This window comes from Nasonia vitripennis, chromosome 4 (genome assembly GCF_009193385.2).
Source record: "Nasonia vitripennis strain AsymCx chromosome 4, Nvit_psr_1.1, whole genome shotgun sequence".
NCBI classification, from domain to species: domain Eukaryota; kingdom Metazoa; phylum Arthropoda; class Insecta; order Hymenoptera; family Pteromalidae; genus Nasonia; species Nasonia vitripennis.
Window position 1 is genome coordinate 28,252,971 of NC_045760.1, and position 69,376 is coordinate 28,322,346.

Below are 69,376 nucleotides of genomic sequence, written 5' to 3' on the forward strand. Positions count from 1 at the left end.
GCCGGAGATTGCCCAGGGGATTAAGAGAATGGCCAGCTTACATCGAGTTGAAAAAGAAAATTGATGATTTCAATGAAACTTGCCCGCTGTTGGAGTTAATGGCCAATAAAGCGATGAAAGATAGACACTGGGAAAGGATGAGCCAACTGTGCAATTATACGTTCGATGTTGAATCCGAAAATTTTACTTTGGCTAGTGTCATGGAAGCTCCGTTATTAAAACATAAGGATGACGTTGAGGTAAGATTATCCTATTAATTTTTAACAAAATAATTTTGCACTGGCTACGGTTACTTACTCGTATTTTTTTAGGACATTTGTATAAGTGCGATCAAAGAGAAGGACATTGAAAGCAAATTCAAACAAGTTATCGCCGACTGGTCTATTGTCAATCTACAATTCGCTAATTTCAAACAAAGGGGTGAACTGATACTGAGAGGAATGGAAACGCAAGAGATTATTTCGCAATTAGAAGATAGTCTGATGATTATAAGCTCGTTATTAGCTAATAGGTGTGTTGAATTTCATGCAGCTTACTACATTTTTATACGTACTAGGAAGTCAGCTTTGAAATAGCAACTAACTATTTCTTTACAGGTACAACGCTCCATTTAAAAAAGATATCCAAATTTGGCAAAACAAATTAAATAATACTTCCGAAATACTCGCTAAATGGCTGAACGTACAAAATCTCTGGGCATACCTTGAGGCAGTATTTATTGGCGGTGACATCTCAAAGCAGTTACCAGCGGAAGCGAAACGATTCAATGTATGACAATTAGAAATTAGAACTATATCAAAAAGTATCTTTACAGATAATGTCAAATCGTTTATTCGCTGACAGTCCATCGACAAATCGTGGATGAAGTTGATGTATCGCGCTCGGGAGAAAGTGAATGCTGTAGAAACGTGCACCGGCGATGAAACGATGGGCCAATTTCTTCCACATTTGTTAGAGCAACTGGAGGCTTGTCAGAAATCTCTTAGCGGGTATGGTTTTTTGCACTTTTATGTATTATTGTTACATTAAATTTGTATTTTAACACTTGATATTTACACTTATAGATATCTAGAAACAAAGAGGGTCATCTTCCCCAGATTCTGTTTTATATCAGATCCAACTTTGTTAGAAATTTTGGGACAAGCTGCTGATTCTCACACTATAGTGAATTATTTGGATGGATTTTTCGACAACGTTGCGAAGGTAGCTCGATAAAATATAAGTAACCCTTTTATAGCGAAAACTTGACAACTATTATTGAAAAAATCAATTTTTAGTTGGACTTTTCCGAGAAAGATTACGATAGTATCGTGGCGATGTACTCGCGAGAAAAAGAGAAAATTACTCTCGAGAAGCCTGTACATTGTACCGGAGGTGTTGAAAATTGGCTCAATTCTTTACTTAAGATGCATTGCCAATCAGTAGGAGCTATCATTGCACAGGGCTTGCAAATGCTGACAGAGCCGGATACGGACTTGTTAACAATCATCGATAATTCTGTGCTTCAAGTATATTTTATTTATTTTTCAAAGTTTTCAGTTACCAACAGAAGCATACAGTTTGAATTTATTTTATAGGTTGGATTATTAGTGATACAAGTTGTGTGGACGCGTCAAGCGGAAATAGCACTAGTAAGCGCTAAAAAAGATAGAACCATAATGAAAAAGACGAATCAGTGGTTTTTGGATCTTCTAAATCGGCTCATAGAAGTCACCGTCAAAGACTTAACAAGCTATGTAAGATTGAAGTACGAAGCTTTGATCACCATTCACGTTCATCAAAGGTAAGTCGATGTCACACTTTATTTGCGAACAAAATAGATAAAAATATAATTTTCAGGGATATCTTTGACGACCTCTGCCGTTTAAGAGTAAAAAATATACACGACTTTGAGTGGCTGAAACAAGCTCGTTTTTATTATGACGACGAAATGGAAAGCGTTCCGATTAAAATTACAGACGTTGATTTTGTCTATCAAAACGAGTTTTTAGGTTGTACTGATCGTCTTGTAGTCACACCACTAACGGACAGGTGTTATATCACACTGTCTCAAGCAGTTGGTGAGTATTTTCAACGTATGTCCTACAAACGTTGTTATACGTATGAGAAATGTACCAGAGGACGTTAACGTACAGTTCTTACTTCTGAATACTAAAACCTCGTATGTCAGGAATGAACTTTGGAGGTGCACCTGCTGGTCCAGCTGGTACCGGAAAAACAGAAACCACGAAAGACATGGGCAAGGCACTCGGAAAATACGTCGTCGTGTTTAATTGTTCTGATCAGATGGATTTTCGAGGACTGGGAAGAATTTTCAAAGTAAAAAATAGAATTTATTTATCAAGTTAATTTAAGTTAATACGATAGGTATATTACTATATTGTTTGTCATTTTATAGGGCTTGGCACAATCTGGAACGTGGGGTTGCTTTGATGAATTCAATCGTATTGATTTGCCCGTGCTTTCCGTTGCGGCTCAGCAGATTGCGATAGTTTTGAATGCGAGAAAAGAAAGAAGAGCCTCGTTTTTATTTAGGTATCGCGATTCTACGTAGTTAAAAATTTATTCATATTTATAAAGTTTATTATTTACTTTGTTCGTTTTTAGTGACGGAGAAACTTATTCCATTGATTACGAGTTCGGCTTGTTCATAACTATGAATCCTGGATACGCTGGTCGACAGGAATTACCTGAAAATTTAAAGATTATGTTCCGTAGCGTAGCTATGATGGTGCCTGACAGACAAGTAAATAGTGAATAATAAATTGTAACAATCGAAAAATTGCCGTTCTTATATCTACATTAATTTTTCCTAGATTATTATGCGAGTAAAGTTAGCAGCCTGTGGCTTCAAAGAAAACATAATTCTTTCTCGTAAATTTTTTACACTGTACAAGCTTTGCGAAGAGCAGTTGAGTAAACAAGTTCATTACGATTTTGGCTTGAGGAATATTTTATCCTGTCTACGAACGCTCGGCGCTCAGAAACGCGCACATCCTGGCGAATCTGAGGAGACGACTCTGATGAGAGTTTTACGGTAAATTAATTCGTAAACCTGTTATTTATACAAAATATTTACTCTCGCGATTAATTTAAATAATCACATTTTTTAAATACGCAGAGACATGAACTTATCCAAGTTAGTCGACGAAGATGAGCCTCTTTTCCTTTCGCTTATTGACGACATGTTCCCGGGAATCAAATTGACAACTCAGACTTACAAAGATTTACAAAAAGCCATTTCGAATGCAGCCGCTTCTCTGGGAATCGTGAATCATCCCGAGTGGAATTTGAAGACAATACAAGTAGGTTTATCTACGAGTTTTATTCTTTGAATATATATTATTTATAAATAATTTTGATTATATTCTATTTTAACAGCTGTACGAAACGTCTCTCGTTCGACACGGTTTGATGGTTCTGGGACCAACAGGTTCTGGTAAAACACGTTGCATATGGACACTTATGAAAGCGTTAACTGAGTTGGGAAAACCGCATAAAGAAGTTAGAATGAATCCTAAGGCATGTTGTTCTCTGATATGATTTTAAAATGTTGTGTGGATAGTTCACGCGTAAAAATATATGCGTCATGCATTACTTTTTACAGTACTATATTTAATGTGAAAATACAGACACCTTTGACATTTGTTATTTATTTAACTTCAGGCTATAACAGCTGCGCAAATGTTCGGCCGACTCGATGCAGCCACGAACGACTGGACGGACGGAATATTTTCCACTCTGTGGAGAAGATCAACACAAATTAAAAAAACAGATTGTTTATGGATCGTATTGGACGGTCCTGTGGATGCAGTCTGGATTGAAAATTTAAATTCAGTATTAGATGACAATAAAACCCTTACTTTAGCTAATGGCGATCGAATCATTATGGCTCCGAATAGCAAATTAGTATTTGAGCCTGATAACGTTGATAACGCATCGCCAGCCACCGTTTCGCGTATGGGAATGGTCTATTTTAGTGCTTCGGTGTTGAAATGGAAACCCATACTCGAGGTAACTACGTAGTCGATCTATGACTGAAATTTTGGTCAGTATTGATTTTATTTTATTCATATGATATCGTTTTACTCTCAGGGTTGGCTCATAACCAGACCGTCGAACGAGGCACAAATATTAAGAGAATTATTTTATAAAATTTATAACGACGCTAACGAATTCGTTCAGACCAAACTTGTGCCTAAAATGGTACTTCTAGAGTCGATGTATATAAGACAGTGTCTTGATTTATTAGAAGGATTATTTTTAAGTAGTAATAAAAATGGTAATTTGAGGATAAGTTGCTTTGAATTTTCATATTCTTTCGTGCTAACGACTAGTGACATTTTTCAGGTTCGTTATCGAATCAACACATAGAAAAACTATTTCTGTTTTCATTGATGTGGAGCTTGGGGTCGGTCCTTGAACTCGATGGACGAACAGCATTACAAAAGTACATGCTTCATCATCCATCGTACTGTAACTGGCCGAAATGTCAAGTAAGTGAAACAATCGTTTAGCATTACTTCTGGCATTTGATTACCTATAATTCTTACAGAAAGATGAGACTATTTTTGAGTTTCTCGTCTCAGACACAGGGGAGTGGCTACATTGGAGTCACATGGTTCCAAACTTCGATTATCCTACTGACAGAGTTTTAGAATATCACTCAATATTAGTTCCGAACATAGATAATACCAGAACATTGTATCTCATTGATTTGATTGCGAAGCAGGAAAAAGCTGTGCTTTTAATTGGTATTTTTTTAACAAGAGAATTTATACATTGGCAGCTGCGTTATTTCGTAATTGAAAGAGTAACCTAATTGATCATTTTTTCAGGTGAGCAAGGAACTGGTAAAACAGTCATGCTAAAAAGCTACATGTCAAAACACGATCCTGAGTATCATCTGAATAAATCGTTCAACTTTTCATCTGCGTCTACGCCTAATATGGTTCAGGTATTTAAGCCGACTTAATCAAAAAAACCATAAATATATTATTCGTGTAATCGATCACGTTTTCATTTTCACGAAAAGAGAGTCTTTGAAAGCTACGTAGAGAAACGCGTGGGAAATACGTATGGCCCACCAAACGGAAGGAAAATGAGCGTCTTCATCGATGATATAAATATGCCAGTTATTAATGAATGGGGTGATCAAGTCACTAATGAAATCGTTCGCCAACTCATGGAATACAAAGGATTCTATTCTCTGGACAAACCAGGGGACTTCTTGATACTGCAAGACATTATGCTACTTGCTGCGATGATTCACCCCGGTGGTGGCAGAAACGATATCCCTCCAAGATTAAAGAGGCAGTTTAATATTTTTAATTGTACGCTGCCCTCTAACAAATCGATGGATACCATATTTAGTAAGTGCTCGATTAATTATTATAATTCTAATTCTAAGGCTCGATTAATTATTATAATTCTAATTAAAAAAGGCTTTTAAAAATATACCTTTTTTTCAGAATCCATTGGTGAAGGCTACTTCTGTCTGGAAAGATTTTCCGATGTAATAGTAGATTTCCTTCCAAAATTAATCCCGCTCACTCGATCAATATGGCAGCAAACGAAAAATAAAATTCTACCTACTCCCGCTAAATTCCACTATGTATTCAATTTGAGAGACGTTTCACGTATTTGGGAAGGAATATTGAGAATTGAAAGAGCGGAGTGTGATTCTATCGGAACATTGTTGAAGCTTTGGAAACACGAATGTACAAGAGTTATATCTGATAGGTACGTTGTTTAGGGAATATTACAGGCGACAGATGGATTTTTATTTATGTAATATGTTTTATATTGCTTTTGATTTTAGGTTTATCGATTTTGCTGATAAGGAATGGTTCGACAATATGCTAAGTCAAACTGCTGAACAGCTACTAGGACCAGATTATCAACACTACGATCAAACCGAAACTTACTTTGTAAACTTCTTGCGAGAACCGCCTGAACCTACCGGAGATGAACCAGAAGATTTTATAATCGAAGCTCCGAAAATTTATGAAGAGATTCCAAGGTATTGTACTTAAACTTAAATGCAAAATACAAACATTATCTACGAAAAGATACAATTTATTTTTCAGTTACGAATTCGTCATCGCAAAAGTGAAATCTTTTATGGACCAGTTCAACGAATACATCCGAGGAATACATCTCGATTTAGTATTCTTCCACGATGCTCTTGTGCACCTGATTCGAATATCCAGAATACTCGGTGTGCCAAGAGGAAACGCAATGTTGGTTGGCATCGGAGGATCGGGAAAGCAATCTTTAACGCGTTTAGCTTCCTTCATAGCGGGATTCAACTTTTTCCAAATAGTTTTGACAAGGTTTGTCTATTTAACAAACGAATTTGTTCATTTTTAAATCATCTGAATATTCTAGGAGTTACAATGTACAAAACCTAATGGAAGACTTGCGAAGGCTGTATCGAGAAGCTGGTACCGGAGCAAAGGGACTAACGTTTATTTTGACGGACAACGAAATCAAAGATGAAGGCTTCTTGGAGTTTATTAACAACATCCTAAGCGTTGGAGAAGTAGCAAATCTTTTCCCGAAAGATGAACTCGATGACATTCTATCGAACACCGTTTCACTTATGAAAAAGGAAGATCCTAAGAGAGCACCTACGCAGGATAATTTATACGACTTTTTCATTTCGAGAGCAAGAAATAATCTGCATATCGTGTTATGTTTCTCGCCTGTTAGTAAACTATACAGTACACTTATTTTTCTAGAAAGCCATTCAAGCTTCTTGATTAAATTGCGCATACATTAAACATTTTTTTCATATTTAGGTTGGCGAAAAATTCCGATCGAGATCCCTGAAGTTCCCTGGTTTGATATCTGGCTGCACGATGAACTGGTTCTTCCGATGGCCTAAGGACGCGCTGTGCGCAGTCAGCGCGCACTTTTTAGCGAAATACGAACTCAAATGTAGCGACGATGTGAAAACGCAACTGATCGAAGTCATGGGTGACGTACAGGATAACGTGAGCGACGCTTGTATCGAGTACTTCAACAGGTTTCGCCGACAGTGTTACGTTACGCCCAGATCGTTTCTTTGCTTTATCGAGTCTTACAAGGCTGTCTATCAGCAAAACTTGGAGGAAATTAATGTGCTAGCGTTCCGAATGAGTAATGGCTTGAATAAGCTTGTGGATGCAGCGGCGCAGGTCGACGATTTACGTAAGGTTCTTGTTAAGAATCAAGAGGAGATCGTTGTGAAGAACGTGCAAGTTGAAGCTGTGAGTAAATAATTGAACTATTTGCACTGCCTATTTGATGTATAAATATAGTAAATATAAAAAAAATACGTTAAAATTTTTTACATAGATACTTGTAACTGTCAATCAAAAAAAAGAAGAAGCTGAAACTGTCAAAACTAAAGTACAAAAGTCCAAAGACGAAGCAGAAGCATTGCTGAAAATAATCTCGAAAGAAAAGGCAGTAGCAGAGAAGAAATTGAAAGCTGCTGAACCAGCTCTGTTAGAGGCAGAAGCTGCTTTGCAAGTGAGTATTTGTTGCTATTATAAAAAGATACGAGTCGTGTTCTGAATAAGATTGGTAAATTTATTTTTAACATTTTATTAATTCAAATCTTTACTATAATACGCAGACTATAAAAGCAGCGGATATATCAACGGTTCGAAAATTAGCGAAGCCCCCATACTTGATTACATTAATTATGGACTGTGTGATCATATTATTCGGTAAAAGATTAGAACCAGTGAAGCCGGATCCCGATAAGAAATTTTTGCAAGCATCATGGAGCGAAGCCTTAAAGGTATTTTGCAGCATGCCATTCCCATGTAGTAAATTTGATTATTATTACTTCGTTTAATATTCTGATAACAGGTCATGGCTGATACTAGATTCCTTTTCAATTTGCAAAATTTCCCGAAAGATAACATAAATGCTGAAACTGTCGATTTAATGATGCCATACTTAAATTACCATTTGTACACGTACGAAGCCGCTAAAACAGCTTGTGGCAACGTTGCAGGATTGATACAATGGACCATGTCTATGGTCACTTTTTATGGCATTAACAAGGACGTTCTTCCCTTGAAAGTAAGTATTTCAATAAGTATTGGCCACACATTCATTTTTGCACTAAAATATGATTTACCTTCGCAATACAGGCAAATTTAGCAATTCAACAAGGTAAGCATGACAAAGCCAACCGAAATCTGGAAGCTGCGGAAAAGTTGCTGAAAGCCAAAGACGAAGATTTGAGACAAGTCCAAAGCGAATTCGATGCGGTTATGAGCGAACGACAAGTGAGAAAAAAAAAACATACCTTTAAACGCCATTGAATGAGATCTTCCAATTTATGACTATAATTTTAATAATCTAGGCTATAGTCGACCTAGCAAATATTTGTCAAGCGAAAATGGACACTGCTAAAGCTATGATCGACGGATTATCAGGAGAACGGTTGCGTTGGACAGACCAACTCACGATGTTCAAATCAGAAACCGAGCGACTAGTTGGAGATGTCTTGATCTTAACTGGCTTTCTTTCATATTGCGGTCCGTTCAATCAAGAATTTCGCGTGTACTTGCAAAAAATGTGGTTCGAATACATTCAACGCAGAAAAATACCGATATCGCTAAACGTCAACATCGTTGATTCTTTAACTGATACAGCTACGGTAATTAACTAAATATTCGATCGATAATATTTATTTTATTTTGTGTCGCGACGCATTTCATTTTCGTAGACTGGGGAATGGAATTTGCAAGGATTACCAAATGACGAACTTTCGATTCAAAACGGAATCATCGTTACGAAAGCTTCGCGATATCCCTTACTCATAGATCCTCAGTTACAAGGAAAAGCCTGGATACTCAACAAAGAAAAAGAGTTTAACTTACAGGTTATCTCTGCATTCATGCATAATAAACAAGAGTTACTTATCGATTACGTTTATTAGTCTGGATTAATTTGAATATTTCAGCCAACATTGTTGTCACACAAGTACTTCAGAAATCATTTGGAAGACTGTGTGTCGATGGGTCGACCTTTATTCATACAAGATGTGGGTGAAGAATTAGATCCTGTATTGGATAATCTGTTGGAGAAAAATTTCATCAAAATCGGTTCATCGTGGAAGGTTGTACTAGCATAATTTTAATAATTACTCGTGAATACTCACAATTAATTACTTACGGATATTCCTAAACAGGTGAAGCTTGGAGATAAGGAAGTCGACATCCACAACGATTTCAGGCTTTACATAACGACAAAACTGCCAAATCCTTCGTATCCTCCAGAAGTTTTCGCTCGAACCTCTGTCATAGACTTCACCGTCACGATGAAAGGCCTAGAGGATCAGCTCTTGGGAAGGGTTATTCTCAGTGAAAAGAAAGAGCTTGAGACCGAGAGAACGCACTTAATCGCGGACGTAACAGCGAACAAAAGAAAAATAAAAGAACTGGAAGCTAATTTATTGCACAAGTTGACTACCGTAGAAGTATGTGTTTAACATTTTGTTAACATTGCAAGCAAAAATTTGGAATATTCTATAAAATTTGTCTCTTGAAGGGTCCTCTAATTGAAGATTTGGAATTGATGTCCGTGTTGAATAGTACCAAGCAAACTGCTGCCGAAGTTAACGAAAAATTGAACATAGCAAAGGACACCGAAATAAAAATAAACACAGCTAGAGAAGAGTTTCGTCCCGTCGCAACACGTGGCAGTGTCTTGTACTTTTTGATTTGTGACATGGCACACGTCAACTGCATGTACCAAACATCCCTCGCTCAGTTTTTGGAACGGTTTGACATTTCTATGGAGAAGTAAGTTCTGTTTAAAAATTTTTAAAATAATTTTTATTCAATAAATAACATTCGTTTTCTTTTGAAACGCAGATCCGAGAAAAGTCCGGTGAATCAAAAGCGGATAAACCACATAATCGAATACCTGACTTACGAAATATTCAGATACAAAGCTCGCGGGCTTTACGAAATCCATAAGTTCATGTTCAGCCTTCTCATGACGTTGAAGATCGACCTGCAACGGGGTGTTATAACACATGAAGAGTTTCAATATTTCATCAAAGGCGGAGCAGCTCTGGATCTCAATGACGTTGAGCCGAAGCCCCACAATTGCAAGTGGATTACCGACATCGTTTGGCTGAATCTAGTCGCGCTTTCGTCGCTGACGAAATTCCAGAACATATTGACGCAGGTCAGCGCTGCCGAGAAATCCTGGAAAAACTGGTTTGATAAGGAAGCTCCAGAAGAGGAAGTAATTCCGGACGGCTATAATACTCTGGATACGTTCCGCCGTTTATTGATCATAAGGTACTTTTATCAATCGAAATGCTATCAAAATCCGTTAACGATCAAACGATACATTTAATCGTAAAATCAAATTTAAAACAGAGCCTGGTGCATGGACAGAGCGCTGTCGCAGTCGAAAAAGTACATAGCCCACTCTCTCGGACAGAAGTACGCGGAGCCGGTAATAGCATTTTTGGACGTGCTGCACAAGGAATCGAGGCCGAACATGCCGATGATCGGTTTTCTGAGTATGGGCTCTGATCCTACGCCGAGTATCGAGCAGTTGGCTAAAAAAATGGAAATAACCTGCAAGAGTATCTCCATGGGTCAAGGCCAAGAAATTCACGCGAGGAAGTTGATAAATAGCGCTCGAAACAAAGTACGCGTACAACAACCATTAATTAGCTTAGCGCGCGTGTAATATTCGAGCTTTCAATGGAACTTATGATTTATTCAGGGATTTTGGGTGCTCTATCAAAACTGCCATTTGGGCTTGGACTACATGGCCGAGCTTGTGAACTATATTTTGGAAATGGAGTCTACGCATCCCCACTTTCGAATATGGATCACGACCGAGCCGCACAACAATTTTCCCATTTCCCTGTTGCAAATGTCCCTTAAATTCACATGCGAGCCTCCTCAAGGTATCGTTATTTTCTCTTTTTTTTTCTTTGTTATACAAACTAACAAAGGTTTTGCATTTACATTGAATTTCAGGAATCAAAGCGGGGCTCTTCGCTACGTACAACAGCATGAATCAAGCGATGCTCGATCAATGCGATGCGCCGCAATATATTCCGTTAATTTATACAATTTCGTTTTTGCACACCGTTGTTCAAGAGCGGAGAAAATTCGGCCCACTCGGCTGGAATATCCCGTATGAATTTAATTCCGCTGATTGGCTGGCTTCATGCTTGTTCATCAACAATCATCTGAGTGATTATGACGCGAAAGAAGGAATCAGCTGGCCGACGATTCGGTAGGATATTCGTTATTGTATAGTTTGGAGCAGCTGAAATTTGTTTAACAAAGGTTTATTTTTTATTACACAGTTACATGATCGGCGAGGTTCAATACGGAGGACGGGTTACGGATGATTACGATAAGAGGCTGTTGAACACGTTTTCGAAAGTTTGGTTTTCCGATATTTTATTCGACGATAATTTTGCGTTTTACAAGGGATATCCTATATTCAACTACAAGCAAGTCAGCGATTACATAAAGAAAATTGAAGAAATGCCGACGACCGATCCGCCGCAAGCTTATGGGCTTCACTCGAATGCAGACATTACGTAAGTATATTGAATAAAATTTCTCTTTACTTGTTTGCGGTAGATATGATTTGACGGATGTTTGAGAATAAGAAAAATTGTTTTGGAATTTTTTCTGTTTTCGGTAAAAAATATTTACTTACGAGACAATCTGAAATTGCAGATACCAGAGTAATACGACTCAACTTATCCTTGATACGATTATATCGGTACAACCGAAAGAGTCTGGAGGCGGTAAGGGCGAGTCCAGAGAAGTTATTGTCGCAAAACAAGCGAGAGACATGTTGGAAAAGTTACCTCCGCCTTATGATCCGTTTGTAGTTCGAGAAAGGTTTGTGAACCACCTTTAAAATTTGCTTTTTCACTTTTCTATGTACAATATTTAAAGCGGATGATTTTTTCATAAAGGTTACGAATCATGGGACATACGGCACCGATGAACATATTCTTAAAGCAAGAAATAGACCGGATACAAATAGTTATAAATCTTGTGAGGTTCACATTGAAAAATTTACTTCTCGCTATCGAGGGAGTAATCATCATGAGTGAAGTATGTTATCTTATATACCAAATATAATAATGAGTTTAACAGAATATTGTAATAACTTTGTATTTCAGCAACTGCGGGATGCTCTCGACAACATTTACGACGCTCGTATTCCTGGAATTTGGAAGGCGAAATCTTGGGAATCCACGACACTCGGATTTTGGTTCACCGAACTGATCGAACGGAACCAACAATTTTCTCAGTGGCTCTTTCACGGAAGACCTGCTAAATTTTGGATGACTGGTTTCTTCAATCCTCAAGGTACTACATTATTCAACAATTTTTACCTTTAAATCTACGTCTTATTCATTTATAATTATAATTATAGGATTTTTAACGGCAATGCGACAAGAGGTGACCCGTATGCACAAAGGCTGGGCACTTGACAATGTAACGCTGCACAACGAAGTCACCAAATTCACACCGGACGAAATTAGAACTCCACCTTCTGTACGTCGTTTACGGTATCCTTTCGACTTTTTAAAAGAGCGAACGTATCATAAATTTTCTCCTCGCACAGGAGGGAGTATACGTCTACGGGCTTTATTTGGAAGGCGCTGGATGGGACAGGAAGAACAACAGGCTTTGTGAATCGGCTAACAAAGTGCTTTATGTTTCTATGCCGGTAATACATATCTATGCTCTTTATAACACGCCCGAGAAGAATCCTAAATTATACAACGTGAGTACTGCGAACAATTTTTGACAAATTAAGTTATACTTCTTAATTTATGAATAATGCTTTGTTTCAGTGTCCCGTTTACAAAAAGCCAGCCAGAACGTACATGCATTTGGTCACTCCGCTCTGGCTTCAGACTGACAAGCCGCCAGAGTTTTGGGTACTTCGGGGAGTTGCTTTACTTTGTGACATCAAATAATTTTACTATAATTTAAATAAACGAATGTATATTATTTTATAAACGATACTTTAAAATCGCTTCTCTTAGCTTCCTACTTATCAGACGAGTAGGAAACAGTTTAGAAGAATTCGCATAAGCGATGCAAAGGGCTTTTTGTTTTAGTATAGCACAACCCCTACCAGTAATAAAACAGACATTTACGAGGGCATCCATAGATCAATTCCTCGTCACTGCGATCGTCGCTCTCACCAAACTTAAATCGAAAGAAAACAAGCGAAGTACAAAAGCATCACCCACAACGCAAACGATTATTCGATCTCTCTGCAGCTCGCGGTGATTTTCCAGCCGCGGCATAAATATCACGAAACGCTCGAGAGAGAGAGAGAGAGAGAGAGAGAGAGAGAGAGAGAGAGAGAGAGAGAGAGAGAGACGAAAAAGTATACAGCGAGTTTCGGCTGTCGCGCGCAGCTAAAACTTGCGCGATTTCGCCTATGTGTCTGTGCGCAGGGGCTACGATGCGGGGGTGGATAAGAGAAAGCGCGCGAGCAGAGGAGAAATAAAGAAAAGAGGTGAAAAGAGAAAAAGTCCAGCTGTAGGTTGCTCTCGTGCTCGCGCGAGGGTGACATTTGTTATCTCGCGAGGGCATAAGTGTCTACCGAAAGTTTCCAGTTGCGCGAGCTTGCTCCTCTCGTGGACTTTCTTTACTTTCCAACAAAGTTAAGCATTTACTTCCGGCGCGCGCGAGGCTCTGGGAACTTTTCACCGATATAACTAAATGACTATCCCGAAGTGCACATACGCGTGCGGCTGCGACGAAAACGAGAGCCGATAGGAGACTGTACTTATAGGCTCGGACGTGAGGAAGGATCGAATGATTTTGTAGGATCAATTTTTTGCATAAGGCCGGTTTTAACGAGCTTAACGATAGATTCTCCAAGTGTTCTCCGACAGCGTTTGTATTGCCGTATAGCGTCGATAAAGCAAACATTATCCGGGATAAACGACTCCATCAAACAGTCCTTTCTCCGCGATACTTCGAACAGCGTTACAACGAATGTCCTGGTGATCCGAAGCGACTTCCATGCACGATTCCTCTGTAATACTACTGGCTTTACACTCACTCTTCCTCTTCTTTCTTTTCACAGCCCCTGTGCGTATACACGCAGTGCTCTCATTTCTATTTTTTTCTCCACTTCTTTATTGCGCGCGCTCGAATCTTATCTTTATGCCGAGTCCTATGAAGACTGGCTGTAAATCTTAGTGAAGCTGCTCGATTTTTACAGCAAGCGTAGTTAAGCGAAATGTTATGTGATTTATTCGAATTTACGAAAGGTATTATAGCACCGAGTCGTGAGTAATATGTAGGAACAGTTTGGACTTTCCGGTTCTTTAGTATCTATTGGGAGTATAGGTGGCGCATGGGCACTTTTTCGTTTCTCCCATCAATATCTACGCAGACACTGCTAGATATAGAGGTGGGCTACCTATGCGACTGGTACTTAGGCCGCTCATGCTATAACTGTCTTAGTCTATTTAAGTCTTAGGCTAGAGCTTGAAGGCCTATTACGGGATAAAACCCTTCTCGATGAAAGACTGGAAGTGTGAGAATAGTGAAGTGTGATGTATCAAATACACGGAAGTTGCCGTGTTAGCAGGAGATTTTTAGATTCTGAGAATCAACGGGAATCGGCTCGTCGGCGTATGTCCGTCGAGACGAGGCAAACATTCGCGCGTTCACTCGATAGATGGCGCCACAGACCCTATACCCCGACGCTCGCGACGGAACAACCGGGACCTGAAATTTATTCAAATAGCGATTGTCTAGCAAACGGAAAAAATACACAGAGATGAAGGGAAAAAAAACGAATAGGGTAGCTGAGATGCGTCGCTGCGAAATTCAACCAAGCTGTTCCGCTGGTAATAATGGACGGGAGAGGCAAGCGTTGAAATGCAAATTAGAGAGCAGGTCGTGGACAGCTTGATACATGTGCGGGATTGTGGTTTCGTGCGCGTCGTGCGCCGCCACCTATATTCCTCCCTGAAATAAAGGAGTTTGCTTTAGAGTTTTGCTGTATAATACCGCGTATACTTGTCCCTCGCTTCCACGTATTATGAGCGGCCGAGCTCGGAAAATGCTAACCCCGTGTCTACATTTCACGTTTGAATATACGTTAGTATAGTGTTTTTTCCGAGCTTAGTAGTTTAGTCGGTATGGGAGCGACCATTAACGCTTCGAACAAGAGGAATTCTCGAGTACTATAAATGACCGGCGCGTTATTAAGACGCTTTATATAGCGAGGATTCATTTATATGTGTTAAGATGTGCCTCCGTTTTCTTGTTAAAACTTTTAATGACCGCGGATGAACTTCAAAGTTTTAATCTTGGCAGTTACTCGGGGAGAGCTTATGCCTGCAGTTTATGACGAGCGCTTTTTGAACATTCATCCCGAAAGTGTAATTTTGCTTTGAATTGTTCACGATATCCTGCAATATGCCAACGGAAATCTCAGCCGTTATGAATGTTATAATATCCTGTTTTCATGGATGTATTCAGTGTAATATAGACACGATAAATAAGAAACGTCGGAGAAAAATTATGCCTCACGTCGGCGCACTTTTAAAATTACTTAGTATTCCGAGGTGCAAGTTTTCTCTCTCTCTCTCTCTCTCTCTCTCTCTCTCTCTCTCTCTCGCATTTGTTTATTTCGCGTCAAGAGACTTGTTGGCCCGTTGGGCTACTGCCAAAGTTAGTATTGCTTCATAAATCCTCGGGCCAAGAAGGTTCTACATCATCTCTCGTATTGTATAGCAAATGGCGTCGCAGCGTGTACAGCGTCTACCAATAATCGGATATGTCCACGAGCAATTTATAGGCGGCTCCTACTCCTTCAAACGCATTCGGTATAAATCCCGTGGAGAAGAAAGATTAAAAATTGCTTTTTTACAAAACGAATTAAATATTCGATGATATAAAGGAATGGCATCAAACTCGGATTTCGAGAAACGTCGGACTTCCCTCACATATCTAAAACGTGAACAGAGAGTTCGGGTATACACAAAGCGAATGGCTCCGGCGTTGTTTTGCTTTTGCATTGTATCTCCGAAGATTCGATGCAATATTCCGTCGCCGGCGTTACAGCACGAGGATTCCAAATATCCTCCGCAGAAGCCGTAGTAGAGAGAGAGAGAGAGAGAGAGAGAGAGAGAGAGAGAGAGAGAGAGAGAGAGAGAGAGAGAGAGAGAGAGAGAGACAGAGGGGGACAGAGGGGGAGAATCGACTGTCAGAGGCAGAGAGCTTGCGTGCGTGGGGCGGATATGGTTAGGCGAGTTGGTCGAGTGCTCTGCAGGCATCTCTGTCTATTCATCTGTGCAGTAGTCTCTATCTCTCTCTCTGAAGCGACATCCTAGAGGTACTCCCATACAGAGCCGCCGCTTCAAAAGAGTCGGCCACGACGGCGTCCTTTCGATGCCGATTGTCCGTTTGAGCTATTTAATGCGCGAGCTTTGTGCTCCCTCTCGGAAGCCCCAGTGTGAATCCGAAAGATATTTGGCAAGTCTGCGGAGCCGTGATGCTGACGCGAGCTCTGATATATGCCGGTGATGCTTCTCCCTTTCTCTCTTGATCCGCTGCGCTGCTTCTGCTGTGTGCTTTATTTTCCGCGGACCCGCAGCTTGCGCTTCGAATAGCTCGAGGCTATTGTTTTCTATATTTTCATGGACAATGTATTAATACACACACTTGTCACAATAATGCTTGAATAGTGTTTAGTCAATTCCTCGATGGTGACATATAAGGGCTCTGCGAATACACAGCCGGGGTACAGGAACGGATGCTCGTTATGAACGGTGACTGTACAGACATCCCGAATGCTTCAATGTCAAAGTAAGCCCAGGTGATTCGGCCCAGGACGTGGGAGAGGGCGTCGTGCACGGAATTCGTTAGGTCAGTTCCAGAGGATGCTGTGTCTGGAATCGGACTGAATCAGGTATAAGTCACGTTCTCAAGGCATTAACGCCTGCGGATGCGAGTCTACGGCTTTGTCTTTGTGACACTGCGTGCACGGCCTACTGTCGATTGTCGATCGTGGATGTGTAATGCCTTTGTACAGAGGCGTGACGAACTCGAGGCTTTTTTCTCAAAGTTTTGGTAGGTGTTGCCTTGATTCTTTTGGAAATTGTAGGAGAAAAGGGCTGATATCGCTTTGAAACGGTGCTTGCACGATGTTTCGAAAAGTTTATTTTTTGTGCAATATCTTGTTGTAGAGGAGGATGACGATACATTTTTCGAAATCTCAATTAGTCATGATCTCGCGCAAATCCTTTATTAAAAGCGCATCAAATTTACATTCGAATTGCAAACCTACTGTGTGTGCCGTAGGCGTAGCAATTTACAGAATTCGATGATTAGCTTAATCTCAATCACCTATGCAAATGGGATGCACACACATGAAATGCAAACTCTTGCAGAATCTGCCGAAGCGAAGCGCGAATTTGTTTGTAAACGATGACAGCCCAGTTCAGTAGATTCATCTTCGTAATAAAACTGTCAATTAAACCGATCGATAAATCTCATCTCCCGGGCTAATGTCTTTCCCACACAAAACGCGATTTATATCATAGTCATCGCTGATTCGTAAAATCGACCAGCCTAAGTATGTAGAAAGTTGACGATTCAACAACAATTATTTCCGGTGAGGTCATTCATCGATAGCGCAGACGTGGACTCCGCGTGAATTTTCGGTCGGACAATCTAGAGTTACCCCCGCCGATGAGCGCGAATTCTAGCGACGGCTGCAGCGGACAGATGGAATCGGCCCCGCGGTCGATACTGCTTCGCGTCGGGTGACAAGAGAGTCGACGAGAATCTCCTCACGACGCGTCAAAGTCATAACCGCGTGCGGATGACCAGCTGGAGGATATCAGTACTCGGATAAGACTTCTGATAAGACTATGACAACTTTTTTGTGCGAAGAATTAAATTTAGGAATAAAAATGCTTTCTGCATTGTGTATAGTAGCACAAAATTCGAAGTGAAACGATTTTCATTCTTCTTGCTGCAGATGGCGTGGAAAGTTCGATAACAAGTGCAGCGTCTAACGCTATATTCAAAAGCTGTCAACCCACGTCACTTCGCAACTGACCGAACACCTCCTTGAAGATCCAATGAGAAACACGACTATACGCTTGGATGCGGTTTCGATCTCGTGTCCTTGAATATCCAGGAAGGCAGAGACCACAGAATGTCGGGCTCTGTCAAATGGAGAGAGAGAGAGAGAGAGAGAGAGAGAGAGAGAGGAGAGGAGAGGAGAGAGAGAGAGAGAGAGAGAGAGAGAGAGAGAGAGAGAGAGAGAGAGAGAGAGAGAGAGAGAGAGAGAGAGAGAGAGAGGAGAGAGAGGAGAGAGAGAGAGAGAGAGAGGAGAGAGAGAGAGAGAGAGAGAGAGAGAGAGAGAGGAGAGAGAGAGAGAGAGAGAGAGAGGAGAGAGAGAGAGAGGAGAGAGAGAGAGAGAGAGAGAGGCTTATGAAAGCCATTAAAGTTCGCGGATGCGAAAGACGATATCGAAGCCGAGTCGTCATCGGAGGCTATTTAAAACTTCGTGACAATGTGGACGACGTGGGTTTGTCTACAGGCGCTTTGGAGAAGATAAACTAACCCGCCTCTTTGGTTCTGATGTTTCCAGAAATGAAAATTGATTTTCTATCGGTTTATTTGTGATACGTCGGTTGGCCTCGTTGAAATACAAGCTCATGTTAAGAGATCGGTAAGACCGGATAATCCAATTATATCGGATGCGAAGATATCCCTAAACCTTCCCTCGCCGGGCCGTTGTTTGCGTCGTAAAACAGGAATATTAAAAAAAGTTCGTAATTTAGTTGGACAGGGCAAATTAAATTTTTAACTAAATAATGTATAGAAATTAAAATTTATTTCGTATAACCTAAGAAAAGTCTGCAAAGACAAAATTATCACTAAATCGAAGAAGCAGCACTTAAGAAATAACAATACCCTGAGAGCATTGTAAATTACGTAGCAAGACTTAAAAGTAAAGCTGTACCCCGTTTGGTCCAGAAAGCAGCGCTTTCCGCGCCAGCATTTAAATCAACCGTAACTACGTAGGCGGGTCTGCCTTGGTCTCCGCAGCGTTGTGGATAGTAGTAACAGGGACAGCTGTACAGACCTTTAATGAAAATTCAAATCTCTTTTAGGATAAATTATCGATTGCTCGTTCTGCGTTGCAAACTTTTATTCGAATTATAATTTTTCTCTCAACAAGGAAGGATGTGCAAGAAAATGAAAAAAAATTTCAACCCACCTCTTGTTTTCTTCCTCGTCTGCTCCGTTGGTTTGAAATGGATAACCGGCATGTTACAAAACAGTTGCATAGGGGCGGGATCAACAAGAGCTCCGAGCTTTCTATCCCAGCCAGCGCCTTCGAGAAACATGGATCTTACGTAAACGCCGTCCTGTAGGGATATTTTTATTTTTTTTTGTATCAATCATAGAATGGATATTTTTCTTCCGAACTTAAAATTTAATTAAAGTTATCTAGGAACATGAAGCTGTACCTGTTTCTTTCTGATATGTGGAATTTAATTAAAAAGAAACACGATAATATTATGTTTCTGCTTTTCTCACTTCTGTAGATTTCGTACAAAGCGTTGAACAGTCAGACTTAAAATTCGCACTTCATGCGTGACTCTCAATCACAATTATACGAGTTGAGTTGAAACTTATTTTAAAAAATCCCGCGGCCATTTCCCCGCAAAAGTTCTAAAACACACACACACATTTGGACGAAGCTCTCGAGGGAATTTCCAACTGCGGTAATCGTCGCGAACAATTATTCTCAGCTTTCCGCTGTCATTACAATAAGTGCGCCTTAACGGATAATTATTATGACTGCCATAATGATCAGCTATTATGCGTCAGAGAGCGAGAGACACAGAAAGCGTACCTCTGGCGGCGTCATCAGCAGCGCAGCCTCGTCTTTACCCTTAAAGACGTCGAATTCCCAGGAGAGCGTGTCGATGGATACGCCGGAGCGCCTCGCGGCGGTTTGCAGCACAGCCGTGAGAAATCCCGTGGGGAAGGTAAAGGCGGCCAGCCAGAAAAGCACAGGTGGCTGCGTCGTCTCGGCCCACTTGGAGAAGTGCTCGACTCTGAGCACCAGGTCCCGTGTCCAGGCTCCGAGGGATTTAAGCGACGGGTAGGCCCTGGACCAGCCGCTCGGAACACGGCCCTCCTGGACGCAGGTGAAGATTTCCTCGAGCTCGGACGACATGACGACCAGGCCCTGAATCGCTCGGCAGAGTTCTTCTAGACTCGAACGGGTCTGGTACAGTAGGTCATTGTAGCGAATGATTTCTTGGAGGAGAACTACGTCCAGGGGCTTCTTGTACGGGCCTATAAGGCGCTCGGTGCGCTCGTAGTCGATTGGTTTCGGAAGCTTGGATATTATGTCCTGGGAGAGCTGGATCACCTGCGAGACAAATGACAAAAATAGAGGAATTTCCTGCAGTATTTTTGGCCGTGTATTTTGTAAAATTGTTCGATCAGAGTAGGGCAGAATCATATTTGCTAAAATTACTCTGCAGATAATGATGTTAGTTTTGATATTGAATTTTGGAAACTTCGTTCGATTCCATCAAATTGGAGAATAAATCTGAAAGCCCCTTTTTGGATACTTTTAATAACTTCACTCCAATCATAAATCGAATAAATATCTCATCTCGGATCGACAGTTCAAACGCAGTGTTCCGAGCGTTATTCACTATATCGCGGTATAGACGAACATTGTCAAAAAATATTTCCGAATTCTCGCTGCAGCGAAGAAAAATATTTGAACCGTACGTGCGCGCTTTTCAGAGTGGCGAACGGTGATGGATCTGCTGTAACCCTGTATACCGCAAATCTCGTTACATTCCGACTAACAATCCGCGCACGACTATTCTTCGAAAAAAAAAAATACTCGAGAGCGTGATGGGAAAAACAAAGCGAAACCAACGAGTCTCTACTTCCGACAACAATGCTCGTGAATCAATACTGTACTAACCCGGTCTTCGGTGGACATGGTCTCCGCGCTGTCGACAACCTGCATCTGCAAGCTCATCAGCGTCTCGAAGGTCAGTCTCGTCTCTATGATGAGGGACGTTATGTCAGCGTTGGGATGTTGTCCGAAAGCTTCGGGTCTGTCAGTCATCGGCAAAGCGTTGATGAAATCTCGGTAGGTCTCGAGGGAGCCGTCACGTGGCACGTGGTACGTCGGCAGTGACGAGAGCCGATAGTGGCTCACGTTCAGCAGCGACTCGTTCATGTAGTCCTCGACGTAAGCCATCAGCAGTCGACGATCCCAGTCGTCGGTCACGTGACCCCCGTAGCAGATGCCCGCGATCAGGTACTTCAAAGCGTCCCACGGTGTCTCCGGGTACTCGTCCAGATAGACTTGCAGCAGATTCTCCGAGACCTGTGAGGCGAAGAGTTTAATTGCTTCGTAAAATGGCATAGGTATATAGTTATACCTCGAAATCCGAATCATTGAAGCTGTAAATGACGTTCCAGCCGAGCTGCTGGAATTTCTTTCGCTCGAGCAGGACCGAGTGGAAAAATACGAGCGCAAAGAGGAGCTTCTTGTACTTGGCTTTGGCATTGCAAATTTCGAATTGCGGCTCGCTTATCAGCCCGTAGAGACGTTTCATGTTGGCTCTCAGACCTTTCGGGGGCTCCGTCGTCATCTTTATTCCGGCCTGGAGGATCGATATTGGGAACTGCGGGGTCGGACTCGAGCTTAACCAGAGTCTATGAATAAGAGAATCACGTTTACCATTTTTCTTGTAAACTTTTGGGAGTATCATCGAAATATTCATTAATTAATACCAAGCGCACACCTTCTAAATATAGGTCGAACTAAAGCGTAAGAGATGCATCAACCGTACGCTAGAAAGCTATTACGCCATGACAAAGTATAACTTTATACTATTCTGGCGGCCTTTGCCGCGTTTTCAAACGTCACACACAGACGTGCGGTACAGCACATTCCACTTATTTCGCGAATTTCCTCGACTTCCATACTGCACACATGCACTCTCTCGAGGCGCAAACTTTTGACTAAGCTCGCTGGAGTGAATTTTATGATTTATTGTTTTTCCTCTGACCGACTTATGCACGTATTGCGAATTTTCTTTTACGCGAGGTTGATTCTTCTTTTTTTTTTGTTCGAGATGATGCTCACCTGAATTCGGGATGTACGTCTTTGCTGTTGCCCAAATTCTCGACGATTTTGTCTAGCTTCGGCATCCAGCTTAATGATAAGTGGCAGTTTGCCAGAAATACCCAGGCGCCTTCCTTGGAACCGATTTCGATCATCCTGCGGTAAAGCAATATCGTGAGTTCCCACAATACATTTTTTTTCCTTAATTTGAGATTCTTATTACTAATCAAAGAAAAATCGAGCTTCGAATCATAAAATGTTGATCAGCCTTTTTCATTATTTCAAGGCTACAGCAAACAAATAGAGAAAAATAAATCATCACCTCGTTGCAATTGGTGCCTGTCCTTGGCCGAGCGACAGCGTCATGAACCTGTGAGCCATGTCATGGTTCTCGGCGAGCTGCATGAGTGCGCCGGTGGGATCGACACCCGGTGACAGGACGAATATCAGGGGTGTGCGGGCGGTGGAGTCATCGAGGACGGCCTTGACGTCGAGTACCGGCGGCTCGACAAAAGCTTGCCCGAGATTGCGCACGATGAAGCTGCGCAGACAGCTCGTCATGCGATCCGCGCGACAACTGCGGATTATCAGCATCTTCTGGAACTCGTTGCAGCGGTCCTCCCACTCGCCCACCAGTGGCTCGGTTTCCGGATCGTTCGCCAAGTACCTAACGTATTGACACTTTTATAAGGAGATTTATCCTTAAGAGTGCTCCATCTTTATGCTGGACGTTTGAATTTTTAGCAGCGCCCCCACGTTACACCTCGATAATCGTTAATGATTGAAATAAACTTAACAGTCGGAAAGTAGGCGTTCGTAAGTTTCAGCACGTGTAGTAGGTATCAAAGAATATTACGAAATTGAGTTTCTTAGGTAACAGTTTAAATTAACATTTTATTCCGTCGACAACTTTTAAGAAGCAGTGGCCATTTTGCTAACTACGATTTGACTTTGTCCGACAAAATATGTCGTTATTATTTAATTTTAGTTGTTTGATTTTTTTTCTTATACTTATTACAAGTGCTGAAACTCGATTTACGGTGATAAAGTTAGTCCTTAATTATGAAAAACAAAAACGTTTTCTCCGCTAGGTGGCGGGTCACTCGAGGTGTGGAGTGGCTCTTAAAAAGATAGCATACCATTTGTGCCAATCACGCGGTGATTGTTCGAAAGACTCGACGAGTCCGTGAAAACCGGGCAGTTTCTCGAGTTCGGTTATGCTGTCCCAGGATTCATCCGGCAACCAGGCTACCGGTTTATCGGGCTGGCTCTCACGGTCTACGACAATACCGCCAGTCAGTAAGAACGAGTACTCGGATTGGTAAATTTTGTCCTGTGCTTCGAGGATCTTTATGCACATGTGGAACGAGAACAGAAGTTTGTGCTGCTCGAACAGACCTCTGCAAGTGTTTCTGCAAACGGTAATAGTCGATTAGCTGCAGTAAAGCTTTTTCAAAATATAATAATTCCCAGCATACCTGTACAGAGCGTAAGTATGGTAACCGTTCAACGAATCTATCCTCTCACTTAGATCCGAACTCTTCGGACTCTTGTCGATCGAAATGCTGAACAGCGATATGTAAGCGTCCAGGGAAAACTGATACATCGGATCTATCAAGCTCATGTCGTTCAAAACGAAGAAAAGCAGCGACGCCCTCTTGGAACAGGCTCGATAGCCTTCTCTCGCGGCGTCGATCTCTTTCTCGGTCTCCTCGGATACCACTAACGACTCCTGAATCGTAATAGCCGTGCTTTTAGAAGTTTGCAGAGTCGTGAGCAAGTCCAAATCATCAAGGAGAGAGCCGGACGTCACGCTCAGTAAGCTGAAAGGAAAAGCCCACGACAATAGAAAAAATTAAAGCGACGAACAAGAATGTACCAGATGTAAATAAAGATCGTCTTTCATCGCATACGGAAAAGAAAATAGTGAAGCGACAAAAGGAATAGGAATGCCTTAAATTGTCGGTACAGAGAGAGAGAGAGAGAGAGAGAGAGAGAGAGAGAGAGAGAGAGAGAGAGAGAGAGAGAGAGAGAGAGAGAGAGAGAGAGAGAGAGAGAGAGAGAGAGAGAAAGGAGTAGCAGATGGTGAAATAAAAAAGGGGGAAAAATAAACGTACTAGAGGATTTTGTCCTCGAGCTCTTTCAGGTTGCGTTTTCCGGTGGCAATGGTGAGGACCAGATTATCCTTTTGTTCCTCGAGCTGAGGCTTTTCTTTCCTGACGACGATGCCGAGCAGTTGAGCCTCCAGACCTGTGCGGATAAAGAGGAAGCTTGCGGTAGGCAAAGGTATAGTCGCTGAACGTGAGCCATCAGTATCAAGTATTCAACACAACTGGCATAATGTATGGCGATTCTATATACCGCGTAGTAGGTGAAAGCATTCGTTATATACCTTGTTCCTTGATGGCGAAGTTGCAGAGGGTGGTTTTCGTCGATATCTCGGGGGCGTAGTGCGGGTTCGAGAGTTTCGTCGTGATGAACAGCCGGAACTTGTCGTTGAAGCCGATCATTTTGTCGTTGAATTTAATCATCACTTGGTTGCCTGTGATTTAAGAGACTTTACAACTTTTCGCACTTGATTCGTTAAATATCGATTACTTCAGGCGTCGCCTCGAGACGTAATGGTACTTTATACATCTTTTTTCGAAGTGAATTTTCACAGATTGAAATTTTTGAATATCGATATAAAAATATTTGAGGAAGGAGGTACAGACCTGTTTTAATAAAAGCTTTTTGAAGCACGGAATCCATCACAGGCTCTAGAGTCTCTCCCACGTTTTGAAGTAAAACCGGTTTTCCGAACTGAATTGCGTGTTCGAGGATTTTCGCGAAATCCGGCTGTCCGAAGTCGATGATTCGCAGCGTCTGCAATTCGAATATCGACAGAAAATTATTTAAAATGAAACTAGAAAATAACAAAAAGCTCACGTTCTTCGTCTCCATGTTCCTAATCCATTTAGCGGCCTGAGCTTGCGGATCGATAACAAGTGGCCACCTCGTGCCCCTCGTGATGATTATTCCGTTCTCAGTGCTAAAGTCGTCCGACGGCAAGCCCTGGATGTTCCATTCTCGGATCGTCGTAGGGTCGCTCAAAAATTCCTTCACGTCGAGACTCCGCGAACTTGGAATCTCTTTCTCGAGAACCTTTGTACAGGAGCAAGAGGGAAAAGAGCTTGCAAAAAGTTTTTCGCGAAAGAAGAATACTCTCTTCGCGCACGCGCGCTTGTGTGTGTATGTGTGTCTGAGGGTTACACAAGAGCGAAAGCGTTTTTCGCGAGTGAAACTTGGTCCGGTCTCTCAAGTTTAGTGAAAAGTAGTTCTAGCATCGATATCGATTTTTTTTCTCACGGCGAATTTAGTTTGCGCGAGCGAGATGAAGCGCGAAACGAAAAATTAGCATGGAAATGAAAAAGGAGCCCTAACAGCCAGGAGCGTTATATTGGAAGATGAAGAAAGTGCCGAAAGTTTCCGGCGATTTTTTATTGCTGTTATGCATAAGAAATTTGCTTACGGCTCGCTGGCGCTACGAAATTCGCAGTTTATTTCAGTTTTCCGGATTGTGTTTTTTTCCGATAATTCTTGTAACCGGTTTACAAAGTTTTATAAGCTTTTAAAGGTATTCGGTCAGTAAAGGTCGAACGCATGTTGAAAGCTGCTTCGAATGCCCTTATTTATTCCGTTAGCCCCTGTGCAAAAGCTCACCTCTGCAGTCCAGATGCGCACGAGCTCATCCCTGTAATTAGAAACAAAGGGTCCCAGGTAGGAGACGAAAGCGGTAGCAATTAGGCAATCGCCCGGCAACGAATCGAACAAGCCGTCGAGTTCCCGAACGCTGCTCTCCCATCTGACCCTCTCTCCGGAGAGACCATCCACTAACATAGCTGCGCGCTCCAACTTCAACTTCAATAACTCCTCCTATATCCGGATAAAATATTGAGATTTCCTTCCACCTCCTTTATCAATATTTCTTCGACTTGTTTGATCTGACGAAATTGAATTTTCACCCTGCTCGCTCTTATATTTGTGCGAAAGTTATTATACTAAATTACTCGGTATTTTTAATCGATTTTTCCTTCTATCATCGAGTCGTTGCACAACTCGGCATTACGCGTCGGATGGGAAATAATTGCGCAGAGAGAAATAACTTCAGAGGGGGTACGAGTGGAAAGTTGTGAATAATTGAATGCCCGTGGAAATGGATTCGCGAGCTTTCTTTTGTATAAATAAGGAAAAATTGAGAGAAAGCGCAAAAAAGGGATGTAATAAGAGGGAAAGGAGCAATAGTGGTAGTGGAGCGGAAAAAGGCAACAAGCACCGACCAAGCTAATTAAGTCTTCTTTTTCCTTCATCTTCGCGTCGTACACTTGCTGCAGTCGCTCCAACTCCTCTTGCAACTTTTGCAATTGCGCTCTCGCCTCGGCTAAAGCAGTTTCTTTCTCGCGTAGAGATGCCAGCGCGGCTTCAAGTTTTTCCCGTTTCGGCGCCACGATTCTGAGGACAGCCGCGAGTTTTTTTAATTTTAATCCTATTTTCTATTTTCGTCCAGTTTTTATTACAATCTTCCTAATGTTATAGCAATACCTGTAAAGCTTTCCGTACTGCTCCATGGCGATGACCCACATGCTCAGAGATTTCGCAGCGTTGGACACGATGCCGACTTTTTCCGGTTCGAATTCGGGATTGGAAGTGTACTTGCTGATGGTGCGCAGCGTTTTGTCAGAGATGTGGTCCTTGTCGAAGTCCCTAAGCTAAAATGAAAGAATTTATCAGGAAGCCCTTAAAAAAGTACTCGACTCTGCATAAAGCTCACCGTGTTTATGAAATTGACATCTCCTAGTTGCCGTTTAGATTCGGCCCACGTGGGTTCGGAATTTTTCAGAATCATCACCGCTTCCAGCACCATTTCGACTCTGGCCGGAGGTCTGGTGAACGACTTGATTTCCGATATATCCTTCTTACTCAAAGCGTCCAAAGCCTACGCGATATAATTTCGAAAATTCGTCATAAAGCACATATAATCGACGTGAGTAAAGCTCGAAACGAGAGGCTCCTCCTTCACATAACAACACCGAGGGCTCGCATAAGCTCGTGCAAGCTCAGATCGATCGGAGCTTACGTGTGTTATTGGTCGAGAAAGACGAAGGGTGCAGTGAATCTTGCAAAGAGAAGAAACAGAGGGTAAATAAACGTACCATCATGGCCTCTTGCAGAGCGGGCTCGACGGTGGCCAGGTCGGCTCGGGCAATCTCCTCGAGCCTCTTGCAGACTTTGGACTCCTCGGCTATCCTCACCGATCTCGCTGTAACGAGCTTCTGCGTCTCGTCGGCGTCGCGCCTCTGACTTACGATGCTCACGAGGTACTCCTCGCACTCGGCCGTCGAGCGCTGGACCTGTTGCTGCGTCGCCGCAAGCTCCACCGCCATCTCGTTCACTTTTTCCCTGGTGTCGTCGAGCTTGAACAGCCCGTTGCGCAGCTTATTCGCCTGCTCCGACAACTCGAGCCGCTTCTCCCCGAGCATTCTGCAAGCATTTTTATCGCGTCTTTGTAGACAAGTGCATAATAGTAAAAGTTTGAAATTGCGCCTTTCTCTTATTAATTGGAAAAGCTCCGAGTGATAAACGAGAAGAATCGTGGGAGCTGAATCGAACAAATCGTACTGTTTATATCCGGCGACCAGCTCGAGGAAATTCGTAGGCGTCACGTAGTTGTAACGTTTCATCTCTACGGACATTCGCCGGGAAAATTGGGAGACTGTGTCGTGAATCAAGGAAAAGGTCGAAGCAATGGCGCCGCGCATTTGGTCCTCGAGCAGAGCCGCTGGTGTTTCGCTTGCCACTTCCTTCGGAGAATGGAATATTCAAATGAAACGATGAACGAAATCTTTTTACAGGATAGATAAATTCTTTGACAAACAAGTGCGGAGATAAATAAAAGCCACGACCCTTAAAGAAAGCTCTCGCCGCAGCTTTTCGTGCAGCGGAGAATGGTAGTGATTTATAAATTTCCACGGCTGCGTATAAGGAGGAAAATATACGGTAGAAATGAGGAAGGGAATCGCTTACCTCGGTCCTCTTGTCCCCGGTAATGGTCAGAGTAAAATCAAGATTCATGAGGAACTTGTTACCGACTTCGAGGAGCGCTTCCCTCGGCCACTCGTGGAACCAATCGATGCTCGTGCAGTTGATCAGCGCCGGATATTGGCGCAATCTGTTTCGGAAAGCGTCGCCGATCGGGCTCATGCACAGGATCACGTGTAGGTTCGCCCGCACCCGCTGGATCAGAAACTGATATATCGCCTCGGCCGTCGGGCTTATTCCGGCCTTTGTGGCGTCCTTCGACAGCTTGTTTTTAATCTGGAATACGTATTTTATTTGTATAACGAGCTCGACGCAAACACCAAAAGTTTTTGGCATAATTTCCAGTTTGATCGAAATGCCAGAGGGCGAGTGAGTGGCTACTCGGAGGAGCAGCGGTTCCGATCGACAGCTCTCTACTACACGTCGATCAAGTTTATCGAGAGTAGTGGTAGATGTGTGCGTTGTATTTGGCTCCGAAGAAAGCGAGCGAAGCATTAAGTATCGGTGGAAACTTACGTCCTCGAGCTCGTCGCTCTTGTACAAACTAGCGATTTCCCCGGTGCTGAGCATGTTGTTCACGATTTCGAGGAACTGCTCCTCGACGATTTGAGTGTCATTGAAGAGGAAGCTCGAAGGCTTGTTTTCGACGCCCGCCAAGTAGTAGAGGCTTTTGAGGTCCTCGCGGAATTCCGGCACGTGGTAATGCTTCGAAACCTCGATTTGGAAGGTTGTCAGCTCGCACATGTAAGCGGCCAGACGCGAGAGGGACTGCCGCCCACTTCCACCGATTCCGACCAGCAGCATGTTGCCTCGTGGCTGAACAGACGTTATAAAAAAGTCAAGCGATATATGAGAAGAATTACGGAATTTCAAACGTCACGCGGCTTGACGAAATCGTTTCTATAAATGAAAACGTTTCGAATTAATCCAGCCGTTGGAACGCCAAATCCGTGCGCGAGAGAAAAGCGAATATATATTCGAACTTTGTCAAAGGCGTGCGCGATGACGTGGATGAAATTATTTTCGCTTCTAGAACGTTTATCAATGATTAAAACCGAAACGCCCGAGTGTGAACGGATTAAACGAGGATTTAGAGAGGAAAAACTAATACCGCAGCGAAACGCTTAGGGAAGCGGAAAAAAAGCGCGCAGCACAAGCGTTAAAATTAAAATGATGCCGAAATTAGCAGAGAAAAAAAGCACTCAGAAACGTGGGCGGAGCAAAAAAAGCTCTTTTCTCCAGGTGCGGAAAACGAGGTAGTTGAGTCACGTCGTTTCTATGCCCTGCAGCCGTGTTTTGCAGCATACCTCCGATATTACACGCACGATGCGGCATATGTGCTCGACGGCGTCCCGGAAAAGTATGAGGTCAAGACGAACGACGCCGGCCGTCGCGTTGTGCTCGTCCATCTGGCCCTCGGCGTAGCTGCGTACGGCACCGACGTCCCTCAGGTCTTCGTAGATGTTCCAAGCGTTCATAAAGCTCCCTGAAGAACAATAAGATTGTCCGGCGGCATGAGAGCCACTGACGTATCTCCCTCGTGTGTGCCCTGATTACGCCCATTATTCCCACCGCAAACATCGCTGAGGAATTCGGCGCCCGAATGCCGACCCCCTTACCGAGAACCATACGTGCTATATAGATACATAGCCTGTATGACGTGTAAATGCGAGAGGAAATCACGGATTTATTTGCTGTTCACTCGAGGCTATGCGTTGTGTGCTTGTCTGGAATACTGATTTTAATCGAATAGAATTATGTGGGTTGTGTAGATAATTAAAGTCGAGGAAAAATTGAGTTGTCGGTGGTGATGCGAAAGAATTGGAATCGATTGTTATTACTTTGCGGATATTGGCTTTTGTACCGATGTGTATTGTTCTCCCTTTTATCGGATGCAATTACGGCTTATTAGTTTTTTTTTTTAATCGTAATGAGCAATTTTAAATGCTCGATGCTTTTGATGCGGGCCGTCGTTTTAAACAAGAAATCAATGTTGTGCATTTTGTTTAAAAAAACAGACCAACGCGGTGATTTACTTTAAAATTCAGACGTAACGAGAGTTTTCCGCGCACCTTTTGCCTTTTGTTTCGTCAGCGTCAAAACGCGAGCAAGGCATAAATTAGCTGTTCACAAAGGCGAGCTCATTTTTTCTTTTTTTTCTTTTTTTTGTTGAGACGTCGCATATGCCATAATCGCTGAGCTCGTCTAATTAGTTTTCCAATAGCGGGTTTCCAAGTTCAAAAAGATCTAGAGTTACTTACCGAAAATTGGACACCTTTTTTCCGGACAAAGCCCGTGAAATGTTGATTCAAAGTATTGACCGAGCTGCTCGTTCAGCGCAGAAACAAACCATTCTCTGTCCCTTTAAAAAATAAAAAAAAAACATACGAATGATCCTTTGTTCACATTACAACAATATTCGCGTGTGTAACGTCAACGCATCAATATTCTAATAAAGCTCGTCAGAACTGTGTTTCACTTCCAGTGATATTTTATTATAACAATACGTACGTATACACTTTAAACGAATATTTTTCATCATATTAAAAACGAACGTGCTTATCACTTCGAAAGCAACATCAAACGATTGATCAGACCAAATTGGAAGTGACGTCCGCAAAATGCTACGCTTTATTATTTCGATTCCAGCACAGCTTGTAAATTTTTACTAACGCACTTCCAATTACTGTTCGATAAAGATTCGATCAAAAGCGAAGAATTCTTTGAGGGGGAGAAACATTTTTCATCGCATCTCGTATACTTGTCGCTAGCAGCAGGGGCGAGAACGAACGTGTCTATAGTGGGTGGGGCAGGGAAGCAAAGCAACTTACTGATCGTCGACGAGTCGATCGTTGAAGACGCGGAAGGTCTCGTGAATCCAGAGGCGCAGGAAGCTCTGCTTCGAGTATTGGTAGTCTTTATGGCTGCGCAGCAGGCCTTGAAAGACCTGGAAAAATGAAACCTCGCTCTAGAGAGATCCAATTCAATTTTCTCCCTCGTATTTATTACAATGGCGCGCCGATTGCAGCTACACGCATTCGATGACGCGCCATTCGTTCCTATGTAGGAGAGACATCGATGTGAACTAGATTTTTATTGCACGAGCTGTAGTTGGAATGTTGAGAAACTCTATTTTCAACTTTGCGCCGCGCAGTTTGTTGTGAACTACCGAGCTTCGCTGATGATGAATAATTTGTCGATTAAAGCGTGTCGAAAGTCATTTATACATGTAAGCTTGTGTGTGTCTAAAGATGTTAGTGTAAACTTTATTCCTTCATGAGTCGGTTTTTTGTTGCATAAAGAATTTCGAAAATAAATTTTCTCGTGAAGCTCTCCCCTATACACTAGCTAGTATAATTGCCATAAAAAAATTATGATGTTACACGACAAGACCAACCTTCGAAATGTCCCGCAAGTTGAACAAGTAATGCATCTTCATCGGTGTGGGCAGCATGTGAAGAACGACGCTATTGTACATGCCTATCGTGGCCATTGTGATGTCGCTCGCTGCGGCGGAGAGAAAAAGTGGCCGAGTGATACGACGAGAAAGTGAATTTCAAAAGCGTATGATATTAATTTTTTTTTCTCCTTCTCTCTCCGAGATGAAATATCGAAAAATCCATTAGGGAAATTTGTCCCGGGTGAAAGTGACAACGCTTACCGAGAGCCTTGACTTCTTGGTGAAAATCTAATAACTGCTGATTCAGCATCGTGCCATATATCCTCGCGATTTGCTTCTCCGCGGGAAACGTCATGTTGACGAGGTTGAATTTGGAGATCAGCCTGTTCGTTACCGTGTTCCTACCACCTCCGGGCGGGCCCATCGAGCCGATCAGTTGCATTTTCTGAACGAACTTTTGGCTCTGATTCTGACGGTCGTACCTGGTGTAGAGCGTTTGATTTTTCAAATCGGCGATTTTGTCTTCCACCTGTTAGTTTACCAAAATCCGTAACCGATCCACTGCCGAATGAGCTCCAGGGGCGGTTGAGAGCCGTAAGTGTCTTTCATAGGCATGTTGAAGTCGTCCATGTAGGCGATCATTGTTTTACCACCGCCGGGCACGAAGATCCCCTTCGTACGTTTCTCCACTCGGCTCTCGATCGCCTCCTGACGGTTGTATAAAGTCAGATGCGCCTCGTTCGCGGAATAACAATGAGGTCAGAGAGACGGAGCGCAGCGTCTGCACTTTTCTGACGTCCTCGGGTATGCAAATCGCGTTTTTTTTTAAACAAAAGCCACTTCGAATGAATATCGAATATGGAAGCGAATATCGATCCTGTGTGTATCACCTGAACGTTTCTCGACGAAGTCTGCGCCGACATGTTCAGCACGAGCAGGCTGTACTTGTGCGGATCCAAGGCACCAACCACCGACTGAGCAGTGGACGTTTTTCCAGTGCCAACGGGTCCGACCAGCAAAACTGGAAATCCGTTGGTCAGCAGCACATTGACGAGGTAATCGTAGCGGATCGTGTCCACCGTCGGTACCGTGATCTTGTAAAAGGGCGTTCTGCAAGAACGAAAATTAGCATACTTGAACTCACGAGTTTCGAGCTACAGTAGAAGTTCGGTAATCTAACGCCAACGAAGAAGTAGAAGAGATGCCGGAGGAGCGACTAACGGAGTTACGGTAGTTTACCTTTGCGCATCAACATAAAATCAAAAGAGCGTGGAATGTAAAAATTATTCTCGCGAGGATTCGCGTAGCTGCGTCGGAACAGGAGCTGCGTAAAGTGGTCGGAGGCAAGTTGGAGAAAAATTTCATTAGGCGAGAGAGGACGTATAAGCGCTGTGAAGCGAGACTAGAGAGAAGCGGAGGAAGGTACGTGTATAGATATAGCCGCATATACCCAGTAGGGAACTTCCAGGAGGGCGACAATTTTTCTTCCCAGGAGACGAAGCCACGTTGTCGGACGTCGACGTAATATTCGTAGACCGTGTCGCGGAGGGGAAAGCCGGCGCCCTCCATCTCCCGCACGAAATTATCCATTTTTTGCCGGCCCTCCTCGTCCACGGAAGCGCACAGTGACCAGATCATGCTGCGAGCCAGCGGTCGCCGGTATTTCGAGTCAATTTTATATCCAGGCGCAGGTTTGATTTACGGGAAGGGAAAATTTCATCGAATCATCGTTATGCTACCGAATACGTCTCATTCAGATTGGCCGATGTATGAATTTGATTCCTTTTGCCTCTTTTATTAAATTATACAGAGTCACAGCTTGTAATTTGCTCGGGGGATTTTTCATTTGCTTTTCTTTTGTGCTGACTCGTTGCTCGTATAATTTCGGGGATGATTCGATGAAATCCCGTGGCGTATCGTATGCGAACTTTCAGAGCTTTGATTTGGATAAAAGCCACGGGTCACAATTAAACTTTGCATTAAATTTCGACCCGGAATAATTTTCCCTTCAATTTCCGCCCGAATTATGAACTAAACGCGGAATGCAGCAATTATATACGTACCAGAAGAAAAACCATAATTTACACATGCTGTTAAAAGCGTCCCGGTCGTCTAATAGCTCAACTCCATTCTGCGGCGTGGCCAGGACCTCGAGGAGTTTACAAAGTGATTGCACGGCATTAGGTTCCGGAAGCGTAATGAGCTCGTTGCACTGGCTCCTTTTGAACTCGAGGACTTTGTCAACGTAAGTGTCGAAATGCTGGTTCATCTGGAAATTCAATATTAATTTTTAAATTGTAAATTATTCTTTAGTTAATTTCGTACCTCCTCGATGAATTCCGGTTGGTTCTTATATTTTTCCAGCCACGAGTCGACATAAGGCCTCCAACCGAGATCCTTGTAATCGTTGTAAACCATACCGGCACGAGAAACCGTGGCTGGGGAAGCTACGGCCAGATCTTCGACTTCGAAGAGAAGTGAAACTTGTTCCGGTAGAGTAATGCGATCGTTGTTGATCAGCGTCAATATCTTGATTTAAAATTAATCGTCAAAAATTAAATCCTGAACAGAGCCAATTCAGGCTTTTACGTTTGAAATTTATACTTAAAAGTGACCAGTGCTCGAGCTTACGAAAAAGGCGTTAAATAACGGATTACCCCGAAAAAAATCCAGGCATTTCCGTGAAAAACGCACGAGAACGGTAAACCGGATTTAAGCTCTTAAAAAAGCTCCTCTTACTTTATTGTCATCCATGACACTATTCATATTTTCAATCCAAACAGCGTCAACCGGTCCGTCAAATATGATCCACTTTTCGTCCGGGCTTTGGTCTAATCCAGAAAATATACAAACGACTGTGATGATGGGTGAAAATATCCAAGTATAATGCGTAAGATCATCGAGACGTAAAATATAGCCGAATAATAATCGTCGGATGGATTTTTACGACACGCGTAATAAAATTCTTGTCGTCTGCTATAGCTCGGCAGGGAAATTTGCAAGGGTGTCCTTACCGGCGCAAGTTTTTCGCATTATCGACGAAATCACCCCGTCGGACCATTCGCCCGTCGATAAATTATATTCTCCATATAATTCGCCAAGATTCAGGGCCTTGGGATTGATAGGAAATTCATGCACGACGTTAAAGCCCGGCTTTCCGTCTCTCTTCATTGTCGTCAGTGTGTTCTGTAGGGTCCGCCATGTGGCCGACTTGCCTGTATTCGATTGGCCGACTATCATTGTCGAATGCCGTGAGTTTTTCGTCTCGTAAAGTTCGATTACTTTGGTGATAAGCGCCGGGATAGGCTGGAAGAGAAATAACCCGATAAAAACTTTTCTCACCGTTATATATTTGTTTATGAACTTTTCCCCTGCTTTTATTACTTGCTTCTGTACTTTTTTTTTAATTAAAGAGTGCAACTTCAGCGGCGTCGCGACTTATGGGCTAATTGAGTTATCTTATATGCTACGTAATATTTTTGCAAAATTTCTATGAATATCCATCAAAGAAACGGTTGTTTACGTTTCGAGACTTTTATTATTATTTACCTGCAACTTCAGCTTGATTGCTTCGTTAGTTATGTAACCAATGAGCTCGTCGTAGTCGACGGTTGGTACTTGAATGCCCGGGAAAAGGTCGGATGTTATTCCTATGAAGAGTGGCAGATCGTCCGTAGTGAGTTTCGCTATGTTCATGTCTTTCATCGCCAGAATAACGACCTGCAATTCGGAAAAGGCAGTCACTACTTGCGGCTGCTTCACATCTTTTCTAGGAGTCTGCATTCATTTCTTTTCATCGTGTAATTATAATGTATAAAAAGAAAATATATACAAAATATTTTTCGTTGAAATTTGAAAAAATAATAATTGATTACTTCTTCGTCAGGAAGGTTCGGGTACTGTCTTCTTTTCTTCCCAGCATACCTAGTCAGAGTCACTATTCCACGAAGTCCAAAATCGTAATGAAACTGTTTGCTAAGTTGCTGTTTGGCCAGGGCATACAGCGTATCCACCTGCGAAATCCAGAAGTAAACGCACTTGTTCATATTATGCTCCTAGTATCAAAATTAAATTACCTTCTTTGCAAGAGAACGTGTATTCTGAAAGCCCTCGCCGAACAAATTGATTTCCGCTATCATGCTGCTGTCCGGCACCATCATGGAAATGGGTCGAAACATTGATTTTAAGTTGTCCGGCAGCTCGGTCCTACCAGCGTAGCCCGGATTCATCGTTATGAAAATCCCGCACGTACTAACCAGGGAAATTTCCGTCCCTTCGAAGACGAATCTAGTCAGCTTTTGCGAGAGGGCTGTTAATATCGAGAGAATCTGCTGGGCCACCACCGACAGAACTTCGATGTTGATTCTGCATTGATAAATTGAACAAACGAAAATAGAATATAAAATTTTTTTACGCAGAGACGCGCACATACCTATTGAATTCGTCGAAGCATCCCCAGGCGCCGGTTTGCGCGAGCCCGGAAAACATTCGTCCCATGCTCTTGTAGTCGAGGCCCTCGGAGCAATTCACCACGATGACGTTAAAGCCGAGGGCTTTGCCGAGGTCTTTGACGGTCTCCGTCTTGCCGGTACCCGCCGGACCTTTCGGGCTGCCGCCTCGATGCAAGTGCAGCGCCGTTGTCAGTGTTATGTAACATCTATTTTACGACGGACGTCCCTTATTAGCGCTTTTTACGAGGACGAGCTTTCAGGGATTGCACTACTGGTTCATGGTTATTATGCTCTGTCTCTCTCTCACACACACATACGCACGCGCACACAAGTGCATTGTTTCCGAACTCGATTCTCTACGGCTTCCTTTCCCCAGTAACTCGATCGGACTTTTCGTTTTAGCAATACCATCGTATACCTTTTCACCGAATCGAATCTAAACGATGTTATAAATAACAATACGCGTCTGATTCATCGGACGACAGGCGAATTAGAAATAAAGAAAGGAATATACATGCGAAAATCAATAGCGTGATCCAGAAAGTCAAACGCAAACAGCGAAATCCGCTCGTGTATAGCGCGCGGGATTTGAAAAGCGAAGAGGACAGCGGGCGAAAAGAAGAGAAAGAGGAGAGAGATAGAAAGCGCATAGTATACGCGGGCATTGGCTCTTGAGTCGAACGAATTTACGAGCGCGCCTCGGCTGCGAATATACATCAAGGTCGGGCCGCGATAAATTAGAGCGTCCATTTCGTTCCTTTTATCGCGATTAAATCGATACTCCTTAAGCCGGGATAAATTCCCGGCGACTCTTTCTCTCTCTCTCTCTCTCTCTCTCTCTCTCTCTCTAGCCCCAGCGCGCGGGACAAATAAACGACGGGGGATGAGAAATAACTGCAGTTATAGCAAAAGACCCATTGAACAATGGATGGCTGCACCACCGCTGCCGCGTGTTGTGCATTCGCGCAAGCAAACCAAGACTCTCTATACTCTGTTTCCAAACTTTCGTCGACAGCCCTCTCTCGCTCTGTATACTGTATTATACACGCGTTGCCCGGGAGAGAGCTCTTTCGAAAACACGATATTTCAGATACTTCGCATTTCCATATTTTATTAAAAACTCGCTCCGCAGCGCTTCTAGGTTTTAGTGCTTTTTCAACTTTTATACGCGCTCTCATACGCGTGATTAATGTTAATTTCTCTAGGAGCTTTTGTTGTCCGAAATTCGAATACCTGTCGGTCAACGGGGTGATGACGAGTCGTTCGGAATTTCCAAGGTACTCGTAGCCGTAGACGAAGGAGGTGTTCGTCTGGCGAACGACGCAGTCGTCGACGTCCCTGTCCCAGTAGAAGCGCAATTGGGACAACCATTCGAACGAGGAAACGTCTCGACAATCTGTGTGGAGAGGTTTTCCGTTTTTTAAAGTTTTGAAAGCAGTTGCCTTAGTAATATATTACCCTTATGCGTAGCCATACACACACACATATACATATATATATATAGTACTACACTCGCTCCGAACTAACTTCCAGCCCGCAGCGTGTACACGCAGTTAACGTCTGCATATATTCATTGAAAGTATAGGAGATCGAAAACATACACGTGCATCCGTACAGAAACTATATAGGTGCATAAGGGCAAAACTTTCCACTATATGCGATATTAATTAGCAGCGTAAATGAATGAGTATAGACTTACTGGACTTGTACATCCTCTCGATAACGTCCCTGGCGTGAATCTCAATGACGACGATGGCTTTAAACTTGAGCCTCTGCAGCCTGTCGAGCTTTCCCCTCACAGCCTCGGAATACTTGGCCAGCGCTTGGTTCTGCCGTTTCTTTAGCTTTTTTAAAGGCTTTTTCGACTCGAGCAGCCTTTGAATTAAAAACAACGCACGAATCAGTAGTGTACGACTAGTATATGCAACGTTTCTCTTATTAGAGTCACCCCTATTTCCCTAAACTGTCCCCTGCCGCCGGGCAACGACAACGCCGTGAGTTTGCTAGCCGATATGCATAAACACTCGTGTCGAGCGAAACTTTCACGGCGAATATTCGCTGGCCTGATTATCGGACTCGAGTAAACAGCTGCTTACGCTCTTTTAGCGACTCTTCTAGTCTCTGTACCTTTTCGGACCTCGAAAGGAATTCGGGTATGTACAACGCGGTAGATTACAGCAGAAACTCGTTTCCGTCGTTTACATCGATGGAGTAAAAGCCAATCCGCGAAACAAGAGGCTCGTGCACCAGCGAGAGAATATAGGTTTTCGGACAATCCGAAAACGAGAAACCTCTAACCAGACGATCCTGCGGTACAACGGGAGATGGAAAGCGTGAAAATGTTCAGAAAATAACAGCGAACAATTTTGCATTTCAGCATTATTGTTATAATCGAGCGAAGAACTCGACGGCAAAAAAGCTCTCCGCGGAGAACAAAAGAAGACTCTGCCGGTGTTTCGTAATAGGTAAAGCGAAACTCGAAGAGAATTACGCGACGGCAAGAGCGAGTGAAAATAATAAAAAGAAGGGAGAAGCTTTGCTCGACGAAGTAGAGCGTTTCCCTCCGACGTAAACTATCTTCGAGTCAAATTGCAGCGAGCTTCGAGCTTTTACAGTAACGTCGCCCTTATATCCATGTGCGTTAAATTCCAAACGTAGAAAGTACTCATTACGCGCTTTTATTTCCCCGGCGTTATACGTCCCTTTCCAACGCGCTCGCTCCCCTTTACATCGCGGTCCGTACTGGCACTGTATATCTGATTTCGTCCTTTCTATACACACACACAAGCGGACAATTCTTCATTTGCCGGCGAACAGTCGGTTCGTTTCGAGCGAAACCGTATACTCACTTGCATTGCTGCAGGACACGTGTGCAATCGCTGGTCCACTGTATCTGAGTGGACGTTATTCCGGACTGACTCTGCCACTCCTTCACCCACTTGTCCCGTTTTGCTGACATTTTTCGCAGGGCCGCTCGGCACTGCCGTAAAACCTCGCGCAGAGTTCTCCGCATCGCCGACTCTACGTTTTTATTGGGAAAATTTATTTTACTTTTAGTTTCCAGCGTGTTTTTTAGATTTTTAGGTGTACATACCGATGTAACAGAGCCAAACTTCTACTTGTCCCTCGAGAAGCACTGGTTCCAGAAATTCCGTGTACTCGCCTTCCGAAGACGACATTCCTTCTGCAACGGCTTTTCCCGATACCGACTGGAATGCGAAAAATAATTAATTTTTCATGAGAGAATAATTTATCGCCGGCGCTTTAGTCGGTGCAGTTTAATCAATGTGGAACTGAATGGAGGACTAAAAATATTTTTACGACGGGAGGGTATAAGTTTACGCGAGGAAAGAATATCCCGCTGCGAAGCTTTACTGTGAAGCCGTTGGTAGTAAAATTATATTCCACAAAGGCTGTTGTTAGTACCTTGCCGAGCTTTATGTGCTTGATGCCGTCGAAAAGCTTTTTTATGTGGGGCTGAATCAACTCGGGCTTCTTTGAATTAGCGAGAATCTCGAGAAGATCGTCATTCGAGATGAAGTAGAATCTCGGGAAGACGTGCCTCTTTGTTTCGAGGTATTGCTCGAGCTCTCTTTGAATGGCTTCCAACTTGTTGTTCAGTTCGTTCAGGGTATCGAGTAAGCCGGCTTTGAAGACGGAGGACAGTAGCATATTTTAAAAGGAGTATCCTAGTGTCTTTCGTGGACGTGAAAGTTATAAAATATCAATTTTGGAGAATTTCAATAGTGCTGTTTTCAACAATAATTCTAACGAAAAAAAATTAATTAAAGCTTCTAAATGCGCCAAAACACGAGGAAAATGAAATGCGAAAAACTTTTATATGCATCGCAACGATTTAACTCGTGAGCCATGAAAGCATAAGCTTCGAGCAAAAAATCCGTACAGAGAGCTTAGATTAAAAAAGTATGGAAATTTAAAAGCTTAAAAACTATGCACAGTACATACGTGGTTCAAGAGTAGCTTGCAGTGCGAGTTTACTCGAGGCCATTCGCCAAGTTATCTCCTTCCACGAGGCGGTCAGTTTGTCAAAATCATCCGTCTCTTGAGGCAGCTGCTTTCTGATGTCTTCCGCGCTGAAGATGTTGTCCAAGTACATGTAGCTTTTCTGAACACTTAATACCATTTCTAGAATTTCTCCGACCGTCGATAAAGCTCGCTCCCAGTAATCAACTTCGGCAGCGAAAGCATCGACAAACCTGTTAAGGAGTCGAGTTTACCCGATTGAATCAGTTTCGAACTAGAGATTTAATCGCGACTACCCGCACGTACACACCATGAGTTTAAATAGAACTTTTAAATGATTTAGATTTATTTTAAGCAACGATTTGAAAAAATTCGAACTACGTATTTACAATTTTAAGAAGTTTCTACTTATAAAAAATAAAGGCTAAAGTTTTACGAATATGTCGCTTACTTTGTCGATTTCATCGCAGATAGCTGCACTTGGTGCTCTTCTAAAGCTTGCATGATGTCATCTACTGTTTTTAACCTGTATATTCCATTTTCTTTGTAGGGAACCATGATTAGCGGCATTGCTTTCCATATCTCGGAAATGTTTTTCAAACCCTGAAATAAAATGATTGCTTAGTTTATAAACATCTCAGAACAATTTTTCACGCGTGGTTTCATTATCGACTATCACCGTCTCAATTGCGAGTTCCATAGTAGCCGAATTAGATATGTCAGCGATTTCTTCAGCAAAATTGTGCATCTGCATTGCTGCTATAGCGTCTAGAGTGAATTCATCAGACTTCTGATCGAAATCCGTTCCCATCGACTGCATAACTTTTGTCCAATGACGATCTCTCATTGCAGGATTCTTCAAGTCTATGATGAGGGGTAGAGTTCGACGGAAATTGTCTACTCTTGATCTGATAAAAGATAATTAAATTTATGAAATGATTTATTTTTTAATGGAATCAAATTCACCAGGATTATAATATGGTACCGCGTGGAATCCACTATACTCCAATTTTTCTCTTTTAATTCACGACTTAATCTCGTCAATTTGCGAAATAAAACATTAGCTGTTTCATCCATTTCGTCTATTTCGATTGACCAGAAATTGCCATATTTGTAACGTTTCCACGCTGCTTCCCATTCGTCTGTTAACTCCCAAACGAGCTCCAATGCAGTTAGTTCCTAGAATTTTTTATCAATAAAATTACACCTATGGCGCGCCTAACTTTATAAATGTTTGGAAAGTAACATACCGATAGTAAAGTATTTAATTCCGTTGAATCTGGTTGGCTAATACTGAATATTGACAAATCTTTCTTCAACTTGTTTAATTGGTCTCTTGTCTTATTCACCTTTTTTCGCATATTTTGTAACCAAGCTCTCGCATCTGTAATAATATTCCTATATAATATGAAATAATTATTAGACAAACGAAGATGTATTTAAGATAAATAAATAGTGCACCCTTTGTCTTCCAGTCCGAAGTAAATGGAGCACTTTCGTAAAACTTTTGAAGCAAATTCTTTACATTTTCTTTTAGAACGTTATCCTCTTTGATTAATTTGTTTTTAAATTCTTCCTAAAATATAATTCATTGATTGTTTTAAATTATTAATTTCAAATACAACAGTCCTCATAATATTGAAATACCTTTTTCTGCAGTAATGTAAGTTCGCACACTGCTACAAGTTCCAAATAAGAAGTCCAGCACTCATCAAGGTCTCGTATTTTCCTTTTCAGTTCCAATGTCATAGATACTTCATATTTTTCTAAAAGTCAACGGAAATGAGAAACGAGAATCGTGATTTTAATATTTTTCGTCCGTCCGGTATAACATTTTTCAAAATATTTATTTTCAAAAATAAAATGCTCAAAAGACGGAAATATTTTTTATGTCTGGGACATTCGCACACGTTTTTGCGTTTATAGGACAGTCAGAAAGAAATATCATATGAAGCGTTTTTGTAACTTCCCGCAAGAAACAAAGAACGTTCGTAGTCGAGGAAACGCAATAGAAACTCCTTATTCAGCATCCATCATCGTTTCCTTGTCTACTTATACATCTGTCAGTCGTATCATTTTCTCGTTCCCTGTTGTTAAGTTTTGATATCAGTCAAGTTTTCTTCGTCCGATATTAGAACTCTTTTTCCAGCAGAACAAATTCTCGCGGCTAATAGCAGCGCATTTAGTAAATAGCAAAAAGCTTACTGCTAACATCGAGGAAAAAATTCACGAGGTAGCATAGCCTCTGAATTATCGACTTTTTGGTGATATGCTTAATGTTTACCTAAAGTCTCGTACTGTTGGCGTATAGTAGGGAATTCTTTTTCTTCCATTGGAATTTCAGCGGCGAGTCTCTCGAACAACTGCAATGCGGCTTGCATGGTGATGAGATCCATCGGCTCCTTCGTTATTCTGAAAATCAGGTCCAAGGAGTCGTTATTTTTACAAAGAATCGAGCGCCTACTAGCCAACACTTTTTCATAACCCACAAACAAATTCAAATCTTGTGAATCATTCATACCTCTTCCCATTGTCCGCGACATATTTGTAAATGTGATGAACCTTCCCTTCCGTCAATTCCAGCAGCAATCCAGTCAATTTTTGCTGCCACAGGCTACACTGCTGGACGATTGCAGCTTTCAATCGATCCACGTTTATCTCCAAAAAATGGACTGTCACAACGGTCTCCTGCATTTGTACATTATTCGCCACTTCCGCATACCTGCCGATGTCCGCGTCGAACAAGGCAACTGTCGGCTTTAGCTTTTCGTATCTGACAAAAATTCCCATTTCATGGTGAAAAAGCTTTTACTGATAAATTCCCCGTAGAAAACTGGCAAAACGTTGCGCTGTGTGATGAATACTTTCGAAAAATAAAAACAAAAATAATACGAAGATATAGTTTTAACGTAAGCTTTCCCTTCAAAAATCAGTTTTTAAGATTTAGCAGATATGTTTGTTAAAAAAAAAAATCATTTTGATTCATCGCATATCAAAAGATTACCTCTGAATAAATAAATCTTTGTTGACCTCCCATATGTCCCGAAAAGGCTCCCACGTTGTCAAGTAGTTCTGCACTTGTGTGAAGCAATAAGAAACTTCGTTGTTCGACATCTGTCGCGATCGATCGAGGTCCTCGTCCTCGAGATATGCTTTCCAGTAAGGCTTAGTTTGGAAATCGTGTAATTCAAACTTTTCCACTACGCTAGGAATTATTTTCAATAAATCTAGAAGTTTGTGAAAAAAATTGGAAACCATCTGCGCTACGTCAGTCAACGACGGAGTGAAATTGATCTGAAAATTTTGACGTTTTTAAAAAAATAATGCATCGGTGGATAAATGCTTCGCGGAATAAAATAAAAATAAAGAGAAAAACCTTATTGTTCACTAAATCGGCTTTGAGCTGAAGGATAGGAGAGGGAGATACCGTGCCATCTCCGTGCAGAGATTCATACATGATTAATAAAGAATTTTTTATCGAGAGCTTGAAAGCTTCCTTTAATAATTTATCAAAGTTCAGCAGATATAGTTTCCATTCAGTCAAGCACTGAAAGAAAAATGCATTTTTACGTTGTAAATGAATACATAAGCGCGTTTTTAAGGATTATTTTAATATTTAGTCTTGTTTTTCCAGTACATGCTCTATGACTGGTTGAAATCCTTCGTAAACGACCAACAAATATTTTACTATCAGTTTGTATTTTTCCATGAAGATATCAAAAGCTTCATTTCTAAATAATTTTTTAAAATGAAATAATATTATTTAATCGCTTCAATAGATGCGTATCAGTTAATTTATTTGTGTGTATACCTTGAGGTCTCCATTTCGTCAAGTAGTTCGTCTAATTCATAAACATGATTGTGTCTAATTTTAATCATGACTACACCACAAATGCTTTCACAAATTTTGAAAATTTCAAGGTTGCATTTTTTGTATGTGTCTATAAATTCCTGTAACTAAAAAACGTTCGATGTTTGACAACAATAATTTAGTAAAAATAAAGTAAAGCTTCATTGTTGTGCATTTACTTACTTTGGCCGTTTGGGTGTTGCAATCTTTAATGTAATCTTCGATGTAGTCAGATTTCCACGTGAGTTTAGTTAAGCCTGGCCGAATTTTCTTATCAACTTGACGAATAAGTTCACGAAAAAGAGGCTTTTCTTCGTCGGACAGTGCTTTAAGATACAATTATTGGTTCTTTATCTTTCATTTTTTTTAAAAGTAGTAGTTATCGTTTGAGATCATCAACACATCCACCTAGGGTCAATGTAGCTCAACAAGTTAAAGTCACCGCCAGTATAGGTTCTGCTAATATCCATCAATAATCCCCGAGTAGCATTTTGGTCGGCCGCTCAATCGGATACCCTTACCATAAGATCCTACGCTACTGTATCAAATTTTTCCACTAAACACACTGAATCGACGCTGGCTTTAACGTATCAACTTAACCTGTAGCGCGTACCCGCGGCTTCATAAAGGTTAAACCCATACTCAAACGATCAAGTGCGAGCGAATCAAAATCTAAATTCAGAAGCGCAATACCTTGGATGATCTTGTTGTAAGCTCCGACGATGGCCAGGACGTTCTCGTAGACGAACTGTAGGCTTCTCCAGCGGCCGTTTATCAGCTGGACGCTGACCGGTAGCTCGAATCGGAGATCGAGCCAATAACCGGCCTCCTTACAGAGGCTCAACAGTCGCGGATCGACGTTGCACTCGAGCAGCCGAGCCTTATCATCAGCACCGCAAGCATCGGAAACGCGGCGCATGAGGTAACGATCGAGCCGGCTCTGCGGATTATCGCCGAGCTCGGCGAGCCATTTGCGATAGAGATCGGCAATCTGGCCGGCGATAGACTCGACGAGAGCGTTGCAGTGATGAAAGGCCTTGGCGTGAGCCTCGTTGCCTGTAGGGTCACCGGATCGTTGCCACGTGCACTCGCGCAATTGAAGGGACAGTCTCGTTAGCCTGTCGGACTTCATTTTGAGATTTAAGGCACGACCTGCGAAGTATGGGCTGAACGACGGGTACTCGGACTTTTCCGATATAATTTCTTGCTTTGTCGTCTGAATCTCGGTGTCCAGCATCTGCCAGATCTGAAATGAAATTTAAAAATTAATCAAACTGCTGCAAAGCCTTTTTAATATTAAAGAACGATAAGAAAGGGTATACTCACAATGCCGATCTTCATGTCAAATTGTTTTTGCAGGTTCTCACGGCGCATGAAATACCGGAATCCATGGAGCGTCTGCAAGGAATCCTCGATGTTTCCAGCTTCCTCGAACGCGTCTTCCATGAGGTTTTCCACGGCCAGCTCGAGTTTCCTAATCTCGCTTCGAAAAAGCGACATGTCGTCGTACCAGGTTGACTGACGGACATCCAGGATCTTAGGGGAGATCCGTCGCAGCCAGGATAATAGCTCACTAAAGCGCTGCTCAATCTTCAGACACATTCGTTCGTGCTCGGGGCCTTTGGTTCCATTGAATCGTATACGGGGCATCTCGTTTGTTTCATCCATTCTTCGTGTGGATGAAAATGAATCAATAACGAAGTCATTTTATATTTCAATCGCGTAATTTTTAAAGAAGTATTAAAATGTGAAGAAATTCCGATATTGCAGGAGGTCATTTTACATTTTTCCTGTATCAACTCGGAATGCATATTTTTCACGAATGCATAAATTCATAAAGCTCAAACTTCCAGCAGTTATATTCCCTTTGGCGATAAAGCTGTTCCAGTGGATAATTAATTTTAAATCGAGTCTGGCTGTAAAGATTCCAAGGCAAATCAACGAATTTCAATTTCATTTTCCACCCACCATTGAAAAGGGTTTGAATCTGCTTTTTAAACAATTTAAATCCTTACCAACAATTTCGAATCAAAAGTTATTGCGCCGTTCGCTTTATCAAAACGCGTTGATACAATAACGGACGGAAAGTATACTCATACTCTAATAAGAAACAAGCTCGCAGCTTCATCTCGACAAAAACATCCAGAGTCTTTATTAAAGAGTAATGAGTTTCAATAATGCAAGCCGCGCCTCATAAAAGCTCGAAAATAAAACAGCGAAAATCATGAAATTTCTCCCAATACAGCCAATTACGCTTACTGCGCTGAACAGCATGGAAAGTAAAGCAAGACAGAAAAGTAAATTGTTGCGGACAAAAAAAAACGAGAGTTGAAAAAACCAAGATTATTGGATTCGCTGTATACCGTAGGAATAATAAACGCATTAAAGTCGAAGGTCAATTGCGTCGCGCTTTAACAAGCTCGACGCAGAGACGCAGAGTCGCGAGGCAAATTCGCTCGAGGGGCGTGGGCAGCGTTTTTTGCCGGTTGCTAAGTAACGAATCGGAAGGTGCCAGAGAGAGAGAGAGAGAGAGAGAGAGAGAGAGAGAGAGAGAGAGAGAGAGAGAGAGAGAGAGAGAGAGGCGCAGCAATTTACCGCGCTTATTCACTGTATAACGCTTCGTCTCTCGGGTAGATGTAAACAAACGAGTGAGAGAGAGAGAGTTGGTATTGCCTTGCGCTGCTACGTGCCTCACCGAGTCGGGGAAAAGCCGCTGCTGCGAGAGTTTCTTTGCAGGCGACGGGAAATTTCCGACGACCTTTTCTCTTTGTCCGTGTAAAAACGACGGTCCTCAATGCAGCGCCCTTTATACATTCGCGTCGCGTGTAAATTGGACTTTTGAAATTCAATTTTGTTCGTCGGGGATACACCCAATTCCTCGAACAATCGGGATTTCGAGGCGTTTGCCCTTGTTGTACAGGTGTGAAAGATTTGGTTGACATATTTTCGTTTTAGTTCGGTATTTATACGTGCTAGACTGAGTACGCATTGAAAATTGGTTTGCGCAAGCGCAGTTTGCTGGACAGTGAAAAATTAATGCCTTCTTGTACATAAGCAGAATAAAATAGGAACTTTCTACCTAATTGACCCTTGTATACCCCGTTCGAAAAAATACACAATAGAATATTCAATTACCTGGCGAAGTCGATCATCGCCTGCGAAATCTCAACGAGGTTCTGGCACCTGACGACGAACGCGTCCACGTATCGAAAAACTTGCTCGCTCCTCAGCTCCCACTTGTGATGCGTCAGCTTGTTATGGGCCCTCGAGATCTGCGGAATTTCGACGAGGCGAACGTTAAACTGGCAATTTGCATAAATATTTGCGCCGTGATTTAACGCTTTGCATGTGAAACGTCCCCATTTTCCCCACTATATGTACCGCTGAAACTCGTAGCCCATCTCCCTGATTTACCGAGGCGGCGAGGGTGGCACGATCGACTGCTAAACATTCCGTCTGATGGCACAGGACCGTCCGTGCGCGAAATTTTAAATTCTAGTCGCCCTCCTCTCCTTATGTATTTTTCTGTCTTTCGCTCTGTACTATTCCGACGACGATGACTACTTCATATGCGTACGAGACGTGTGTTGTGTTTACTCACACCCTTGGCCATAGTGCGATGACGTTGTTCTTATCGCGCTCGAGGGTAAGATTTGGGGAAATTTGCCCTAACGATGTGCTCGACTTCCAAATGGACGACGCGTGTGGATTAAGAATTCGGTTCACGAATATTCTAATAAACAGTTTAAAAGTAACTCGAATTGTTGGAAAACAAAAGCTACAACTTCCGTAAGCCTCCGCGCAGAAACTGTACAAGACACTTGGAGGAACGAGCCACGAGGTGTTCCAATTATTTTTCCCCCGTCTTAAGATAATGGGAGAAGGTAAGAGAAAAGATGAAAAGCTTGAAGGACCGCGAGAAAAGATTACGAAAATTGGTAGGCGCGATTATAAAAAGTTGGAAGAACTTTTAAAGTTACTGCCTCCGCGATGCAGGCAAGTTTCCTACTTTTTCCGACTTCTCTTCTACCTTCTTTTTCATCCATACTTTTTTTTTATACGCCACGAAGAACTCATCTGCTTAAATAAAAAATTACATCGTATAAAATGTTATCGAGATTAAAAATTTTGTTACGCTCGCTCGCGATAAAGCTCGATTAAAAACAGTTTCTGCGGAGGAATCAGCGAAGCTTCGATTAATTCGTCAGATATCGCATTCATTTAATGCCATTATATTTTGATTCGCCGTAAAAATTCAACGATACCTCAAGCGTCGTAAAAACGCGATTTTATTATTCGCACCGCACGCGGAAAATTTAATTTGCCGTAAAAAAATAAAAATAAATAAATACTCGTAAAAGTCCATCGCTTCGAAAGATTAATCATTCGATTTGTTTCTGCCACTATCCTCTCGATATAGGTGACAAATACCCCAGAAGCCAATACACACAGCGAAGAATCGACTCCGGATATAATACGCGGCGTCAACGCGCGAATTAGCCCATAAAACAAGCTCGGCTACAGCGAGCGCCCAGGAGACTTGTGAAAAAGAAAGCCGCGCGCGCGTTCGACTGCACCGGCACGCAAGTTCGTCGACCCTCGCCACAGGCTAGTATGTGGTCAGCTGGTGAGCCTTTTTCGTGATTTATCGACTTTGCAACGCGTTGCTTTTGCCGCCGCCGCTGCTGCTCTGTTGCTTCGTTCGCTTTTATACCGCCGACTGTACAACGTTGCTCCGCTGCACCAGCGCTGAATATACGTGCTCGGACTTTCTCGTCAGGTCAATTTTTGCTGTTTGCGTTTCCGAAAATACACACTCACCTCGTGGTAAAGATCCTTGTAGCGCTGACAGACGTCGATGCTCTCGAGGAGCATCTCCATGGTCTTCCTGGTCATCCCGGAGAACAGTTCGTCCAGGTTGACGGCGTTCCGGCAGACCTCGATGACCTGGTTACCGATGACCTCGAACAGCCTGGTCATCCTGCGCTCGTTGCCGAGGTAGGGCGAGTTCATCCAGATGACGCGGGAAATTTGAATGACCTCGGCCAGACGGTCGAGTAAGTCGATCGGACGACGAGAATCGCCTAGACCGCGAAGACAGGGCTCCTCGAGCATAGCCAGGAACTCGACGTTGGACTTGGCCTCTCGAGTAGCTCGCTCGATCTCCTCGATGAGCAGCTGGAGTTGTCGCAGGTGCGTCGAGTGCGCCAAGCCCAAGACGGACAGTACTCCTCGAGAGCACTTTGTCTCGAGCTGCTGCCTTAGTCCGCGTAGGTTATCATCTGTATACACATAGAGGATCACTAGATTAACTCGCCGATGCGGATATATTGCTCTCGCTTTGAAATTTCGAGTGCAGGCGTCTTATGGAATAACTTTACGTATACATATAAGGTGTGTATGCAGAACGGAAAATTGGTTTTCAAATCAGCAGTTTAGCGGACGTACGGATTTTATAGCGAGAGCTTCCCGCTCGTAAAATCGCGCGTGCAGCCTGCGTGAAATACACAGAGAGAAGAGGGGAAAAATCGATACGGCGAAGGAGCAGCATCGGACGAGTTGATCTAATAATTCGTGATTTACGGGGATTAAAGGCTGATGAGAGTTCGAGGAGAGGAGCCGAACGGAGAAGCTTGAATTATGGAGCTGCTGGCCGAGGAGGAGGAAAATATCGGGACAAATTTTTTAACGCCGCTGTGGGCGAGAGATTTAGATAAAGAGTTATTATATTTGGGGTCGAAGCGCTGGAAAATAGATAGAAAAAATTGAAAAGTGGAATTTTTATTAAGAAGAAGGCATTTCATGTTCGATCAATCGATATTTGTCGAGATTCTTACAGCAGCGGACAGTATCGAAATTGCATCGGTCAGTACACATCGCCGCTGTATAAAATCGTTAATCTGCCAATGACCGCATCTAAATCTCAAAGCCGGCCGCTATTCGTTTTCCGCTTGCTGACGCCTGTGTTTTCTCTATTGTCGCCGCGCGCGGCCGACTACTTTTTGCCCAGCGATTGGTTATGCGTACGCGTGATTGTCGCAGCGGTAGAAAGCACCGGGCTGGGCCATAATTTTCGCCCTGTCAGGACGGAATTTTTCCAGTAGCTCGCGCGTCGATGATCAGAAATTATGTCGATACATCATTTTGTTCTCCGCTGAATTGGATGTTTCGGAGAGGATACAGCGATGCTTTTTGCGGCGACGGGCTGTGATGTATGTCTGGTGGATATCGTGTGAATTGACTTTGTAGAAAATTTCTGTTTACAATTACTCTTGTATGGCAAACACGAAAAAAGTAAATAGCAGTGCAATTTCTGCCCAGCTATACCCAAGTAGAATGAAGCCGATACAGTCAGGCAAAGCCTCTATTTTTTTAACGAGTGTTTGCTGTACCGACAATATTTATTTTTACTCGTTGGTAAACATCAAAGATTTTTTCCGACAGCAGCAGGACTTTTTGTACACATATCGCGTCGATAAAAGAAAACTCGGAAAAAATTTGCAAAATTATATAAAAACATTTTTAACGCCCTCCACGATCTGCAATATTTTCCCTCAATACTTGTTTATTTTCATAAAGTTGGCTCGCGACTCTCTCCCACCTATACATACCTATACACATCCTCGACGCGGTTCCGTACTCATAAAATTTGTAAATTTATACCAGGGCAAAAAGAGGGCGTGCACGGCATCTCCCATCTCATATCGGCTGGAGTATCTGGATAAAATCTAGTCCGCGTTCTAGTGCGGCTGGCTGCGCGCGCCGAAACTTTTATTTTGTCTCGCGCGCATCTTATACCTCGAGAATCGTCTTCTCGGGAGAAAAGCGTTTCCCCCGTCAGGTCTGAATTTTTTTTGTATTTCTGTCGAGCCGCGACGACAGTACGTTACAGATATAGTAATAGCTGCGGCCCCGTCAGCCTGTATAGAACGGCGTCAATCGACGGGCAAATTTATCGGATGAAGATAAAGCCACTCGGCCGCGAAATGGACTGACAAGCGATTCCCATTCTCTCTATCTCTTTCGACGTCTCTAACGTCTAAGTTCCATCGGCGCGAGAAAGCCGCGAGGAATTGCTGCTACCGAACGCGAGGTAATATAGTAAAACTGAGTGCATTCTTCGTTACTTTCGCTCCCTTGCTTTCTCCTCATCCCTTATACTCGACTATACGTGTATAGAGTCGATGGAATAATAACGCCATGGATAATCCGCCACTGAAAACGAACTATACTAGATTCTGCTTAAAGGCTTTATTTTCTCTATAACTGTCTAGATCGGAACAAATTTGAGAGGTCTATAGTGGATTGTGAAATTCGAGTTATTTTTGATAAAAATGTTTTTTTTTTATAATATCGAACCGACTGTTTAGGTCCCTGCATTGATTTAAAATTTTGCATTTTCAAACCACTCCATTTTTTGCTCGAAATCTGATATTTGAGGAGTTTTACTTTTGAAGCAAGATTTAAAAAAAGGAGTGATTCGCAATTTCAATATTTCAATATCTTCTTTCCCCAAGCTACTATGGGTAAAATCAAAAAATGCATCTTACGACGTGACGTTTATGTGGATCTGAACGAGCAAGAAGCCGACAAAGAGACAATAAAAAAGTACATAAATAGCACGTATAAGGACTCACAGCGGTAGAGCCAGAAGTCATACTCGTCCTTAAAGCAGAGCAACTCTCCCACAGTGCTCTGATCCTGGTCCCCGAGGGCGATCCTGATTTGCCTCAACCAGTGGACGACGACCCCTTCAAGCCGCTTTACCAACTCCTTATCGGCGCTCGCCTCCTCGGCGATCAGCTCACAGGCCTCCCTCGGCTGATATATTACGGTTAAGCCCAGCATTTTATACCTCAGGTCAGTCAGGTTGCAGAGAAAGCTCTGCACGTTCCAGCTGAAATCCTCTCTCACGCATATTTACTCTTTCAGGAAGCTATGCTTGGCTCTTTTTTTATTTTTTTGTTCGAGGCACATTCGTACCCTTTTCATAATCGAAATTTCGAGCTTCATTAACTCGACGACTGTGCAGTAGTCGATGTGTTGGCGAGTGTGTGCGTGTGTGTGTGTTGCTTTTAAGAAACGTAGGGGTGGATACGGAAAAGATTTATCGCGAAACCTTTTGGGCTTTTATACTGCTCGAGCGTTATCTATAGGGCAGTTATAAAGTTACTTTGCTGTTTTGAGATTTTAATAACTTGGAAAGGTATAGAGATAAGCGTAAAATATTGCTCCACATAAAATTACTTTGGGTTTTTTTTTCTCTCATGGATATATTTTACAGTGAAAAATCTTTGCGATGTATAAATTGCATCTCGAGCTCGTTTATATCGAAAAAAGAGCGAACTTTTTTAATTTTATTGATTTATCATAGCTGCATCGTAATTCCATAACTCCCAATTATAATTACTAATGAGGGCGAAGGAAATGATTATAAAAGAATTGCGACGTTGCACGCGTGCATTACCGCTAAAGGGGGCAAGTTCGCAGTTCAATCGAAAGTAGTCCTTCCTCTGTCAACTGGAAGCTCGAGAGTGTGTGCTGTAGCGAAAATTATGGTAATATTAATTCTGTCAGCGCAATTTAACTAGAAAGTGACATCGTGTGCCTTCGCCACAATGCGGGTATGTAGTTACACTGCTACTGCGCTGACTGGAAAGCAACCGGCGGCTACACATTCGTTCTGTAATATCATCAAGTTGGATTGGCCCGAAACAGCGACGAAAGCTCGAATGCAAGCTCGATCGTTGTTATCGCGATTATGGAGCCCGTTGAGAACAGTAAAAGCAATACGATATATGTATGGCTTGCATTTGGTATCTGTACTGACACGAATTGATGGTCTGATTAAAGCTTGACGTGTATGTGCGGAAAAGTGACTCCAATACCTGTAATATTTAACGGATGAATATTAATTGTAAAAGTGCTCGACTATCACGTGGAATACATTGAAAATATTAAATTTAAAATACGCTTTGTAGGATAATTCATTGTGATTTGGTTATAATGATGCGATAATCGTGCTCTTCGAATTCGGTTGAATTTAATTTCGCGAAAACGAGTTAAATTATATCGAAATCGGTTTCGAAATTTATAATTTATAATAAATCAATTGCATTTTAATATAATTTTAAGCTTTGCAGATATCGAAATATTATATATGTTCATAACGTAATAATATGTCTATATTATTCAATTTTTATGAATAACGATACATTTCGAAACATACATATGAATCGCGTGTAATTTTCAATATGGCTCATGTTTGAGTTTTGTCAGCGTATTAAAATAAAGATCTGCACAGGCGAGTTCGCTCGGATTTTCAATTATAAAAATTTACGAGTGCCCCCGTGGAAAATCAATACAAAGGATACTATCGGGCCAAACATTGACCTTAGCGAATATCGGAGTTAGAACATTGTTGACGATCGTCAGGATCCAATCTTCGACGTTATTGTTGACGTTTCCAAAAAGGATCTTGCTTTGAAAATCTTCTGCACTGTATACCTCGAAGGGCTTCCTAACGAAGTAAGTTAACTCGTCCACGGGCTTCTCCGGGAAAGACAATAGTGCGGCGAGCGTGTCATCCTCGAAGAATATTGTGAGACATGGATTTTTCGGAGCTTCGAAAAATTCTCGAATAGTCTCGATACACTGGTTGTTCCAATCCTTGTCGCTGAGGCCGCTTAAGATCGTGAAGTCTTTCACGTAGTTCACCTGAATAGAGAACAATGAAACCCCGTAAATCGAATAAAAAAAATATCCATCGACGGAGATACACCGAGAAAATAAAAAAAGAAAACGGAAGCGTAAAATATGCAAATGTTATCTATCCGGGAACAATTCAGGCGATCATCCATCCGAGGGATTGTTATTTCATCAAGGCTCTATATAACTATACGGCACAATGAGCTCGTCGCAGCCGCATATTCAAACTCACTAATTTGTCGAGTTCTTTCTCTGCGTACGTGGCCCTCGATAAATTCCCGCTGAATCCGTCCTCCCGGCCGGCGCGTCGTTCGCCTGCAATTAAAAGTTCATCGAGATCTTTCATTTATCCCCCAGCGGCTCTCGGGGCTGCGGAGTCGCGATTTCTCCTCTCTTTCTCTCTTTTCCTCGATTTTTCATTGTTAAACGAATTCAATGAGGAACTGCAGCATCGGCTGCGGGAAACATTGCTACTTCTCCCTTTTGTACACTTTTTACACACACACACAGCGCGTTTTCTAACCTGTATACGTGATTACAGCTGCGAAAAATTTGATTATTCAAAATAACCGTAGTGTATTTTTTAAGCGTAAAGGGGGATATTCGCGTCTCTCGGCGTCGCGCTCTCTCTAAATCCGGAAAAAAAATTTCAATTTAAAATTACGCGCCTCGCAATCCGCTTGCGTGCTCACGAACGAAAATAAAGTTCGCCGATGCGAGTTCGCGGCTCTCTCTCTCTCTCTCTCTCTCTCTCTCTCGCTCGCGTGATTTTACTACTTTTTCCATAAATCTCACTTTTCTCCTCGGTGCCCTCGTCCTCGCTAAACTCCTCGTCCAAGTATTCGCGATGCGCATCCGCGACAGGCTTATCTCGGCCTTTATCTCTCCTCTGGCCTTGCATTTTATTGACGCCCTTTTCTTTTCGTTCTCGCTTTCTAGTTCCTGCGCCTAGGCCATCACTACCACCTCCTCTTCTGCCTTCTGATTTATACCTCTCACAGGCAGCAGCGGTAGCTTCGCTTTTTCGCCCTCTTGCTTCTTCGTATATAGCTTTATCTATCCCTCTTTCTGACTCTCTTTCTCTGTGTACTGTACAGTTAGTTGTCCTGCTATTTTCTTCTCTAAAGGCGAGGGTGATAGATAGAACGGTTATACGGGACTTGAGCGAGAATCGCCATTAAAGCTTTGCACATGTCAAAAGCGCGGAGCTTCAGGATTAATCGATCGGCGTTCGCTGCTCGCTTCACTTCGCTCTTTTTATTATACCTCCGCGTATAACTGCACGAACGATATTTTGATATTTCAATGATATAAACAAGTAGTATTATTATTATTAAAATTTTTATTTATAATCTTGGCTAGAAAGATAAAATTTCAAGGGGGTTAGCTTTTACCAAATGATCTAAATTATATGTATAGTCTCACGATATCAGAACATCTTACGGTGTCAGTACTAGCTTTTCGTTCATCATCAACTTTTTTATTAGAGCATGAAATATCGCACGCACTCATATCGATTAGCGAAATTCAAAACTCCCGCCATAAATCGCTACGTAAGCCTCTCTCTTTCTCACTCGGTTAAACTTTTTCCCCCAATCTCTCGAAATATCAAAGTCTCGCCGCACGAGAGAAAGGGCCATAAATCAGAATATATCAGCATTCTGCGAATTCAGTTAATTTCTGCCCAGTCAGCACATACGTTATACACACACATACATTCCCTGCTGCTATATCCCAAGTAAGCATATCTATACACGCATAACCCAGCAGTGAGACAGCAGCGCATAAAAGCGCGAGCGGGAAGAAAAAACTCCCAACAAAGGCTTTGCAAGGAAGAAAGGAAGAGGGACTCGGGAGACGCGCCACAAGGGAGGAAGAGAGAGAGACTCGGCGTAATTTCTGTAATCGCGCAAAGGCGCCGGGTGAAATGGAAATGCGGGCGCGGTTCCGATCTCTCGTCGTCGTTCTATACACACATCTATATTTATATACGCGACTACGCACGGGTTTATCCGCCTCGAGAGATGGGATATGGTATAGGCGCACAATCGTAAAGGATAAGAGGCTTAAGCTCATCCGATTGGTCCGAGCATAATGGATTTCTCTGTATACTCCGAGAAACTTGCCACTTTCCTATATGAATCCAACTTCGCGCATGCATACAAGTATGTTTGCGTGTGTGTCTTCCCTATATGCATACACATAACGGGAAGCTCATGCGGCAGTCCTTATTTCCATTTGCGGCTCGGAACTTGCGAAGCTCTCGCGCATTCGAGGAAGCGGCGGCAAAGTATCAATCTCATTGTGCGCATGATCCCCGCGAGGAAAGACGTCAATCATATTCCACGGAGATCTGGGACGTGTTTCTGAGGAGAAGCGGGTATTACGATTGATCTCGGATGTGCTCGGGTCCTATGGCAGACGTAAAGCGAGCTTTTGTGATAATGGGGGTAGTATTCCCACCGCAGTGAGCTTTTCAATGAATGAGCCGTTGTATTTTGCGCTTCGAATGTTGCAATCCTGAATCTTAATCTTTACGAGGCTTTTCTTTTTGGAGCAACTTTTACGATATAAATCAACCCTAATGTGTACACCCTTAAAAAATCTCCCTGGCATCCCAGCAGTCTCTCTCGATAAGGATAAGGAACCAGGCAAAATAACTTCTCGGGCACTGAACTTCAGCGCCGAGGCGTGGCATTGTTAGCGCACTCGCGCCTTATCTCTCATTCCCTCGTTTTTCCGCGTGTACGACGCCTCAGCTTCGTAGCCGAGTATCTAAAAAGCCGGTACAGGTCTGCGGCCCGGGAAGCTCGCGATAGCGCGAGGGTTAGTAATCGATCGTCCTTAATCGGAAAGAAACAAGAGCAGGCAGTCGTGAATGGAGCGAAAGAATCGCGCGGGCCGTCGCTACGCCGGCCCTGCAGGCAGTCGAGCGTCAAAATGTCCTCTTTCTCCCGAGGGAGGAAAGGTCCATTTGTTCCGCGAGTCAAGCGCAACGGGAAGGGAGAAAGAGGATCCTTTCAAAGTGTCAAAACCGCACTGGAAATTTTCATTTTTGCATGCATTTTTTACCACCGCAGCCGAGATTCTAGATGCGCCGCGTCCGAGACACTTGCAGTGCTTGGCTCCTATTGTTACGTTTTACGCTGAGAAAATAAATACCGGCGCTTTTTTTGTGCGCGCGGAGGGGAAATGCTGAAATTTCATACAGAAAAGGATTCTCTTGAATTTTCACGGAACTTTTTGAAGCGTACCGGCTTCTTTGTTTTGCGGAAAAATTCGTTCAGTGCTTCCGTCGCATTGTTCGCTTTTCTCGGCATTGATGTTCATGTTGCAGGAATCGTTGTATATAGCTCGTAATACGGTGAGAATATTAGAAACGTAAAAAACAGCGGTGCAGTGGCTAATGCTTCTCGAATTCGCGCAACAATGGAAAAATGTGTGATCAAAAGTTTTAACAATTTAATGGGGGATATGTAGTGATTTTCGAAGAAAAATCAATTACTGAATTTTCAACTGTTTCAGCCATAATATTATTTGTTTGGCATATTCAACCAGCTACACGAGTTGTTGAAATTTTAATACAGTTTTCACATGGCTCTATTTAAGCACCATAGAACCTGTACACGTACACTGTCTGATGAAAGCTTTATCAAAGGGTTGTTAAGATGAAAAATTGCTCATTGCAGCTGTTCCATAAAGGATTTTCGAAAAGACATGGTAATGCGCGTGGCAGCGCAGTGTAGAATTTGCATAATTTATGTACATCTCTCTCTCTCTCTCTCTCTGTCTCTCTCTCTCTCTTCTCTATCGCGCGTTGTCTTTTTCCGTTTCCTCTCCCTTCGTCCAAGACTTTTTTCAGTCGCTCCTATAGAACGACACTTTTCTCTCCTCTATACAGGAAACTCGCAGGGAAGTAACTTTTCACTCCTTCCTTTTTCGCCGTTTGTTTCGCTCTCGTTGTATCTTATTTCAGCCAGAGCCCTACTGACACCGTTACTGTGGCTGTGCCAAATTTGTCACGAGCAGAGAGCGAGGATAGTTTTCTGAAAAAGTAAAGGCTATCGTTTATACCCCGGCGCGATGCTGTCTTTTCCCTCGTTGGCCATATGTAAAACAATTTCCATTTGTAGAATTGCTCGCGCGCGCGCGACGTTCAGCGTATTTGTAAGCTTATGCAAAGTACTCTTGGCTTGTACCCCTTTTCTCCTTCTGTGTGTTGTCGTGACTATTTGCTCATGTTTCCATTTTACGAATTTTCTAACTTGAACTTATAAGATCTTTGATTTTTTGCTCTTTTTTAATGAAAATCGCATTTTCGAGTTTCGTCGTCGCTCGAGCTTACATCAAAGGCAAGAAAGTTGGCAGACTTTGCTGTTATACTCGCCGAAGTAGCAAGCAGAAAGTTTTGTCTTATCTTTTGCAGGGCATTGTTGCGCATCATGACTCTAAGACCTAGAATCTCACTGCTAATGTCTTTTTTAAAGATGACGCCTATTTCCAATGTATGTCACACAAATGACAAAACTTTTTTTTTCAGTACTGATGTCGCCTTTCCCAAAAGGTATTTTTACTTTAGGCAGTTATAGCCTGAGCGGCCCAGCAAAAGGTTGTTTCGGCACAGGTGACATACCGTAATATATGTACAGAGATTCACAAATAGCGATGAGGAAAACAGGATAGTGCCTATGCGTTATCTATCTTCACTAGCCAGAGACTCGGTGATTGTATAGGCGGCTAAGATCTAGAATCTCACGGCTAATGTATTTTTCAAGTTCTTCATTCTTTTACGAAACTTTATAAAAATACATTTTGAATCCATTTTTTTTTCATATTAGACAGTCTATAATTCATCCCATCAAAATCTTGCGTCAATTATTCCGATCCAAACGTTGCTCAATACAATCATGGGTTCGTTCGTATCTAGTAAAAATAAATTGGTTTAGGCTGAGCGCAGTCAGAGGATACTTCGAAGCAATTTTTTGGTTTAGTGAGAAGATAATCAAAGTTTTTCACAACTTACAAATTTTTATATGTTCTATATTAAAAATAGTTGAAAAATAGAATAATATGGATAAAGCATCCAATTTCAATGCACATCACGTCGAATATAAAAAAAAGTCGGGTAAAAAGCGCATCTCCTCGCAATTCCGCGGTGAACCCATAACGCCGCATGATGAGCGTCTGCGGCCAAACGCAATTAACAATTTCGCTGGTGTAAGTGAAACTGATACCCACTATACGTCGGCAGCTTTTTCATCTTCTCCGCTGCAACATCGCAAGAAGCCTTACGTTATTCCTCTCGCGTTAAGGACAGCTAATGTTCCAAGCTCGCGCGAGCGTGGGTCTCATTCGAATTATATGGAATTCGCGCGCACGGCCTCATCGAATTAGCGTCATCCCGAGTAGAGCCTGCGCGGTACACACGGCATATTCCGTGACTTGGGCAGGCTCCAACTGCCTGGCATGTATCCTCTCGCCGAATTCGCGAGTTATCAAATTTCGAAGAGAGGCTTCCTAATCCGGCTGTTCGCGATGTTTCTTGAATAACGCGTGGGCTATTAGTTATTCCGCAACTTTCCGCCTGCAAATGGACTGCGCGTTATTAATTATGCTGATCGAGACAACGCTGCGCCACTGTGCACATATCGATTTCGGCATAGCTCAGCGTCTGGGTATGCCTGGGCGCTACTACTTGCAGCTACTCGGGATCGATCTTCTTCGTAATAAAAATAACGCGATACGCTGCGCAGAACGACAGCGTCGTCCGAGATTTCATCAGTGGGTCAGAGAAGAGAGGAAACTAAGGAAATCAAGCGTACCGGATATCTCAATTCCGATCGGACTCGTCGCGAGTACACTACCTCACGTACGCACATATCGGGATGTGCCCTCTTCTTTACCTCCGACTCGTGGGAGAGATGGTAGAAAAACGAGAAAAGAGAGAGAGAGAGAGAGAGAGAGAGAGAGAGAGAGAGAGAGAGAGAGAGAGAGAGGGAGAGGGAGAGAGAACGGAGAAATTGCAGCGAACGTCGATGGACGTCGCGGGACGGATCGATAAAACGAGATTAAAAGAGGAAAGGCTGCGAGATTAAAAGGTAAAGCCGAGCGAGAGAGAGAGAGAGAGAGAGAGAGAGAGAGAGAGAGAGAGAGAGAGAGAGAGAGAGAGAGAGGGAGACATTTATATTCCCGTGAAATCACCCCGTTGACGGGCGCTTTCGCGGAGGTAACCCTTCGATGAAAGTCAGGATTTCTCTCGCGCTCTCGAGCCCGATAGCTGCTGTATAGGCGCACACGGGGTGTGGGCGAAGGAGTCGAAGCCGACAGCGGAATTTCGATTGCGCTCGCGTAGCTCTTTGGCAATGAAATCTCTATCGCTTGACTCGCCAGACTTAATGGCTGTCCTGGGAAAAAAAAAATGACGATTGGCACGATTGAAACATGTGGAATTGGTGTTTAAGCTATTGGAATGTTTAATCCGCGTGTAAAGTGAGTGGAGAGTCCTTCTGTTATTACTTTATACGAATAATGATTATACACCGTGTGTACCTCTATTGGAATGATAGTCCACGTCAACTGAAGCGCGTTCGAGCCTTCGCACTGCTCCTCAATTTGCCGTATAACATATCAAAGTGATAGTCGCTCTAATCTGCATATAGTAGTGCGTATACCGAGAGGCCGGGATGATATTGACATATCTACCTGTCCATTATTCAATACAGCGCAATCTGCCTGTGCGCGACCCAACGCGTCGCTCCGGAACAGATTTCTCTGTTGGCTTCCCTGTAGCCCCTGGATTAGTCGAGTTCTCTCGATTGTATTTCGAGCCACGCCTTGTTGCATATTATACGTTAGGAATTTCGTACTTTGCTTAAGTTTTTAACACGACCTCTCCACCCACGCGTATCAATGTCGATTATTCGCTTTATCGAGCCTTAGGGGTATCCCAAAAAAATATCTACACTTGCCCCAATACATACACGCGCTCCTTTCTCAGTTACGCGCTGATGTGGGGTGAACCGAAAAAAACTCTCTCTCTCATGGCATTCATCGATACCAGCAAAAAATCTGACCCCTTGCGCGCATCGTGCGATAGCACACGCGAACTGATAGGTTATATGATTATTTTATTGTCCATTCGGCAAATTGGCCAGCCGAGCGTGCGCCTCTGCCGCGAATCAGTCTAGCGCGTGTATACGGATCTCGCATCGGCTACTGCGGAGAAAAGAGAGCTTGCAAACAAAGCGAGAGATTCGCTGCGGTAACCGTACTTCTGTACACACGGTTTTTTGGCTTTTTTGCGGGTGTACAGGGCTTCTACTTTTTTTTAGCTTTCGTTGACTGACTATGGCTAAATGCGCTTTTCGACTGAGGCGTGAGTAGTGGAATTTGCAAAAGAAAGAAAGAAAGAGGTGCTGTGACCATACATAAACCTTGGGAACAATCAATCGCGTTTATTGATTTATTATTTCGTTTTCGATTGCATTAATATTGAGAAAAAAATTAATTTGATGTAGCGTCAGACTTTGAGCAAAAAGTATAGATTGTAAGAGACCTCAGGTATAACGAATTTCTTTCGAAGCTTCAGTTGCATCCCATGAAGCGCGGGTTTAATGAGAAATTATTCCAGGAAAATTGGTGAAAAAAAAACGATCTGGGGATGAAGGAGCTAGTGCTGCCAGAGGTCTTAGAATTTCAACTTCTCAAGCTTCAACAAGCTTCTTTCAGCAGACCAATGCAAATGAAATCTTGGAATTTCTTTGGCTGCTTATTTTTTTACGTTCCTTCGTCCGACTCCTTCTACCTTTACCTACTGCCGCTTCAGCTTTTTATCCGACGCTCGCCTTATCACGGCTCTATTTCGATATCTTTTTTACCTCGCAGCTGCCCCCTTTACTTTCGTTACTTTTTCTCTCTTTTTCTTTATTCTACTAGTTAGTGTAACAGTAGACTCGCTCCATTAGTATTTTTGCTTCCCTGCTTTTATATTTCTCTCTGTCCAGATGTTAACTAGGATTAATGAAGGTTAATTATTGCAGCTGGCACTGGAAAATAAATATTACAATGCGTATTGTGAATGAAGAAGGCTTTATAAATTTTCTGGTGCGATGAATCCAATAATTAGCTGTCCAACCGTTGTTATTTGATGTTCGTTACTAACCATTACGGCTGTGTGCTGGTATTTTCAAAGACTCGACGTATCGGTATTCCGTTTGTCTTTGTGAATTACATATGATATTGCGAGCTAGATATACTAGTAATATCTCCTGTGTAATTCATCGAAATAAAATTATCCTCTATGCTTTGCAAAGACTAGAATTTAAGGCAACTTATACACCCGCATCAGCGTATAGTATCGCTTTGAGCACATTTGATGGTCGACGCGTGCTCTGGTCTGGTTAATACTATTTACAGCGACTCGGAACGCTATGGGCCAGCGGCGGACCGCATGAAAATACGTCACCCCTGCGACTCCCGGATGCATCGAACGGAAGCCGGAAATCGAAGCGGAACTCGAGCGAAATTGCGAAGAAGCGGGAAAAGGTCCAATATAAGGGGCAGCAAAATATGCCGAGTGAGCGCACTCCAACTCCCCAGCGCTGCGAAACGCAGCAAACTTATGATGAACTTGTTATAGATACTCCCCCCAAATGACTTCGTTCCATCCTGTCCGCGCTCGCGGCAATTTCTAAGCGGCTTTTCACTCGCCTGCTTTCTCGTTCTCTTATACACTGACTTGGCTTAACTTGCCGAGACTATACGGATGTGCTTACTTATCGAGAGCACGTCTGACTGACTCGTAAAGTTTACAGCTTATTAACAGCAGGGGACTTTTGAATCTTTCGGAGCCGCTGCAATCTTCTGCTTCCGTCGTACTTCCCTGAGTAATGTTTTAATTGTAATTCTTGCCGAGAGTGCTGTGGGCCTCAATTTCCAACTGGATTATTATGTCGTAAGATGATTAAAGTTGGAAATAATTCGTTCGATAATCAGGGCACGTTTTGTTTACGAGAACATTGAAGAACTGTTATTATTTGAAAAATCAGCTTTTTAGAACCTTGTAAACCTAACAAACCTAATCTAAACATACCAATGACATTCGAAGCATCTGTGAATGATTATAAAAATAGCATTATCGAGCCGTCTAACAAAATAAAAATTATTTTTAAAAAGTGACTTAATCCATTCAAGCCAAGGCCATATTCACACCCTAGCATCAAGTTCCTCGTGAAGGATTCAAAACATCCGGGATAACACCTTTGATGGCTGTTTACAGCGGGGATACTCGATTTTTACGAGTCTCGGAAATGTGAAGACTACAGTTCCAAGGCGTGGGCGCGTTGTAGTAGCAGCAGCACGATTCCCGGGAGCAACGAGGATTTTTACTCCGTGTCGCTCGTATAAACTGACGGGGTTTTCCAGCTCGATCAGAGGCTGGCCGCCGCTGCCATACCCCCTCGACTGCTATTCTTCTGCAGCGTAACGGAATCGATCGGTCGTAGCGCGTAATCGAAATTCACGCAGGTATATCGAGGAGAGAAAAAAGGAAGGCAGGTAAAATAGAAGCCATTGAAGGGTAAGGAAATCAAGTTAACGCTCTTGTGTGGGGAAAATGAAGTCCATGTAAATGAATTTGAAAATGGTTTAACGTTCTTAATCGGGATTATTTTTCGAAGACTCGTCGTTTGGGTTCGAAGCCCATTATACTCGCAATGAATTCTTTCTGCCGGGGAGTAAAACTCGTAGAAATGCAAAATTACTAATTTGCGTTGTAAAGTCCGCCCGAAGAAAGCGATCATTTATTTTTAACGAACTCTAGAGCCGACCGAGCGTTGTACGGCAGATATGTAAATATACTAATAATGAACGATCGATCGGTCGTTCATGAGAGGGGCCTTTTCAAGAATCTCAATAAGTAATTACTGCTAGACGAAATTCGATTTCGTTTGTTTAGATAAAGAAAAATAAAGGGACAAACTTTAGCATAGGAAAACAGTTGAAACTGCGCTGTTGCGAACAGTAAAAAGAAGAAGTCGCATAAAATCTGGAAAGAACTTCTCGCAGTCGGTAAAAGTTCGAAGCTGCATACGCGGGGTCCGCCGATCCAATCGATTGCGCAGGCACAACTGACAGCTAAATATTAACAAGTCGCAGTGCAGTCGATTCAACGGATCAATCCGGAGGGGAGATTGGATCGCGAGCGGTGTTCTTCTGAAATCGCGGCCAGCCGTAAAGCGTCGTGTCCCGGGGATGCGCTTGCAGCAGCTCCATATCGATTGCCCGAGCCACGCGAGGACAAGCCTGCGTTAGCCGCATCGCGTCGAGAGTCGTCTCTTCCTATTACTCGGCCCTCGAAAGCGCAGTCACGCCGGGCTGGATGCATAAACGTTTTATTACGCTGTGTTACGTGAGAAGTGCCTTGAGATTCTCACAGCTACCTCTAGGGCGAAGCTCTGCAGACGCGCCAAAGACCCGACGACGACGCAACCAGACACGCGCGACGAGTCCGAGTTTTGCTGGGAAAGAAAGTTTTCGTACTTTCGTGTATGTACGTGCTTATCTTTACTTTTTCATGCTAATTTGACGCATTTATGCGTTTAGTAGTTTTTGCAAATGCATGCGCCATCTATCTTCACTAGCCAGAGGCTCGGAGTGTATAAACGCGGTGCCAGTATGGTACGGTGGATTGCGGATAGTAGGTGAGAGCCTAGTCCTACATTACTTTGTTCTAATGTTTCGCAGTAATTTTTATTTTGGAAGGTTAAGGATAAGAATGGATATCATTGACAAAATTATTACGAGTAAGAGCTTTATATTATAGGTAATTCGCAGCCTTACACTCGAACACGAGTCACTTGATCAGCAAATTACTCTTCTCGAGATCAAACAAAATTATTAGAATAAATTAAAGATTGCTACACGCTCCATCTGTTGCTACAAAGTATTTTGAAATAACACCGAAACTTCCCAGAATTATGTTCGGTACGTGTGCGACATTAGTCGATTTGCAGTAGACAAGCAGTGAAATGATGGGTACGCGGGAGCTTCGAAGGGTGATAGGGAAATTATAGTCGTGCGTCTCGCACAGACAGAAACGTTAATTTATTGCCGTCAGCGATAAACGTGTGCGACGTCACCGGAAAGCTATCAGCATACTCTACTCGTACGTAGGTATACGTTTCAGCGCGATATGTTTGCAGCAAAAGTCGAGAGAGAGAAAGAAGCGCGAGTGTTGGGTTAAAAAGAGAAGCTCGGAATGCAAAAGTAGAGAAAACGAAGAAGAAGAAGCAGTATGTGTACGTAGAAAGCTGGAGAAAAACGAGCTCGTGGCAAAGAATGTGTGTATCAATGAGAGAGAGGGCGATGAGTAAAAAGTAAAGAAAGCTTCAATTTTATCCGCATCCAGCTCGAGCTAAAAGAGAAAAAGAAGAGAAGCAAAGGAGATACACAGAGGGAAGCGAGTTTCGCGTTTGGGAATTTTTTGCTGACCGTTCTTTGCTTTGCGGCGGATGTTTATTTCCGGAAGGTGGAAGCGATATTACGACGATAACTCTCTCACTCTCGGGACTCAGACGTTTGTCACGATCCAAGCGATAAGAGAGAGAGAGAGAGAGAGAGAGAGAGAGAGAGAGAGAGAGAGAGAGAGAGAGAAGCGGCCCGGAGACTGCAAAAAAATTCATTAGAGAACGGTGCACGTGATGGATTTTCCGTTCGTTCGCGAATCGTGCCAGGAAGTCAAAACAAAGTCCCCGATTTGAATAAAACAGCGTAGAGCGCGCTGTGATTTGTTTGCCAAAGCAATGGATGTACAGTTGGAAAGAATGGTAGAATCATCTGACTCGAGTGAAATTTTGGATTGATGCTTTATTTGTGATTAACATCGCTTTTATCTATTTTCTTATCGAACAAACCGCAGTTAAATCTACAAAAAATATAGATTCAATAGAGCCGTGTCTCTTATTGAAAGGAAGTTGGAAGATACAAGGGCGGTGTTGTGAGGTTCTCGTAAGTGAAATCACGTTGCAGGCTTAGCAGCCAAAGCGGATGATGATAACAGAGGGACCTTTACATCAGTTCGACGTCAGCTCCAGGGCACTATCTCCAGTAATATACGGCTGTCCAATTCGCCGTATCTAAACAGAGACAGGTCCGACGTCAAATCAGGAGCCGAGCGATTACAGCGACAATTCACTCACACGATTATTCGATTCCTCTCTCTGTTAGCCAGTCCTCGCATAGAACCAGACTCTAGTCCTTTGCCTCGCATAACTGTTTCGTTACTTTGTGCGTGTTTAATCAAGTTAAACTTTACATTCCAAAGTCGCTGCACCGGAATAAATAAATTACAATCTCTCATCAAAAATTGATTCCGAGCAAATAGGTCATATGTTCGAAAATATAATTCCTCCGCAGGGGTCTGTATTAGCCCTTGAATTATTCATCATTCCGATCCATCTGACTTTTCCGGTTATTAGCTTCGCCGCTGCGCTCGTGCAGGCCGGGCATCGAAAATTTATTCAGTACGCGCATAAACTTTTTTCGCCTTGAAATTTGAAGCCGAACGACGAGTGCAGAGTTCAGCGCGATCTCTTCCGCGAAACCGCTTAAGGGAGAGAAGCAGTAAGGGGTGCGAGGGGAAAATCGTCGGAGGAAATGCTTGGAACGAAACGAAGCAGCTGTACTATGTCAAAGATGTCTCCTGCAGCAGAATACCGCGAGCTTCGTGTACGTGGGAAGGGGCTGGGCGAGTGAAAGAGACGGAGAAAAGGGAGGGAAGTGGCTTTGAAGCCTCGGCCGTTAAGTCAAGAAATTAAAAGCGACCTCGGAAGGCAGTGAACTGAAGTACGGTAGAACGAGTACGCGACGTTTTTCGAAACAATGAGTGCTGGACAAGTGACCCAGATATAGGATTTGGAGATATTTTTGATTTTATATTTTTGAGCAAGTTATTTACCACCAATGTTACACGTCTTCTCTGATGTTGCTCTGGTATTCCAACAAGTATTTAGGGAAACTGCGTCCCTTTGACGACGTATTACATAAAGTGTTTTCTGCATAGTTTTCGCACGCGACAAAAGTATGTCCAGCAGTTTTAAACGTCGGAAATAACGTTAAAAGTTTTTTTCATATTAAAAGCCAAGAGCTGGAGAATGTCGCATAACATTCGTTGTGACTTTTTATAGACTTGCTTATGCTTATTTCTATTTTTACACTAAATATAAAAATGCTTCACAAGCGAACAACGTCCTTATCAAAAATTCTGGCGCCGCACAGTGGGGAAGAGCGACGAGGAGTAGGGAGGAAGAGAAACGATCTCGGCGATGTGTCTTACGCTGGCTCTGGGCTGCTTCTATTGCAGTGGCAGACCGTGGCGAATTTGCATACGGTCCACGGCTCGTTTCCATACCGGATCAGTCAGGCACTGCATCATCCCGGTTGAATCGTAGAGGCAGCGCCCAGGCATGAGCCGGTGTTGGCGCTAGCTCGCGCGCGACCTTCGCGGATGCATCAGCGCGCGCCACTGCGCTAACGGACAGAGCAGACGCCCGAGTTATTGCGCGAATTATTGGAATTTCAGCGGGGCCAAATCTTTGCGTCGTATCTATTCATTAAGAAGACACCAAACGCGATTTTCATCAGTAATTTCCTGCCCACATCGCGCAGCCTCCCTAATTTGCCTACCCCTACTCCTCTCGTGTATCTCTTTCCCTTTGCGCGCGGATCCATAGACTCGCCGTACAGCACACGAACACAGGTTTGCGCTATTTGCATATTATGTCAGTAGGGCCGATGGCAGAGAGCGTGTACGCGCCGGTTCGCTGGGCGTGTGCGCTTCGTACTTTCCAATTTCAGCTTCGAAAATGCGCGTGTCCCCCCTAACGCTTTCCCCCCACTCTAGCGACTGTCGAGGGACGGGATTGGTCGGCCGAAATACGCGCGCAAAAAGGCGCGCTGATCGCGAATGCGGCGGCTTTGCAAATTATAGAGGATTGGGACACACCGCTCGAAAATTGCTTTCGCGAGCTGTGCAGTTATTGAATGAAGTGGAAAATAAGCGAGCGCTCGCAAAGGCCGGTCCGAGCGATTAGAATCGCTAGATTGCTTCGTTGAATGAAAAACTTGAGCATATACAGTTTTGCGTCGGTCTGAACGACGCACTCGACGTTTTATATAGTATCGCGCTTGTACGCGACGCTTTGAAAGCTTTTTGAAAGGCCTCTCTGTTACCAGTGGGAATATAAAGATGGTCGAATTCGGCATTTACGATCAACAGATCAATGGAATAAAATTGCCCACTCGTTTCACGCTTTTTACGACATACACCGATAATCACCATCAGATCACGAGGTGCGACGCATATAGACATAAAATCTGTTTTTCAAATGCGACGCTCGCGCAGAGGCTGGGAAGCGATAACTCGGAATTACGTAGAGGGGGACTTTCCGCTATCCGGAAATCTGCGGTGCGTTCTCGCTTTGGTAATTCTCATAAAGTTGCGCTCTGCAGGCTGGCGCCCACCTTTCTGCCGCAGCCCTCACCTATATTTGCTCGCTCGCTCACCCGCGGCAAGCGAGAGAGAGAGAGAGAGAGAGAGAGAGAGAGAGAGAGAGAGAGAGAGAGAGAGAGAGAGAGCTGCGCGCGTGATAATCTGATAGTGCGCGCCCAGAGGTACCAATTGCATTTCCGTCTTGTCGTATTATATGGCGAGTTGCGAATTTTTTGCTACACGTGCTGCATACGGATATTCGGTTATCGTCTGGTTTTAACAAATTTTGTCGTCGCGAGATTTTTGCTATAATTTTCAGAAATGCGCTAAGCGTGTTGAGGTGACTTTGAGTGTAACAATTTTTCAGGAAGAGATGAACGGGAAAAAGGTGTCGTTGAAGGGATCTGAAAGGTTGCACGGCTTAAAGGGAGAGAAGGTTTCAAAGCTTACGATCCAATGAAGATTGCTCGTAAGATGGCGATAAAACGGTTTGAATTACGTGCTGGAACGTACGAGGACGCCGTAGAGCTTCAAGAAGTCAGACAACCTATGGCCAAGTGGCTTCTCGCTTGCGCTGCGACAGCGTGTGTGTGTGTGCAGATGGTCATGAGGACTCTACCGACTATAGCGTTAGATTGGGCGCGACGGAGGGATTTGCTTCGTTAACATTCGCTTTTGATCGATCGGTTAATTGCCCCAGACAGCACATAGAGGAATACCGTATATCATTTGAGTACTTCTGAAATACTATGTAATCATCATAAGCGTTAATTCATCCGTCGGAACAGCTCACTCAAACAGAGTTTTGAATTCGCGATAAAATATTGAGAATTTTCCAGAGCATAAATCACGTCCTTTTACAGAACAGCAACAGCAGAGGAAGTGTACGAACTATTCGTACCATAACGTGATTTTAATTGCCCCTCGCTCTTCCCTACCGACTCCTCTCCGTCACCGTGGGTTCACTCGTTCGTTCATTTGGCCTTCAAATGTCTTGCTTGAGTTACGATCCCAAGAAAATCGTCACCAAGAACTTCTCGTAACGCTCTTTTAATTAATCGCATCATCGTTACTCAGGCGAGATAATTGCAAGCACCTGGATCCTTCCTTCGCCGTCTCGTCGTCTCGTCTAGTAAGAAACAACGGCATTACCATATTCAAATTCAGAGTATCCATTTCCTGCTCTTGAATTGAATATTAGGTAAATAACGATGCAACCTAAGCTTGCCTATTATGTG

At 42.9% G+C, this 69,376-nt stretch overlaps 3 protein-coding genes across 3 annotated transcripts in view; 1 reads left to right on the forward strand and 2 right to left on the reverse strand.

The window, feature by feature from the left end:
* The window catches only part of LOC100121322 (dynein heavy chain 8, axonemal), a 17,855-nt gene extending 4,816 nt beyond the window's left edge, over positions 1–13,039 (forward strand). Inside the window, exons 16-60 of the mRNA XM_008211760.3 lie at positions 1–239; positions 312–511; positions 597–768; positions 844–989; positions 1,065–1,203; positions 1,278–1,508; positions 1,578–1,783; positions 1,840–2,060; positions 2,171–2,319; positions 2,399–2,535; positions 2,608–2,746; positions 2,817–3,037; positions 3,122–3,305; positions 3,382–3,522; positions 3,667–4,014; positions 4,096–4,282; positions 4,351–4,496; positions 4,556–4,754; positions 4,839–4,957; positions 5,036–5,372; positions 5,472–5,742; positions 5,822–6,022; positions 6,090–6,335; positions 6,391–6,709; positions 6,804–7,253; positions 7,342–7,518; positions 7,625–7,792; positions 7,864–8,079; positions 8,151–8,288; positions 8,366–8,662; positions 8,732–8,887; positions 8,969–9,124; positions 9,197–9,484; positions 9,556–9,809; positions 9,882–10,316; positions 10,398–10,674; positions 10,753–10,939; positions 11,013–11,274; positions 11,348–11,587; positions 11,730–11,897; positions 11,975–12,116; positions 12,185–12,374; positions 12,442–12,563; positions 12,634–12,795; positions 12,866–13,039. The exon at positions 1–239 is cut by the window's left edge and continues 2 nt beyond it. Coding sequence (XP_008209982.1) covers positions 1–239; positions 312–511; positions 597–768; positions 844–989; positions 1,065–1,203; positions 1,278–1,508; positions 1,578–1,783; positions 1,840–2,060; positions 2,171–2,319; positions 2,399–2,535; positions 2,608–2,746; positions 2,817–3,037; positions 3,122–3,305; positions 3,382–3,522; positions 3,667–4,014; positions 4,096–4,282; positions 4,351–4,496; positions 4,556–4,754; positions 4,839–4,957; positions 5,036–5,372; positions 5,472–5,742; positions 5,822–6,022; positions 6,090–6,335; positions 6,391–6,709; positions 6,804–7,253; positions 7,342–7,518; positions 7,625–7,792; positions 7,864–8,079; positions 8,151–8,288; positions 8,366–8,662; positions 8,732–8,887; positions 8,969–9,124; positions 9,197–9,484; positions 9,556–9,809; positions 9,882–10,316; positions 10,398–10,674; positions 10,753–10,939; positions 11,013–11,274; positions 11,348–11,587; positions 11,730–11,897; positions 11,975–12,116; positions 12,185–12,374; positions 12,442–12,563; positions 12,634–12,795; positions 12,866–12,991 — 9,509 coding nt within the window. The 3' untranslated portion in view covers positions 12,992–13,039. The remainder of the gene's footprint in view (positions 240–311; positions 512–596; positions 769–843; positions 990–1,064; positions 1,204–1,277; positions 1,509–1,577; positions 1,784–1,839; positions 2,061–2,170; positions 2,320–2,398; positions 2,536–2,607; positions 2,747–2,816; positions 3,038–3,121; positions 3,306–3,381; positions 3,523–3,666; positions 4,015–4,095; positions 4,283–4,350; positions 4,497–4,555; positions 4,755–4,838; positions 4,958–5,035; positions 5,373–5,471; positions 5,743–5,821; positions 6,023–6,089; positions 6,336–6,390; positions 6,710–6,803; positions 7,254–7,341; positions 7,519–7,624; positions 7,793–7,863; positions 8,080–8,150; positions 8,289–8,365; positions 8,663–8,731; positions 8,888–8,968; positions 9,125–9,196; positions 9,485–9,555; positions 9,810–9,881; positions 10,317–10,397; positions 10,675–10,752; positions 10,940–11,012; positions 11,275–11,347; positions 11,588–11,729; positions 11,898–11,974; positions 12,117–12,184; positions 12,375–12,441; positions 12,564–12,633; positions 12,796–12,865) is intronic.
* A 5,836-nt stretch (positions 13,040–18,875) lies between these two features.
* LOC100121303 (dynein heavy chain 2, axonemal) lies at positions 18,876–51,876 on the reverse strand. The gene is made up of 61 exons (XM_008211758.2): positions 51,580–51,876; positions 48,764–49,224; positions 47,078–47,214; positions 45,269–45,611; positions 44,636–45,188; positions 44,126–44,268; positions 43,904–44,049; positions 43,730–43,823; positions 43,469–43,639; positions 43,097–43,386; positions 42,614–42,865; positions 42,377–42,504; positions 41,740–41,858; positions 41,554–41,668; positions 41,343–41,476; positions 41,078–41,271; positions 40,772–41,000; positions 40,544–40,695; positions 40,075–40,325; positions 39,535–39,755; positions 39,203–39,317; positions 38,958–39,129; positions 37,808–37,983; positions 37,342–37,504; positions 36,090–36,314; positions 35,734–36,022; positions 35,533–35,670; positions 35,207–35,377; positions 34,672–34,963; positions 34,397–34,488; positions 33,983–34,186; positions 33,721–33,926; positions 33,108–33,296; positions 32,548–32,767; positions 32,199–32,365; positions 31,919–32,139; positions 31,655–31,764; positions 31,089–31,204; positions 30,519–30,619; positions 29,565–29,743; positions 28,774–29,073; positions 28,243–28,533; positions 27,838–28,019; positions 27,372–27,699; positions 26,990–27,154; positions 26,761–26,927; positions 26,499–26,670; positions 25,882–26,094; positions 25,108–25,323; positions 24,894–25,044; positions 24,572–24,721; positions 24,297–24,429; positions 23,658–24,002; positions 23,319–23,591; positions 22,502–22,846; positions 22,201–22,335; positions 21,491–21,767; positions 21,025–21,435; positions 19,927–20,451; positions 19,285–19,435; positions 18,876–19,149 (listed from the first exon to the last, which is right to left on the reverse strand). The coding sequence occupies exons 1-61, from the start codon at positions 51,788–51,790 to the stop codon at positions 18,995–18,997; spliced, it is 12,975 nt and encodes a 4,324-aa protein (XP_008209980.1). The 5' UTR covers positions 51,791–51,876; the 3' UTR covers positions 18,876–18,994.
* Positions 51,877–53,066: 1,190 nt separating this feature from the next.
* LOC103316700 (dynein heavy chain 2, axonemal-like) lies at positions 53,067–54,843 on the reverse strand. The gene is made up of 3 exons (XM_008211759.4): positions 54,446–54,843; positions 53,883–53,965; positions 53,067–53,659 (listed from the first exon to the last, which is right to left on the reverse strand). The coding sequence occupies exons 1-3, from the start codon at positions 54,549–54,551 to the stop codon at positions 53,279–53,281; spliced, it is 570 nt and encodes a 189-aa protein (XP_008209981.1). The 5' UTR covers positions 54,552–54,843; the 3' UTR covers positions 53,067–53,278.
* Between the last annotated feature and the right edge of the window lie 14,533 nt (positions 54,844–69,376).

Bases quoted from the DNA above. Each gene is read 5' to 3' on its own strand.
- LOC100121303 (XM_008211758.2), bottom strand. From the start codon at position 51,790: ATGCTGGGCTTAACCGTAATATATCAGCCGAGGGAGGCCTGTGAGCTG. The intron at 32,768-33,107 runs GTATATGCGGCT...TCGTTCTTGCAG, and splicing joins TCCTGGAAGTTCCCTACTGG to AACGCCCTTTTACAAGATCA. The intron at 27,700-27,837 runs GTACGATTTGTT...AAATGCTTGCAG, and splicing joins CTGGTCGCCGGATATAAACA to AATGCTCGGGGAGAAGCGGC.
- LOC103316700 (XM_008211759.4), bottom strand. From the start codon at position 54,551: ATGCAAGGCCAGAGGAGAGATAAAGGCCGAGATAAGCCTGTCGCGGAT. The intron at 53,966-54,445 runs GTGAGATTTATG...TTTTAATTGCAG, and splicing joins CGAGGGCACCGAGGAGAAAA to GCGAACGACGCGCCGGCCGG. The intron at 53,660-53,882 runs GTGAGTTTGAAT...TTCTCTATTCAG, and splicing joins AGAAAGAACTCGACAAATTA to GTGAACTACGTGAAAGACTT.